At 35.6% G+C, this 72089-nt stretch overlaps 1 protein-coding gene and 1 long non-coding RNA gene across 3 annotated transcripts; one reads left to right on the top strand and one right to left on the bottom strand.

The window, feature by feature from the left end:
* The first annotated feature begins 11803 nt into the window (after positions 1 to 11803).
* LOC145688840 (uncharacterized) lies at positions 11804 to 23176 on the top strand. Of its 2 annotated transcripts, none has more exons than XR_014132001.1 (4): positions 11804 to 12121; positions 18416 to 18533; positions 20757 to 20861; positions 22778 to 23176. It is a non-coding gene; the product is annotated as an uncharacterized LOC145688840 (long non-coding RNA). The 2 variants fall into 2 exon arrangements; XR_014132000.1 differs by having other exon boundaries at positions 18411 to 18533.
* A 20233-nt stretch (positions 23177 to 43409) lies between these two features.
* Positions 43410 to 52578, bottom strand: LOC145689953 (uncharacterized). The gene is made up of 2 exons (XM_081764329.1): positions 51992 to 52578; positions 43410 to 43969 (listed from the first exon to the last, which is right to left on the bottom strand). The coding sequence occupies exons 1-2, from the start codon at positions 52351 to 52353 to the stop codon at positions 43699 to 43701; spliced, it is 633 nt and encodes a 210-aa protein (XP_081620455.1). The 5' UTR covers positions 52354 to 52578; the 3' UTR covers positions 43410 to 43698.
* Positions 52579 to 72089: the final 19511 nt, after the last annotated feature.

The following is a 72089-nucleotide window of genomic DNA, read 5'->3' as shown; positions in this document are numbered from 1 at the left end:
GTGGTTCGGGAGTTATTAAGTTTTATTTATTTTTATACCCATTCCCCCTCCCCTCTCACTTTTACCATCCAAATGAATAGCCTAAAACCAGCCCGGCCTTGAACCTCATCCATGTTACAAATTTGATCGAGATCGATCAAGCGGTTCAGCAGATTTAAAGTCATAAACATAGTGATTTTCAATTTTATATATATAGATATATTTTTATATACACACGTCTCCCTCCCCTCTCCCTCTCCTCAGCTCCCCTCTCCCTCTCATTTTAGGCATAGGGTTATTTTTACGTAATATTCATATCCGAGTTCTTACTGTGAAAAATTCCTTGCTATAGTTGCTATTTTTCTTTAACGTTTCAACAAATACTTGATTGGCAACAATGGTGAACGCAGCCGTTGGGAGTTTGAATTGCTCTAGTTCCTGCTTGGAATACACACGTAGATGGCACTGCGTCGGAATACACACCGATCGAGAAACGAAATTTTTCAGTCTGAGCACACACTTTACACACACAAACCGGCTGTATCCGTATAAACGAGCGGAGGCAAAAGAACTCGCGGGGGGGGGGCTATAATGGTCCTGCACGCGTTAAAAGTAAAAAACTTTTCGAGCAACCACTAAAAAATGCTCGCTTTGCAAAAATTACTCAGAGTGCGGCTCTGTAGCCGATCGACCTACAAAGATTGGCGGGTTCACCAACGCACACACACACACACACACACACACAGACATTGTGTAAATTTTTTATTTCCCAATTTGACATATTAGAAAATTTTCTGGTTCCCGAAAGCTAATTGGAAAATTATAATTTATTGTTGTCTAACTTTCCTCTACAGGAATTGAATTTTATAGCTGAATGTGCAGTTAAATATAGTGAAAAATTTTTCACCTAACATTACTATACACAATATCCAAAATTGTCCGGCTTATGAAAAGATTGTTCACTTGTTTCTAAATCCCAAAGAAAATTTTCCGATCCATGAAAATTACTTGCACTTCTTTTTACAAAGCTATAAAACTTTCCGATTTACAAAAAGTTGTTTTACTTTTTGCTTCAAAATTATGAAATTTTTCCGACTCATAATAAGTTTTTCAATTTTTCCATACAGGACAGACAACTTTTCGATTCTTGAAAAATTGTTTTACTTGTTTCTACATAGTACTGAAAATTGTCTGAGCCATGAAAATTTTTAGACTCCTTAAACGTTATTTTACTTTTTAACATTTCTATACATGAATTCAAACAATTTTATGATTACTAATGAATTGTTACTTGATGACAAATGTTGGTTTAGAACGAAAAAATTCCGGAAAAATACAGAAAATTTTCCACCTGACATCACGGCTAAACAATGATGTAGGAATAAGTGGAGTATCTTTTTGTAAATCGGAAAATTTTCATCACTGCCCTTAGGCCTATAAAACAATGCAGTCCTTTCATGTCTCTTTCCAATATAGACGTTCGAATCATGCAATGAATAACAATGTAGGCTAAATGCAAGCGGTGGCGCACCCAAGATTTCTCTGTTGGGTCCGAAGGTTTTTCGGAGTAGCCCATAAAATGCAAATAATTTTGTGTATTTTCCCTTCGAGTTGTGCTAATTTTCTTAAAAATTCTGGGGAATCCAGATTTTCGGACCATCTCCATCGATGCATTCCTGAACACAGGTAACTAATAATCAAAACTTAACTTTGCATTAGGGCTATTATTAAACGTTTAAAAATATCGGTGGGTGGAGTATGAAAGAATGGATTGATAATGATTGTTACACTGTTAAAATACAACAAGCGTATGTATACTCTGCTGTGCCTGACAGTGAGAGTGCTGAGAAAAAGGGCTACTTATAATTCTAACGATCTTTCGATTACAGCTTAGATTTCGATCAGAGTTACCCTTTAGTGTTTTATACTACGCATATACTACGTGAAAACTAATTTTATTCAAACACATTTTGAAATGCATTAAATTTAACTTAGACCCGTAGCCGAAGAGGCTGTATCCATTTCAATTTAACAATTAAATTACTGCAATCAACTAAAATAAACTTACAGTTTCAAAAGTTTTTCGACCTGAAAATGCTCAGTTAATAGTATTGACAATTTCCCCAACTCAAAATTCGTATTATTATCATTTTCGAAATTTTGTCCAGAAGTGGATAGGAAATTTTGTAGACTTCGTTTGCCTCTTATCTTGTTCCAAGTTTCGTAACTTTCTTTTCCGATAAAATGCACTATTTGGTTCTTTACTTAAGTGTTGGCCATTATTGTTATGTGAAAAACAAAGTGCTATTAAAATGTGAAACACGCATCATAATTATAAATATTAAAAAAACAAGAAAAACGAAACAACTCAGGATAGAAAGGAAAATGTTGACGAGTGAAAAATGATATTAAATAAAGTGAGCGATAAGCAGTGGGTAGCGACTGTGAAGTACTGATATTAGGAACGGAAGTTAAAATTTCCCACAGAAATGATCAAAATTCCGTCTGTACCGCTCTTTTTTCTTAGTATTCGCCCTCTCCCTGGTCCAATGGAAAACAAAAGTCTAGTCGCTTGAACTTCGATAATGAGCATTTCATTTACGCTGAGCTTTATCAACCCTTAACTGTGGTCACTGAACCGAAGCATTATCTGTATCTCAGTTTGTATATTATTTATTTGATATTATTTAGAAAATTTTTCACCATAATATTTTCTTTAATAAATATTCACTTCTATAGTAAGACTATTCATGGCTTTGGATTGATTGTTTTAACAAAAGAGACACTGACCAAAGCTTAATACCCACTTTATTTTAAATTATAACTTGTAACTGTTTCGGATATCTAGCATATCCTTCTTCAGACACTATCGAAATTAATGAAAATACAGACATATATATAAATGTTGTTATAACAAAGTTTAAATTCTTTAACCGTCATATATATATGTCTGTTTTATATATGACCCTTATAAGAACCCTAATAAGAACCATGAAGGAACGTGATTAATTGGAAAGTGAACACAAAGACTTATAAGATTGGCTAAAGGCCTCAGTAAAAAAAAAAAAAAAAAAGAAAAAAATAATAAATAAATATAAAAAAGTACAACAATGACTATATATATATATGTCTGTTAAAAGAATTTAAACTTTTTTATAACAATGACTATATATATGACGGTTAAAGAATTTAAACTTTGTTATAACAACATTTATATATATGTCTGTATTTTCATTAATTTCGATAGTGTCTGAAGAAGGATATGCTAGATATCCGAAACAGTTACAAGTTATAATTTAAAATAAAGTGGGTATTAAGCTTTGGTCAGTGTCTCTTTTGTTAAATATTCACATTAAAAAAACAGCTTGGCGCCTCTTCCAACCGCGTAGTTCGCAGGATTCAAGATCCGGCATAGACCTACTGCTTCAGGTTGGGCAGTAAACACATTAGCTTCCACTGTGACTCAAATGAGCAACTTCCTTGCGAAGGTGCGTATGTCAAATATGTAATCACAATGGACCTCAAATGATGCAAAGAACAAGATCTTTCTAAAGGAGTAATGCTTGTTCTTAATTACGTTAGACTTATGGTTCGTACGTCATAATTCTCAGCAAGAAACAAATTTTCAAGTAATGGGATACACATGTGTCGCGGATGCATAAAAATGAATAAAATATTTTCCGTGATTCGTTCAAGAAATTTTAGGGTTCTCAAACTAAGATAAGTGCATGGTTCACATATAGTTGTCTTTAGCATGAACCCAGCTTTCCAACGATAAAATACACAGGTGGTGGGGTATCTTAGTAGGCTTTACTAATGCACTATTGCAATAATGTTGTGTATTACTTTGTACAACTTGAAGTCAATAATATTCTTAAAAACTATTTACAACTGAAATAAGAAGTTTATCAATTATAATGAAATTATTTACTGTACTAAATTATTTAAAGTATTAAATACTCAATGTGTTGATGAAATATACCGACAAACTAAGAGGCGATTCCTTACATCAAAATAAGAGAAGTTTATATGGACCCGTGGGGAAAAGTGCATAGTTTCAGAGCTAGCTCTGTCCAAAATCGCGAAAAAGTCAAATTTCAACAGGCTCTATTTCGAATTTCACAAACTGTCGGTGGTGGTCCTTATCAGCGTAAAGGAAGTCACGCATACGCAATCCAAAAATACATATTTCATTAATGTTCATTTGGTTTACAGAGTATTTCCTGCAGGGTGAAATTCCCAGACATACCATCAACCAAATTTTGAGATATGCTCTGACTTTATGACTAGTCCAAAGTAGGCAAACGTTAAGTCTTGATAGCAGTGGCCACACAATTCTTTGGCGTGATGTCGAAAGTATCGTCAGAAGAAAGTTATGGATAGTCAGAAGCACGTTTTTGCGTACTCGGGAAAACGCATGCTGCAATGTTTTCTTTCACGCTTATACGTGAAGAAAACGTGAGATTTACCTTGAAACTGTGCAATTTCCGCCGTAGGTCCATAGGAACTTTTTAATTTTATTTTGATGTGAGGAATCGCCTCTTACAGTTTGTCGGCATAGTTCATTAACACCATATATATATATATATATATATATATATATATATATATATATATATATATACAGTGGCATATTTAAGGTTGACTTCGGGGCATAATCTCTCCCGAAATTCTACTTTCTATATTAAAGTAAATGGAATATTTTGCAGAATTTTCACATTTCCAGGAATAAAGTTGGCAATACTCCCCCGAAACAAGATTTTAAATACGCCACTGTATATATATATATATATATATATATATATATATATATATATATATATAAAAACTTCTAAGTACCTTTTGATCCTATATTCTAAGGAAGGTACAGTCAATCACCATCACCATATATATTAAATTAGCATTCTTACTGTGTCGCAGTACACCTACACCCGTAGGTGAGGACAATACTCAGTCGGTAACAAGAGAATAAAAACTAACCGAGTAGAAAAAGAAGAGGAAGAAGAAGAGAGGAATGGTAGGTTTTTCGGCCGGCTGATGTGCAAAAAAGGCAAACTGAAAGTATTAAGTACTCCGGGCTATAACGAAGACTGTGTTATTGTGAAAAGTAAATATAGACAACGTAGATTGTATCAGATATATGGTCTGTCAAATATATATTAGTGTAAAGATTGTGAGTAAAACTTTTGTGACAGTGGGAACAGTGTGCAAGTAGTTCATGGCACATGCACTTGTGTAAGCTAACTGCGTAATTCCAATAAATCAAATGTGTAGAGGAATGTACATAGTTTATTACAACAAATACAGTCATTAATTTATAACAAGGTAAGTGGTGTTTCTGCACTGAACTACCATAACAGATTATTACACGCTAATCACGCGCAAAAGGTGAGTATAACAGCGTGTACCTGCTGCAGTCTATTCATACGTTGATTTACTCATGTTGTAGCACGTGACCTTCACGGGCTGTAACTTTCATCTACCGACGGCGACATAAAGATTATGTTCGACTCAAAACTCACACATATCCGCGTGTGAATTAGTGCTATAGGTGTGTTTACATCTGAACGGTATTAGTGTAACAGTGCATCGAAGTTACTAAAGCCATTATTAGGCTTAGAAGTGGTAAATTATACAGTGTAAGTATGGAGGCGAGTGCAGACAACCAAACAACGACAGAAAACATGGACATTCTTCAAGTGTTGCTGAAAGATATGGCCGAACAGTTACACTCATTTCAACAAGACACAACAGTAAAGTTGCAATCATTACAACAAGGTAATGAAAACATTCGCAAAGAAATTGGTGACCAGTTCAAGTCATTCCAAGAAGACACAGCAGTGAAGTTACAGTCATTACAACAGGATTTGAGTACCGACATTATGTTAGTGCAGGATGAATTAAATAGTAATCAAGAAGAGGTGAAAAACCAATTACAGACACTCCGTGAAGAGATATCTGATTGCCGTGACACTACAGAAGTGCAGATAGCAGGCTTACGCTCCGGATTAAACGAAGTAACTCACATCATGCAAACAGTGCAAGAAGGTGTCAGTCGATTGTATATTGAAGTGGAAACACTGAAGACTACTAGCAACGAGCTGCAGGATCAGCAGCAGACAATGAGGAAGGACATGGAAGAGATGCAAGTAAATCAGGTGGAAATTCAAAAACGTCAAGGTGAACAGAAACTACAAATCCAAAATTTGAAACAAAAATTTGACCATATGGTTACTCACCAATTTAAACTACCTAAAACATCGAAAGTGACAGAGGGACCAATGAACCAAATCGTTGATCCAAGCCCAGACAGTGACTCAGAGGGTTCTTCGAATCAAGATGAGTTAGTTTCACGATGTTGTAGAAATAGGAAACACCGAAGACAGGAATCATCACATCATAATATATCAGAAGAAAATTCAATAAGCCAAGATGGACGACCGAGTATTTCTGTGTGGTCTAATGACGAATCGCCAAACATGCCCAATTGGAACAAGGACCGATTCTTTAATGGTACACCAAATAAAAAGAAAAGAGTCTATCCAGGAAAAGTCGTAGAAAATATTAACCATAAGGAACTACAATGTTCAAAGGTTTCCAGTGGAAGTGTAACGCTATTGAGAATGAGTGATATCAAGTATCTTTCACGCTTCTCAGGTGAATTTAACGGTCCCTTGGTATCGTCATTTTTAAGCAAGATTGAAGAAGAAGCTAAAGTTATGAATATGTCCCATGCCCAGTTATTAAGTATCATCCCATTAGTACTTGACGAACCGGCACAGTCGTGGTTCAAACTACAACCCAAGCTATTTAAGACTTACCAAGAATTCAAGATATCTCTTTTAGATACGTTTCAATCAACTCAGGTTATATCTAGCAAGTTAGCAGCTTATAAGAACACTAAGTTTGACCCAAGGGTGAACCAGTCTCTGAAGCAGTTTGCAATCGAACAGTTTCAGAAGTTCCGTGAATTGTGTCCTACGTTATCGGAAACGTATCTGTTATCAGACGTCACTGCGTTACTACCATGGAAATACCGTGAGGTGTTTGTGATTAAACCGGCGCAGTCTTTCCCCGAATTTTTGTCTACTATCGAGCGAGTAGAGTCTTTACGAAATTGTGAGATGAAGAACCGTCAAGATAAGAGTTACCATAAAGCGAGTCCTAAACCTAGTGTGCACCAAGTTGTGAAGAGCAAGTCTAGCAAGCGGACTGCACAAAGCGGGTTGGTAGGCCCGCAACCCACGTCCACAGAAAGGCTTAGGGCCCCTCAGCAGAGATATCTAGTGTGCTTTTCACATGCTAGGAGTAACCCCGAAGAACGAAGTGATGTTGAAGATGATTATAATAAAGGACTGGTAGAAAAGGTGGTACACTCAAGTTCAAAGATTAAGGTTAAGGTAAACGGAGTGACCGTAGTCTCTCTCTTGGATACCGGAAGTGAAGTGTCATTGATGACTCAAGAAGCGTGGCAAAAGGTGAGTTATGATGTGTCTCATCCTCGGTTATTTCCTGCATCGGATATCACTTTAGTAGATTACTCGGGTAAAGGTAGAAAAGTTCTTGGTCAAATTGAAATCTTGGCAAACATCGAAGATATTGAAATGAATATACGAGTGTTTGTTGTTAAAAAGATGAGCCAGGACTTGCTATTAGGATTAGGTACCCTGGAGAAGTTAGGAGCCATTATAAATTTCTGAGATAAGACTGTAATGTTGAAGTCGTTGACAAATGATAGTATATGCAAGATGATACCTATATTACCAGATGAAGAGAACGCTGAAGAAGTCTATCTGTGTCATAATCAGAAGAAGGACAAGTCATGCCAGCCATTGTATGACATGCCCAATGAAGAAGAGCTGAAAGAAGTGGTTCGGAATGAGGACGCCTTAGATGAAGACCAAAAAGAAAGATTATTTAATTTACTTAGCGAATATCGTGATATATTTAAGGATCATCCAGGACGTTGCAGAGGTTATCAGTATAAGATGGAGGTAAAAACAGATAGTGCAATTGTAAGCCGGCAATATCCCATCCCTTTGAAGTATCGCCAACAGATTAGACAAGAGATACAGTAACTTTTCGCAGCAGGGTTAATTCAGCCCAGTGGGTCTATACATTGTAATCCGATCCTTGTCGTCCCAAAGAAGGGAACGGACAATATAAGAATGTGCTTAGACCTCCGTGAAGTGAACAAGCACTTATCGTTGAAACCTATTAAAGCGGAGCCTATCGAAGATATATTTGCAAAGATTCAGTATAAGCCCTACCAAACACAAATTGATCTCGTCCAAAGTTACCATGAGATACCATTACATCCCGAATCCAGACAGTTTACAGCTTTCAATTTCGAAGGTGAAAATTGGGAATTTATCGTCGTGCCCTACGGTTATATTAATGGATCATCGGCTCTGGCTTTGGCATTGCAACACGTGCTACCGATCCAACAACTTCGTTCATCATTTGTCAGGTATATAGACGTCCTTCAAATTGCAGACGACAGCTTCGATGAGCATCTAAAATACTTCAGGATATTATTCCAAGCTATTCGTGAAGCCAGTCTCAACCTGAATTTAAGGAAATCAAGTTTTTGTCGAATGGTTAGGCGTTTCCTAGGGTATCTTGTAACACCGAAAGGGATCAAGAAGGATCCGGAAGCCATCAAGCCAATACTTCAATATTCTCGGCCCACCAGTATAAAGATGTTACAACGCTTCTTGGGGTTCATGCAGTACCAACATCGGTTCCTAGAGAATTTAGCTGAAGTAGCCGCACCTCTGTACACTCTCTTGAAGAAAGGCAAGAAATGGAGATGGAATGAAGAATGTGAGCAGTCTTTCGAGAAGTTGAAGCAGATGGTAGGCGAAAATGTCATGTTAGCCCATCCTGATTTGAATAGTGAATTTATTATTAGAACGGATACTTCAGATGTTTCGCTAGCAGCATCCCTCCAACAGGTTCAGAGTGGAAAAATGAAGGTGATACACTATGCTAGTCGTACACTAACACCGGCTGAGAAGAATTACTGCTCTTCGGAACTTGAATGCCTAGCAATAATGTTTGCAGTTCGAAAGTGGTCCAAATTACTGCTAGGACATAAATTTAAAATTTTATGTGACAACCGAGCCTTGTCCTGGTTGAGAAATGCTAATGGAACTCGAGATTGCTCAGATGGAGCGTGGAACTGCAGCAATATTATTATGAAGTTGTTCATGTGAAAGGGACACACAATATAGGACTAGATGCCCTCTCTCGAGTAGCAGCCAAAGATGAACAAAAATACCATATCCATACATACCAGACGTTTAGAAATGAAGTTCTTGCTGTCAAACCACGTGAACTACAGGATGCACAGAGAAAGGACGAACGACTCTTACCTATTATTCAGGCTTTGGAAGGAGACAACGACTCAGAAGATGAACTCAGGAGATATAAATAACACTATCAAATCGACCATGGAATACATAAGATAAGGGACTATCACTTTCCTGACAAGTGGAGAATATGCATACCTAAGGTGTTTTGGGCCATGTGTAGTGAAGGCATACCATGATAATGCTGGACATTGGGGATTTGATAGAACATTGGCCAAAATCCAAGAATCGTTCTACTGGAAGAGTTGCAGAGTTGACGTGAAGAACCATATAGCTAATTGTGATCATTATGATGATAAAACCTGACTATCACCCTAAGGCTCGTTTGTTGAAACCCATGCACCCTGACAGAGTGCGACAATGGATTTGTTTAGATTTCTTAGGTCCGTGGCCTACAAGTTATAATGGCTATAAATACGCCCTAACTGTAACAGAAGGATTCACAGGTTATTTGGTAACTTATCCTGTTAGAAATGCAAACACGAACGCAGTCCTACGTAGTCTGGAAGATTACTCTAAACATTTAGATATCCCTAAAGCAGTAGTATGTGATAATGGCATGGTATTCAAAAGCAAGAAATTCGTAGATAGAATGGACCAATGGAACATCAAAGTTCACTATACCACTTTGATATCATCCCGAAAGTAACTACGGTGAAAGGAACCACGGAGACCTGGTTAAGTTGATACGAAACTTGTGTAGCAGCCATCATGACAAGTGGTATTATCCCGGGAACACATAGGGGGGTGCTCACGCACCCCACTCGGTGTTTAAACAGTGTGGAAATAAGGAATATGCCACTGACGGTGCTACCCTCTTGTGTATTCCTAGTTTATCATCTGACTGCAGCAGAGAGGGGTGCGCCGTTCCATTGCACAGAGAAAGTTTAGTCAGAAGTCGGAAAAAGTGTGTTATTTTGCTGCTTGGGGTGTTGTGGCACCCCGCCTATGTGTTCACGTATATATATTTTTTGATACGTCACTTTCATTAGAGATAAGACATTGAGTGTAGGTTGGCTTTACAATCATGTGGACTTGCAAGGCTTCATCCTCGAAGGTTCCAGACGACGCACAGATTCGAAAGTGGCTTGAAGAAGAGGAGGTAGGTGATCAAGATACTGAAAAAAACGTTGGGAATGCAGCTAGTGACTCCCCATATGCAAAACAGGCTCAGGACCCCCCTTTCAACTCCTCTTTCAACCATGATCAAAGAAGTACTTGGTGTAGAAGATGACGTAGGACAGGCTCATGTACCTACACCAAAGCAAGGCAGGTGTTACTTGTGCCCGAGATCTGCAGATAGGAAGACAAAATCATTCTGTACCGGGTGCAGCAAGCCAATTTGCGCTGAACACAAGAAGTTTGTTTGTGGCAACTGTGTGTAATCAAAACTGAGGTGTACTTCAAGAAATTATTCATTAAATGCTTCTTAAGAAAGGTGAAAATGTGTTTCTTTCAAAAATTTAAAAAAAAATCTACAAGAGATCCACATATACTTATGGGGTGCTAGAGCACCCCACTATGTAAGCACGTGTGTAAAATTTCCCTATGTGTTCCCGGGTTAACATCTCCAACAGTGCGTCAGACTGATGAACCATGCGATTTCTAGTTCATTGGGGACGTCGCCAGCTGCCCTGATGCTGAATATAGATGACAATGCAGCAGCCAATCGCTACTTCGGAATGCAAGACCAGATTATTGATCACGAAGTGTATCAGGGAGACTGGAAAGGAAAGTTAATAATGGCCAGCATGAGAAAGAAGTATAAGATAAACCGGGACAACGATCGCCATAACAGCCAGCAAAAGCATAGACCCATAGTCCATAGAGGAGACCTTGTTTTTGTCCAGCAGCATAACTTAAGCAACTTACCTCAATTGAAGATCATGAAATTCTTCAACATTTTCAAAGGTCCTTATATATGTAGAAATATTTTAAATGATAAAGTTCTTCTACTGGAAGATCCACAGAATGGACAAACCTTACCACTTGAATCCATGGACAATGTGAAAATTTGGAACCCAACTCCAGAAGTTAAAAGGAAATGGTTGTAGCGGAGTGAGCAGAACCACAATGGACGTGTGTAAATAGTAATTGTTCGGACAGTCCAGAAAATAACAAGTTGTATGTAAAGTGTGTTATTAGTGATTTTTCGTGTACCTTGCTTGTCTTTTCTTTGTTTTTTGTTCATTTACGTTAGTATGTTCATATCTTAGTTTAGCAGTATTTCATTATGTTTCATAAAGGGTGTCACTAAAGTAAAGATATTGAAAGGTGTTTATCCACAGTAAGGAGTATGGGTTCGAATCCACGAGGATTTATTGATCATCGTGGAATAGCCCGCTGGGCACCATTTGTCGCAGTACACCTACATCCGTAGGTGAGGACAATACTCAGTCGGTAACAAGAGAATAAAAACTAACCGAGTAAAAAAAGAAGAGGAAGAAGAAGAGAGGAATGGTAGGTTTTTCGCCCTACTGATGTGCAAAAAAGGCAAACTGAAAGTATTAAGTTCTCCGGGCTATAACGAAGACTGTGTTATTGTGAAAAGTAAATATAGACAACGTAGATTGTATCAGATATATGGTCTGTCAAATATATATTAGTGTAAAGATTGTGAGTAAAACTTTTGTGACAGTGGGAACAGTGTGCAAGTAGTTCATGGCACATGCACTTGTGTAAGCTAACTGCGTAATTCCAATAAATCAAATGTGTAGAGGAATGTACATAGTTTATTACAACAAATACAGTCATTAATTTATAACAAGGTAAGTGGTGTTTCTGCACTGAACTACCATAACAGATTATCACACGCTAATCACGCGCAAAAGGTGAGTATAACAGCGTGTACCTGCTGCAGTCTATTCATACGTTGATTTACTCATGTTGTAGCACGTGACCTTCACGGGCTGTAACTTTCATCTACCAACGGCGATAACTGTGGTGATTTTTTTAAAATGCGAATCCACAACTTCCTTAGATTCTTTCTTACAAACACACACACACACACACACACACACACACACACATATATATATATATATATATATATATATATATATATATATATATATATATATATATATATATATATATATATAAGAAATCGCGGGGCAAGCGCTTGAGTTGTAGTATTTTAAAATGAAGTTCAATCAATGACCATGTGCATTAAATCATCTTTCCAAAGACGAAACAACTTTTGTTATTAGTTTTGTCTTCCGAAGATTTATTTTTAGTTACAAAAGAAAACGAAGTCCCCCTTATTTGTCAAGGCACTCTGAAATGTAATTTAGTTTATCACCATACATGTTATATTATCTTTTTGTTGCTGAAAGAATTTAAAAGTTAGTCCAATAGTTGCTTAGATTGCTTTCTTTACACAAGAAAACAAAGCCTCATATTCCGGGGAAAATCTATCCTATCAGTATCTACATTAAATAACCCTTCCAACGATCAAAGAACAGTAGTTTGTGAATATTTGAGAAAAGTAACAAACTCTCCAGTAGTCTGGCTTCAAACACGTAGCACTAAGCCGGTGACTTGTGTCCGTTGTCTTAGTGCTTAGGTTTGTATTTATCGTGATCGTCACACTTGGAAGGGTTTAGGCGTCATAGTATGAAATCGTATTTCCCTATCAAGGTAGCACACTGACGTACACTGTACGTATTAATAAGTACAGGAAATAAGAGGAACATTTAAGCAAACCTAATCAAGTCTAACCTAATTTAGTACATTTTTGTACTTTTTTTGGATTGCATTTGTACCTTCTCCAAAGCTGTGCGACACAAGGCATGCATTTTATGGCATATAAATTGTTTTTCCACCATCTTCATTTATGCGTATACCCATTCTCGCTCACGCGCCTGCTCCCTACGGTTGCTTTCTGGTCTCCTGCTCTGACTCGGTTAGACAGCATTCGTGCTTTTTAGTGGCCACGTTGCACAAGTAGGTTAGTGTTTTATGGACTAGTTTTTATGCCATACGTTCAAATTGTATTTCGAACAACAATCATTATCAAGTGAGCCATGGCCACAATCTAGTATTTTGGATGAGAAACTAAATAATGTTCCTTTCTTTATTTTCCTTTTCCGGCGATACAGCAGTAATGCCATAAGTATAAATACATTGCGGATTGGAGCTCCTCCGCGAATAAGCAGTTAGCGTACGCGCCTTTGGCGTGGGAGACCTGGGTTCGATTCCCGGCGGGAGCTCAGGTGGTTCAGATTCCACGTTAATCAGGAAGTCCACGTCTCATATAGCCTCGCTGATGAACGGGACGTTAAACTCAACAGCAAGAACATTGCCGATGTATAGCATAAAGCCTACAGTGCATATATGACGAACTAACTTGTGACCAATAAAAAGCACGAATTCTATATTCCCGATTCAAGGCCGGGATGCAGCGGTAGCGAGGGCGTACGTCCGAAGGGAGCAAGCGAATCAGCTACTGGAGTTATACGCATAAACGAGGATAGTGGAAAAGCACATATACACATAAAATACTTCCACTATCACTCAAATTCATTTCAGTATGATGTACACTGACAGTAATTACTTATATTCACACTCTCATCCTTCACGAAATGTGTTTCCCATCATATTTTACTCATAAATTTTTTATTTGGTAGAATCGTTTGCTCGGATGAACCCCTCAATTTACATAGAATTGCCAAGCGAGCGATAGCGAATGAAGGCGGGTTGTTAGAGCCCCGTAGGGCACATTACTTTCTTTTTTATTACAACTGAATGGGAGGCGCATCAGTGTTCTGCACCCCTGCCGCTTGAATATGCTGATGCTATATGAGAAGTTCTGGGAAGGATCTAGATAACTGCTCCATTATTACGTGCATTTACATCAGGTTAGGTTAGGCGTAGTTTGTTTCAGAGTATAATGAGTGTTCTTGGACATTTACACTTCTAGTTATCGCTTAAAAGCTCTTCTTGCATCATTTCTCGTCTGCTCAGAAAAATTGGGTGAACATGTATTCGCCAAGCGGTGCGTAGAGTCTCTACCGAAATTGCATACAGCACAACCCAGTAATGTGTACAGTTAGATTTAAATAAGTAGAAGAAAAGTTAAAAAGAAATAATATAAAGATGAACACTCCCTCTGGCCCCAAACAACAATAGCACAAGGTCCTTGAGTCCATTTCTTTTTCTTTTTTATCTCTCTTCTATTCATGGGGGGCGCGGTGGCTCAGTGGTAGAGCGTTCACCTCTGGTGCTTGGGGTCCTGGGTTCGATCCCAGCCCCCGCCAAGTGAACTTTGTGGTGGACAAACACCGTGCTCGTGGGTTTTCTCGGGGTTCTCCCGTTTCCTCCCACTTTCTTCATTCCACCATTTCACTCATCTCTCATCATCACCGTCTCCTTAGCCTAACCGGCATAAGCGTGGGACGTAAAACTCACAGATTTCATTTCATTTCATTTTCTTCTCTTCATCTTCTTCCCCTTCCCTCTTCTAATCACTTATGCTCTGTCGTTTCGTAAATGAATGAGAAATGAAATTTTTGAGTTTTACGTCCTACGCATATACCGGTTAGCAGTAGCGGTTCGTGGTCTGTACAAGCACCGGTTGCAATGTTGCAATATCAAAGGTATCTAGGTACGCGCAAGCAGGCACGTAGCCAAGGGTAGCCTCCCTTCGAAACCAGAAATAAAAACAAATTAAGGAAGGATGAAACAAAAAGAAACGAGAAAAAGAATAATCATCGTTAAAAATAAAAAGCCATAGCAATCGTTTTGTAACTCTTTCTTATAAGGAGCTTTGTGTTGAGGAAACAGGGGGGAAGGGTTCAAGTTAAAAATATATATTATTTTAACGGTGCATTCCGAATTCCATCTAGCTCCATGCTAATCCTATGGACTACAAATGACAATCGATAAATGGGTTCGATCAGAGAGACTCTCAGATAGAACTTAAGAAATTCCCCCAATCACCAAAATATGAGCCTGGCAGCATAGATTCCCGTTACACTTGTTAAAGAAACTTTCAATTGTGTGGCAACTCTAATCCATTTTATAGGATGTCTTTACTGCCAAAACAGATCTCGTTACTATCCTTGACGGCGTTAAACGAAGATAAGAAAAAGAAGAAAGAAGACAAAGAGAATCGAATTCGAATGACTTCGGAAGACTTTTTCAATACTTTTTAAAATAATATTTTACTCGAGAATTCTTCATATTTTGTTATTAAAATACTAGCTAACATATTTTCATTTTATTGTCCTAACAAATCAATATCGGTATGATGCCAGTAAAATGGTTTGCATTGATCGAGCCCATGGTGTGTAACCACAGTATTTAATTTCGCCCCCCCCCCCCAAATTACGAAATCCTGGCTAAACGAACAAATATAAGTTGTCAGTAAAATAGTTTAGAATGATCGAGCCCCTAGTGTGATAACCACAGTATTTCGTCCCGGACCCCCCCTATTATGAAATCGTGGCTACGTGCCTGGCGCAAGTGTTCCCCTTACCCCAGCATTCTTAAGTCTTATCCAAAAAAATATTCCGGATATATGGAGTGGAAAGTCTTTTAAGCTCTATTTGTATATTATTGATCAAATTATTTCTCTAATATTGATTTAATATATAATCTTTTTTTTCAAACAGCCACTATCAATGTACGTTTATATACTATTTATATACAAAACTTCTACACTCAATGTTATTGAACAAGAGATAAACCGAATATAGAGCATGTGCTGTAAGCCATGAATGATGGCGTTAACCCAAAAAGAAAGAAAAAAGCAAGAAAATTGCATATAATCATGCACGCAGTTAAACAAAATTATTTAATTATACAAAATATGCATTATTTTAAAATAGAAGATCTTTCTTTGTTCTTTTCGAGCTTCAAACTTTTCTATGACTTCATTGAAATCTAAAAGGCTGCTCGCCAAGTTTTTCTGAATAGAAAGCATCGCTACCGCAAATATTTTCCGCTTTATTTTCTTTAGGGTCCAGAAACACGACCCCCTCGGGAGAGTAATACTCCCGGAAGTACGTTTTTCCGCGCGCTACTGTAGCCAGCTGTTTTACGCGCTATCCTAGCCAGTTGTTTTAAGTTGGTCACAAAAATTTTTATCATGGAGTACAAGGGGAACAAAACGAGTCCTATATCATGTAGTACAAGGGGAATACTACTACTACTACTTATCTGCACAAAAGTAAATAAATCACTGTTTTGAGTATTATTTTCACATTATTTTAATTTAATAAGTGTTATAAAAATGTAAAAAAAAACTTTCCTCTTGCCGGGTTTGAACTCACGCCAAAAGAGACTTTTCTTACTAGCATATAGCACTATCCACTCGGCCACGAGGACCAACAGCAGCAATCGTTTGATTTCTGCTATTTTAATGCAACGTGGCAAGAAGTGGATAACGCCAACTAATCAGAATTGTGTTTCTCGTTTCTACTTCCGGGAGCATTACTCTCCTGAGCTAGTCCTCCAGAAACACCTCTCTCCTCTGACAATATGCATTTTGTTAGCAATTCTTTGTATAAGTACACGGCGCAAAAAGTCAATTTTCAGAAACCACGTATTTTTGTCTGCTGTTCTAGTATAAAGAAGCATGAAATCTAAGATGTTTTCCTTCGAAATAAAAAAAAAATAGTATAACATTCCAGCAAATTAGACTAAAAAAAAGACAGATGAGTATTGGAAGTGAATGATTATATATTAATTTTTTATGCTCTTTGCCGGAAATCGAACACAGGATCGATGTGCACGAAAGACACAGAGCTAGGAATTAGACCAGTGGTAAGACATTTTCTTCTTCGAGACTCGATCGACCCCCCTCCCAGAGTAGGATTAAAAAAAAACTTATCCCAAAAATTTTAACATTGTATTATAAATGTTAAATGAAATATATTGACTTTGAACGACAACCCACCAAACTCAGCTTGGGTCCATCCTGCTACCACCTGACTTACATTTTTTCTTTGCGATTTAGTGTTTTGTGAATAACTTCTTTCTTCCAACCGTCTGTATCTCTCTCACACCTATCAATTGAGTCAAGCGCAGCAAGTGGAGGAATTCGTAACTATTACAGAAGCTGACCAGTTGGGAAAGAAGGTGCAACTGCAAGCGGGCAATACGGGAAGATAGGAGCGATGCAAGAATAAATCCTTTTCCCCATGTTAAGAGATAGGAGCTCGCTGCCATATGCTCAATGTTACCGCTTCCAGTGGCAACGCTCACTGCCACTGGAAATGTAAATCACTCTCTTTGAGTTTTTTAATTAATTTTTAAGGAAATGGATCAATACTGTTTTGCACACAAGAGCAAAGATTTATTGTTTTTACTGATACACTACTTTAATACTTAAAAATATTTTTAGTATTAAAAAAATATCCGGTTGCACAACCATGCAACATATAGTACCAGGCACCGCTACCGGTTAGGCTAAAGGTGACGGTGATGATGATGAGAAATGAATTAAATTGTGGAATGAAGAAAGTGGGAGGAAATGGGAGAACCCCGAGGAAACCAACGCACACGGTGTTTGTCCACCACAATGTTCACTTGGCGGGAGCAGGGTAATGAACCCGGGACCCCATGCACCAGAGGTGAACGCTCTACCACAAAGCCGTCGTTTCGTGAAGAGTGAATTGCTCAAGTCATCTGAAGGAATTACTTTATACTGAAGATACGCTTTCACAATACTATATACGGTACTAACAACTTTTAGATGGAGTGTTCATCTAGTTAAACATATCTGCAGATACTGTAAAATAAATACTTAAAATACTGCACAATAAAAAGTGAAGATTCTGGACCATAAAATCTCAGATGAAGGTAGTTGCAATTTTGTGTATTTCTATGCACATTTTTTGAGTGATTCTTTCTCTGTTCTGACTGAAACGATCCCGCATTTCAATTCTTCAGTGCTTTATATGTGAATACTTTCATTTACCTAATTTTAGACCTTTATTACAAATCTGCTTCCTTTATTTTCTACTATGTATAATTTTGATTTAAATACACTTTGTGAAATGTTTTCCTTTTCTTTTTTCTTTTTCTTTTATTTTTTTCGGTGAATGTCCTTAGTAAAGTTGGGAGAATAGATGCAATTGAAACGCCTGTTAAGTGATGCGGTGGCAGTGTAGTACAGTTACTGTGATCTAAAAGGCAACAACGCATTTGGAAAATTAAGAATGAAAGTTGTTTTTGGTAAGTAAATACTACAGAATACCTGGATAGTTTTCCCTACCTGCTCCATTTATTTTATTGTGGGTTTTGAAGCAAAACACTTAAATGACATCGATGATGCTTGAAGTAATCCACCATTTGTTTTGTCGATAAAATATTTTTTGTATTGATAGTGTAATGGGATTAGTATTAAAAAATACACTGTAAAGAAATGTTTTCAGAACATGTAGAATATAAGCGCCTGTTTGATTTTGAACTTTTAAGTGAACATGAATATTATTGGTTACAAGACAATACGGAAACTTAACATCATGTGTTTTTGTGATAGGCATCACTTATTTGAATAGTGTGGTTAACAAACAAAATGTGCGTTTTGGACTAATGTGAATGCCGGATTGCTCCATAAAAACATCATGCTTTGAGAGTGTCCATGGACTTATTTGAAACTTTATTTTGATTTACAGTCTTAACTCATGTGACTATTTTTTCTAAAGACAAGAAAAAAAACTCTTCCTGAAAATTTGATGTAGCTCAGAAGACTTCATGCGTGTAGTGAAATCGTGGAAAACATGTGCTGTCGCAATCAGTAACATTCATGTTCGCTTAAATAATATTTAGATTCAAAATTGGGCCGTATGAGACATGAGCGGCGTTCCAACATTTCTTTCGATGCTAGTCTTATTACAATAGCCTTGCAACTAAAAACTTTATCGGCAAATCAAGTAGTGATTATTTTGTGCGAGACCCAATGCCAGTTTTTCTTTAGGACCGACGATATGTGGCTGGGTTTTTCCATGACAACACAGTCCATAGCTCACCATCTCCAGAATTAAATGACATTTGCAGTACTGTCCTAGTAGAAATGCAGTGTTAGGTTGATACGTGTAGCATCTTGCCAGAGGCACGTGTCTGAAATATTAAAGTTTATCATAAATATTGTATCACTATTTATTTAAACTTGTACTCTAATATATTCTGTATTTACTCTAAACTAATTAATCTATCAATTTCGTTTTAGTCTTAACTAAAGGTTAAATTGTAAGCTATATTGATACTTAGATAGAATTGTAATTGATTTGATCATTTCTTCTAAGACAGTTAATGAAATTTTTATCCAGGAGTACACGGAAATAAAGTTTAGTTGAAAGAAAAGGGTCGGCTTGTAAATGGGCTGTAGTGTGATAATTTGACGTGCAATGACTCCAATATGTTTATCTCCTTTTAAAAGAAATAGTACAGGTAAATTTCCAGAATATATGGAAAAGTATTTAAAGCAGTTCACATCGTTGACATATATATTAGGAAGAGTAAATTGAATACATATTTACACAGTGTTAGAGGGTATTTATTTGTTCTTTTTCTGCTTTGCATCTTTTGCGTTAGTGTTCATTATTATTATTATTATTATTATTATTATTATTATTATTATTATTATTATTATTATTATTATTATGTAGCACGTTTATGTGCAATAAATATATTTTCGTAGTAAATGGGCTAAAATTTAGATTTATAACACTTTTGAAGTCGATTACAAATACCTACCTTATGACATTTTTCCTTTCAATTACACATAATAAATTTATATATCATATATTGCTCTAAATTAAAGTTAGAGGCAGCGCCGTAACTTAGACTTTTCTTGGGGGGGGGGAAGCATCAATATTTGAGCTTCCTCCAAGAGGTTGTTTTAGACCCTACCACAAAATTCGAAAATAGGCCTCGTCTTTCCATCTTTCTCTTACACTTTGTGGGCCCTCCCTCATTCTCCAGGGCCCATACCATACATGACAAATTAATTAAAGGGACAATATTTACAAATCTCAAAGCCATAAGAACAAATATTATCTGGGGCCCTTAATAGTAGGCACTTTTTACTGAAGTAGGACCACGACTCATTTTTGTTTTATATACCTTTTGTGTGCCGTTTTGTTTATGCAATGTAGTGAACCTGTTTGATGCTTCATTTATAATTACATGTATCGTATATGGAATAAAAATGTCCTAAAGTGGGCTCCCGCGAACGGCGGGGAGCTTCCCTTGTGGGCAATTGCCCTCCCTGCCCCCCAACAAGTTACGGCCCAGGTTAGAGGAAAACAGACATGATTACGCCAAATGCAAAATTCTTTAGTTGCTATTTTTTTTTTGGGTTATAACTGGTTTAGATCTCATAGATTTGCAGATGTTAGAATACAAAAATAATACACGCAGACTCAACTATAACACATATTCTTCTTTCCACAGAATCCGTAGAAAAATCTTGCGGGACAGTTACGGAAAAAAAGTGGAGACGACAATTCAGAAGTGGCTGCGACGAACGAAGGAGAGACAGGAGGGAAGAGAACAAAGGTTAGTTATGATTTATTGAGCTAGTGTATTTTTAAGTTATAAAACTCCACAAATTTCCAAAGTAGTGAAATTATATTACGGTTGTTTTAATGGATTGCGCAGTTCATCAGGTAGACGAACAAGATAACGTACAGAATAGAAACGGAAGTTTAATATACTCTGACAACAAACTCTACGATACCAAGCAGCTATGTTGTATTGAAGAAATAGTATACTTGTTTACAGTTACCCGTTTAACTTAATTTTAAAAAAAAGTGTCAGGGTGTTTACTGAGTGTTTAACGAAACTTTGGAAAAGAAAAATCATCGTTTCAACGAACATCTTGGTATTCATTTGTATTCATTCTACATAAGTAGTAGATTAAGATAGAAACTATAAATAAATGCATTGAAATGTTTAACCCTTTTAGGACTTCCACTTTTTGAGTTAATCTGATGCTTTCACTCAAACATCTATTGCTTCCTTAATATTTGTCGAAGAATCGCGGTTCATACCTTGTTTTTTTTAAGGATACAGGATGCTTTCCAATGATATCACTCGCTTGTCCGTATTATACACTAGGAAGGGGAAAATCAGAAAAAACTGGGAATTTTTTAAAAGAAAAAATCGAAGTTTTTGCTCTTTTCTGGCCTGTGCCTGGGTCGACACAGGGATCTGAATTTTATTTGAAAATACGTTGTTATGTACATAGTATGTGTGCAAAATTTCAATTTTGTATTTCGAAAACTAAGGTCGGGAGAAATTTTTAAAACTATGAAGGTGATCCATATATATATATATATATATATATATATATATATATATATATATATATATATATATATACTTAAAAATGTACTGTGTCATTACTATCTGGCCTAGAGTCATAAAGTCATGGTTCAAACGTAATTTTCTTCAGTATAACGAGTTCTTTCTAACGGTACCACTCACATGTCCGTATCGTACAGATGAACCGGAAATTTTTCTGAAAAACTCACCCCCTCGGGCCCGGCCCTGTTTCACATAGGGATCTCAAAAAATTTGAGAAATACCAAATGGTGCACGCAATCCGTATGCAAAGTTTCATTCTGATATCTTGAAAATGAAAGGCTTGAAAAATTTCTGAAATTTGCTTTAAGAAAAATGTCACGCCCGTCCGCCCCACCTTGCGTCAAGTTGACCATCCGGTTCCCAAACGCATCTGGTGTGTTCTTTGGTCCACCATTGACTTGACTAACAAGAAAACGGCTTAAATATTTGTTATAGAACCTAAGTAAGCGATCAAATACGATACTACGCCATGGTAACAAAAGTTACTATAAATTCTAAAAGGGTTAAGCTTTGGAAACAGTACGCCAGCGCTGAGCTTCGCACTGCCACCTGTATATATATTATTTCGGATAGGTGGGAATATACTCGTACTTATAGTATATATTTTTCTGATATTTTAGAAAATAATCTCCTTCCTTTAACATTCTTTCGATCTTACAATGGAATGGGGAAGCCTGTTTCTTAGCCTGAACGTAATAACAATAATAATCACGACTTTTATAAGTTAAATTTGAAATTTGTCTATACGGCAATATGATTCACTGTATTTTTGCTTAAATAGAATAAAGTATGAAAGGGAAATACATTTTGTGGCCCAAGGCTGCAAGAAACAAGTAGATTTTCAGAAGGCTTGAAACTGCCGAATACATTTTGTAATTTGTACTAGTTCAATTTGGAATTTGGAATTGTAACTTTGTATACCTTTGAGTCCGGTTTGTATAGTTTAAAGCCAAAAGGTCCCAGGTTGAATCCGTCATGTAATTTTTACTCTTTAAAGTTAATCATAAAGAACCTTACTTAACAGCAACCTCATAATCTGATTTTAATTTTGATCGTTGTGATGTTGAATATACCTAAAATTAATTTTCCCATTTTCTTAATTTCAGAAAAAATAAATATGGAACGCACGAAGAAAGAATCTCATATGTCAGTGAATCATCGTAATGTAATATAATAGTTAAATATAATATATCAATACATCTATCTAAACTAAAATGGTTCTGTATATATTTACTCCTACTTCTAGAAGGTTAAAATTGATTTGTTTTTAAAAATATTTATTTTAGTAACAGTATTATGCGTTTATGATACATTTTATAATCTCAAGAATAAAACAGGTATACCAAACTCTTGAAAACCATTCTTACACGAAAAAAATCATATTACAATCTCATTCAGTATATTAAAAAACAAATAGTGTGGAGCAGTCAATCTACAAAAATTCCAATATAAGAAGCACTGTTAAGAACTTCGAGATGTAATTTGAGGTAATCCAATAAAGTATATTGTTATTTTATTCGTTTCTTTTTATGTTACGCCTTTCTTATTCTTTAATGTATATAATTTCAATAAGTTGAAACGTTGTCGGCCCTTAATGGACGGCACGTTTTGACTGAAGTTAATATTTCTCCTATGAGATGTGATAATAAGGGGAAAAAGTTTTGGGATAGAGTTAAAAAGTTTTGGTCATCATTTGTTTAAATATGAGAAGTAAAGCTTAGCTGTCTTGTCTGTTCATACAAAGGAAAAGACAGAACTGATATTTTACAAATGAATTTGAAACTTTAGAGTGAATCGAGAGAGGGGCCGCGGTGGCTCAGTGGTAGAGCGTTCACCTCTGGTGCTTGGGGTCCCGGGTTCGATCCCAGCCCCCGCCATGTGAACTTTGTGGTGGACAAACACCGTGTGCGTGGGTTTTCTCGGGGTTATCCCGTTTCCTCCCACTTTCTTCATTCCACCATTTCATTCATTACTCATCATCACCGTCTCCTTTAGCCTAACCGGCATAACCGTGGGACGTAAAACTCACAGATTTTGAATCGAGAGAGGTTTTTACATCACACTTAGAAATAGGATTTCCAGTTTGTGATATCTTTCTACGCATCTACAAAGAGTGGAAGAGGATGCAGGTTTGAAGCTTTTTAATCAACAAATTGTATTAACTGAATCGTATGGGCAGAATACTTTACTTTGTTAATTACATTTTGAGTTCTTAGTTTCGGGAGATATGGAAGGATTAATACAAGTAAAATTGGAACTAGATTTGCTATTAATACCGAATCTTCAAATAGTTTGATCTTTCAGTAGATAAAAATCGAAAACCAACTTTTTTCTGGTACACAGAACCAGAATTTTGACTGGAAAGGTACGAAATCTTTAACATATTAAAACATATGACCATAATAATGTCTTCTTGGTTTTTGTGTGTGCACAAAAACCTTTATAGTATAAAGGTTGATGTGTGTGTTTGTTGACTGTAGTAAAAGTTGATGGAAGACTGCTTATTTAGATGTCACTTTGATATGGTAAAATTTAACCTATGTTAGAAATAGATTGATTCTAGATAGTATGGCTTCCGTAGCAGGCTTTAATTGAATAATTCTTCTGTGTCAGTCCTTTAGAACATTCAGTGGAAGTCCATAATTGGTCTGTGTAGGAACAAAGAATAGTCACAATTTGTACGTTCAGGTCCAATGATATCTACATATGGACATCATCCACGTCAATTGGAAGTCCATAATTATTACATTTTAGCTCCGAAAGTGGACAAAATATAGACGTTCTGGACGTCCACGGGATGCATGGCAACTGTCCCAAAGTAACATTCCTTTGTATATCCAGTGGACAACGTATGGACCAAAAGTCCATGTCCTCTGAACGTCCATTGGGCGTCTGTATGTAAATAATTAGTTCGTTTTAATGCCAGAAATGAACATAATATGTACGTTCTGGACTTCCAGTGGACTCATGGCAACTGTGCCACGTGTACTGTCCCGTGTACATCCACTAGAAGTTGTATGGACCAAAACCACACGTCCACTGGACATCCCGTAAATCCTTGTCCGAACGTTAAATGGATGTACATTGGATGTCGGTGTGCTGTGTGGGTCGTAGTGTATGATACTGGCTACGATGTTCTCCAAGAGTTAACTCATATTATGAAAACATTTCTTCACCGTTTCATGGTACACTACAGCTCTAGAAAGTTTGATATTTTAAATCGTCTAACAGCAAGAACGTTGACATATCTCTTGCTAAATGACCGTGCCCAATCTACCACAGGTAAATTGTTGGTAAATATCCTCTCTTCAACACTTTCTGTGCTGACACCCTTTAACAAGATACCTTCAGATGAATATCTGCAGATGTAAAAGGGAAACCTCAGTTCGCAGTTATAAAAACGTCATGAAGTAACACATTTTCCTCCTCTGCACTTAGAACAGTTTGGGCTTCCAAAGTTCTGGTGTGTTTCTTGTGCACTTTGTTGTCTATTGTCGAACGCAGCACTATGATGCCAAGTTACAAAAATTCCATCTCTAGAGTCAAACAGTGCAATTTTTCACGTGCATTTCCCACATATTACAGTGTAGTCCGGAAGTGGTCGTTTTTTCTGACAGTTTTAGGTTTTACCCAAAACATTTTTGGTAAAAATTGCTTGGCATTGTCTGGCAACATTGCTATCCACGTTTATTCGTTTTCTGCTTTGTAACATTTATTTGCAGTGAAGTTGGAACAATCAACGATGTGTGATAACATTGAGAAAAAATTATTTGTTGCGGATTGGCTTTAGGAAATTGGCTTACACAAGTGACAGCATGGACAGTTTTAAAGCGAAATTTACAGACCGCTTTGGTATTAATCCACCAAGAAAAGCAACAATGTTGTGTGGGAAAAACGTGCATTTCCTACGGGCAGTGTGAAAGACCTTCCCCGAATCGGTTGAGTGATAAAACGGAGGGAGACGTGCCGAAAAGTGGAAGCATCATTGCAGCAGTCGGCTTCAAAATCAACACGTATAAGGTCTTCGGAGGTTGGTATTCCTCGGACCACTATGATGAGGCACATGAAAGAAGATTCAAAATTGATGTTCTACCGACCAATACATTGTGAATGAACTGAGTGACGCCGACATGGATGCGCGGTGAGACATGCAGAACTCTCCTTAAGGCGTTCCCTTCCAAACGATCCTGTCATGCAGTCCTCTTCACATACGAGTGTGCTATCTACCGGAGTATGCATTCTCGGAACGTTATAATGTGGTTTCCGGTTTTACAAAGAGATGGAGAGAAACCCACCACAGGTGATGGTATGAACTGGAATGAGAGGAACACTCATTTTTGGGATTACTTCTTCGAAGACAATGTCAGTGGATATTCTTACCTGGAGATGCTTAATGAGTGGTTGGTGCCTCGACTGGAAGTAAATGGTAGCAAAGTTACTGTTGTGATACGGCTGAATGGAGGACCAGCGCCTTTCGCGATTCTCGTGCGCAATTACCTGAATCAGACATTTCCTGGCCGCTGGATTGGAAGAGGTTGTGCATCTTGAGCAGCTTCCTTGCCTGGACTCCAAGAAGTCCCGATCTGACGACACCACACAATGCTCTGTAAGGTTTCATAAAGCAACAAGTGAGAAACACTTGATATCACAGAACGCAGGAATTACGAACAGCTGTGGAACACGCCTTCACCCTCGTGACTCCGGAGTATCTCCGCAAAACATCGTGGTCAGCAGAAAACCACCTTGAAGTGTTCTAATCGTTCGTATTGCCATGGCCTTGCTTGGGGACATCCACTAAGAAACCCATCTCTTCTCTGAAACTAGTTTGAATTTAGTTTCTTCGTCTCTTTAGTTATGATTTCCTCTTTTTCTGATTTTCCTTGCCACGTTTAATATGGATTTTGTAGGCTAACTAATATTGAATCGAAAAATATGATTCTTGCATGAAGGAGAGAATAACCAAACCAGGACAGACAACAAATTTCATGCGTCATAAAGCAAGGTACAGTTTATGAACTTATAAGTTTCAGTAAATGTCATATATTATAGAATTAACTGCCTGAAGCCCTACTTAAATAAATTAATTCTACTTTTCTGTATAAACTCAATCAACTAAATATTAAACTCATACAGGGTCAGCTTCTCCATATGGACAACCTTGGAGTCTGTCTACGGCGGAATTACAGTTTTTTTTCTTTGCGTGCGGTTTATCAACATTAACCAAAACGTACGTGAGCAGCGTCCTACACATTTAGGAAGAGAAAGTTAATGAAAAGTGGGATCACCCAAGATCCATTACTGGAATCTATGTGGAGCGGGAGAACATGAATCTCGCCAGAGTACGTTTTAGTGTTCTCGCTGTTCATTCTAATACCAGGGATGATCTCCTGCAATATATGAATATCCAGACTCCGGATTTTCGCAGAAATGTAAAGTTTCTACATAAGGTAGTCAATAGAAACTTAAGGTCTGAAGCCCTACTTCAAGAATTATTTCTTCACATTCCTACCCGTGTAGCACCAAACCCACCTCTTCTACCTTTCCCCCCTAGATTGTCGATTATTCAAAGGTCCTTCTTTACAGAGCACTAAATTTATATAATAGGATAACAACTAACGTGGGCATCTTTTAAGCTACTCAGCTTTTCACAGAATAATTATACAAATTAAAAATAACTAAAAGTGAGTTAAGAAATTTCAGCTTTGCTTTCTCTTAACCATGTTGTTTTATATACACAATGGACATTGACATGGTTTACATTACAATAAAACATTAATTTCCTGTTGCCCTGTGGTTTAATTCGTAAAATTTCATTCCAAATGCCACAGTAATAAAAAAGTTTTTTAAAAAATGGCTTACAGATTACTAATTTAGACTATATCGAGAAAGGCACTGGGAGTAAGTTTTATTTTATTTAATGCTTAAACAAATTGTAACAATGTAATCATGTGAAAATGTTTGGGGTGACAAGGCTTCACCTCATTTGAGTTTTGGAGAAGAAAATTATGACGGCGTAAATACGCTTTTCGCATAAGATATAAAGTGTCCTAGAGCCGCCGGCGAACTCATGGGTTTATGTCAGGGAACTGACCTCATGCTGTAAGTGTCGGTGGGCCAGCGATGGGCAACTATCGATATCTCGCCAAAAATTGGCGGCCACGCAGCGACGATCCGCGGTGACTCCTTTTCGGTTTTGAAATTTATACTACCAGCGGCCCACCAGTGGCAGAGACGCGACAAAACGCCAATGAACCACAAAATTACTCCCCCAAAATATGTTAAGTCGCCTATATGTATGATTTGTTTACATTAAAATGAGTCTAAGAACGTGAAAAAAGTACCCCGAAGGGGGCTCGAACCACCAAACTTAGGATTATTGCGCGGGTATTCTTTCGACTTCGCCACGGAGGCGATGAAGGAAACGTCGATTGTAAAGGGATAAATGATTGAGATCTTCTTTTTTTAATTAGGTCAATCAGAGTGCTCCTTTAACCGTGTATATGAGACGATAACTGTTTGCGATAAGACAAAATTCTTTTGCCATGTAATTCTGTAACAAAATCACGCGTGTCTGTTTACTTTATTTCATAGTTCTCCCATACTCACTTTTTAATGATCGACGACACTTGCCATCTGAATTCTTACAACTATCGCACTGGTATCAAGATTTTTCACTTCATAATGTTGAGGCACTGGTTCTTCTTGACCCCCGGAGCTCACTTTAAGGACAATTCGTCAGAAAAAATAATATTTAATAATAACCGCATGCACATGGCTGGCGTTAGTTCGTGTTGATCCCTTCGATTCGACGAAAACGAATTCCTCGCTGCTACACGGTGGTAACTTCAAAACACCGACTCGAGATATCAGTCTCGACTCGACGAAACCCTGCCGCCAGTGGGAAACTAGCGGCAATTCTTCGACGCTTAGTTTCTTCGACGATCGACGTTTACCTCAAGTGGGCCACTAGGTGTTGGCGACGTTTACGGCATGGGGATGTTAGACCTTCTGAACTCACGTAAAAGCAAATTAGCTTTTACATATATCAAATGTTGCAAAATAACTGTTACAACTCTTGGGAGGTGACTCCTGCCACTGAGATAAGAAAAAAAGTTCTCTTGAACTTTTAGCTATCGGACATAGTTTCAGATCTACAAGGTGCCGAAAGCGTGGGAAAATGACTTTCGGACGCCAATAGTTCAGAAACTATCCAAAGTAAAGAGGGCGGGTAAAAAATTCACTGAAGAAGTCATATCTGCTGTATTGAATTTGGCATGTTTTACAGTCCTACCATGCACGCGGAATGGATTCCCCAAAGGAACGTAGGGAGTTCCGGATAATCTGCCTAATGAAAATTGGTCTAAATGGATATGAATTGACAGCGTTTCTATCAGGTAACAACAATTGGTTTGTATTAAGTCAATATCTGGAACAAATACAAAATGGCGGACACCTTCATTCCCGTTGTGTGTGGTTGCATAATCGCCAGGTACGGATGCTGGAAAACAGTGAAGTTCTGAGTATAAAGTGTAGCGAATTTGTACTCAAATGCTCCAAAAAGACATCTGGAGTGTCGATAGAGCACAATAGATGAAGCAGGATGATTCACATGTGTGGAAACAATTAACGAAAAATGGCCAGAAATTCACTCGTACTCAGTAAACGTGAATTCAAAGCGTCGGAAATGTAAGGAATAGCATCAAGAACATGAAAGCCATTGCCAATTCACCAATAATATGATGTGCACGGTTGCATACCAATAAGGATGCAACAACTGATGCGAAGTTGAAATTGTGCAAGGGGACTCACAAAGAAATTCGGTAAACTAAAGGAATTTCACTAGTGGGATCGCATGATCGATATTGAAATGTGGCCAATGTGTGTTGATATCGACATGTAGCTAATGGACAAATTTCAACATGTCTCACTACTGCTGAGACACCGTCTCACATGCGAAAGCTAGGAAAATAAAGTTGTACATTCTGCTATTATATCTGGTGCACTTTTTGGTAGAACGTAACTAGAACACGATTGTATCTACGTCCCTCTTTGTTTGGGACATTGTCCCACAGTCGACACATATGAAAAGAAATCTCTTAATCCATGGTTCAAGTTCTGATACATCGTGAAAATAACAAACTTAAATCATGTCCCACGTCTTCTGGGACATGTGACGTACTCGAAATATAGGAAAATACCTCCAGAAATTCGTATCTTACACCCAGTGCAGATGCCAAGACAAAGACGAAAATGAACCCATTTGGCACATGTAACACTACAGCTGGAACACCACACATATGGAAAATAAAACATGAGAAATAGGAAGAAACGTCTTAAAGCTCTGATTGTTTACAAGTATGCAGTAGGAGTAACAAAATGAAACACATAAGCATGTCGGGAGGCTGTACAGGAACGCTTGCCAAACAAAGTGGGTACTCCTAAAAGAAATTAATACAGAGAAAGTGAGGATCCCTCGCTTTCGCTCGCGTGGTCGCAGTTTCAAATATTACTGGGAGCCCACGGCCTCAGATTCAAGACCCGAGTAGTTCACAGTGGCGGTGATAAGGGCTCCGCAGACCCCGCGGTGCGGGGGGGGGCGGACCTGAGGGGGGCCTCTACAAAGTACGCTGAGCAAGACTCATTTTACATGTTATTTATAATGTTAATGCATTTTGAAAGCGTTTCTACACAGCCTATAACTAATTCTAACAGTTTCATTGCCATTTTGAGCATCGAACATGAAGAAAAAATCTGTCTAAAATTATAGACAAATTCTTGCTCCTGAAGAACTGAAGGTTAGGTAAACAGTTCTTACAAATTTTGTGTTCCATTCCATTTCAAGTGGAATATAGTGATAGTGACGCTTACAATACCTCTTGCTTTGAGAAGAGTTTCCATTCCGTTTTATTCTAGGCAATGATAACACTGTATTTTACGCGAGTACACAAAAATATTCTACGTTAATTTTCCTTTTGTGTGGAATGTAGTTACAGTATAATCACGGATAACCGAAGCCCGAATTATCCGAGATCGCAAATCCAATAAACATGTACTGTACTGTACTGTACGGGAATAATCTAGAAGACGGGGACGCGCTAGGCTGTGCCTAATCCATATGCTATAAAGATAAACTATTACAGTACTAACTACATATAGATGTACTGTAGTCCTAAAAATGTTCATTTAACTTACAAAAACTAAAAACTGAAACCACTGGCGTAACAGACCTAAAGTCCTGAGCCGGCCTCAATGCCATATGTTAACGACTGGTGGACTTACAACCAGGGTGCAAAAAAATAATTATTTAAAAAAAATCATTTTTGTTGATTTTTTTTTATTTAAATCGATTTTTTACATTTAAATCAAATCTTTCTTCTCGTATAATACAAGTCACGAACTGAAGAAAAACATTAGCAATTAGTATTAAATGTTAGTTATGCCATTTAAGTGAAAGTATTGGGGTTGAATTTTGAATTAAACTCCAATCGTTAACCTATTTCAATCCCAAACAATATTTCTTCAGCATTAAGGAAAAAGTACAGCAACATTTATCAACATGACACTTTTCTTTTCACGAAAGTTAGTGATATTTCGCAGGGGCACATTTAAAGAAATAGGAAATAGCTAGCGGCACGAAATGCATATAAAAAATATATATTTCACCTAAATTAAGTAACTGACTCTATGGTCTATGGAACCCGGAGCTTCAATGCCACGTTTAAAAAAGCTCTCCATTGATTTCTATCCTTAGCCAATTGGATCCAGTTTCTACTTTGTATTCATATTTCTGCGAGACGCATCTTAATATTGTCCTCCCATCTGCGCCTAGGTCTTCCTAATGGTCTTTTTCCGATTGGTTTTCCAGTTAAGACTTTGAAAGCGTTCCTAACTTCTTCCATTCTGGCCACATAACCTGTCCACCTGAATCTCCGAGACTTGATGACCTTAACAGTGTTGGGTAAACCGTATAAATTATGTAGTTCCTCGTTATGAAGTTTCCGCCATTCGCCATTCCCGTTCCTCTTGGGCCCGAATATTCGTCTCAGGATCTTGTTCTCAAATACTTTCAGTATATTTTCTTCCCTCATAGTAAGCGACCATGTTTCGCAACCATACAGAGCAACAGGCATGATTATCATTTTATAGTTTTCTAAGCTTCAAATTTCCCGACAAAATTCGCGAGGACAAAAGATTTAGAACTGATTAATAACAAGAATTTACTGCTTTTAGTCGACATTTAAGTTCTTCGTGAATATGGTTTAGGTCTGTTAATATTGATCCTACATATTTGAAAGTATCCACTTTATCAAGAGTATTATTCGATAGTTTAACGCATCCAAAATTTGCCGTATTATGATCCCGAGGAACTTCTATGTAGTCCATACTTTTCGCTTAGTTTTATTTATTTATTAGGAGAGGGGATCGGGCCCCTCTAAATGCGCTCCTATTATCTGGAAACAAAGAAATAGACGTGGACAGAAGAAAATTTTCGCTTTAAATATCCATGGTGATTTCCCCGTTGGAATAGTCAACGATTTAAAAACCGTAAGCTGGATTCACATGTTATCCGTTCAAAATGGGATTTCTCTAATCATCCTTTGCATGATACTCGTTTCCATATTCTGCTTACACACATTTAAGTCCCCTTGTATTATGATTATTATCTTCCATAATCGAAATAACAGAACAGAAACGGGATTTTACTTATTTTCACTTCAAATTAATTTATTTTGATTTAAATCAACGATTTTTATTTTTTAAAAAATCAAATGATTTAAATCAATCCAACCTGCCTACAAGTACTTGGGTGACGAACAGGTGGTCAGCCCATTGCGTCACCCTTAACCAAGAGGCGTATCAATCCTAAGTTTTCCTCACGACGCTGGGCATACGTCAAGATTTTGGAGTATTCCAGCGGATGATTGAACGCAGGATCACGTGGATATGAATCCAACGCTGTAACCACTAGAAAAAAATGAAATGAAATCTTTGAGTTTTACGTCCCACGGTTATTCCGGTTAGGCTAAAGGAGATCGTAATAATGAGAAATGAATGAAATGGTGGAATGAAGAAAGTGGGAGAACCCCGAGAAAACCGACGAGCGCGGTGTTTGTCCACAACAAAGTCCACACGGCGAGAGCTGGGATCGAACCAGGGACCCCAAGCACCGGAGATGAACGCTCTACTAGTGAGCCACCACGCTCCCACTGTAACCACTAGATTATGGAACTCCTTAACTTTAATAAAGAACATAAGTGTAGCATACAAAGAGAGTTTTGAAGTTATTTGATTTCAGATAAATAAGAAATACTGTAGTACAGGCCCGGCAACAGATGTCCATGACAACAAACAAGCAAAAAAAAAATCCGAAATAAGTCCCTAAGGCGGGCCTGAAGCCGTTATCGCCGCCACTGGTAGTTCACCCTACATTTTCCACGTGGGACGGTGTCCCAGCAGTAGTGGGACATGTTGACGATAGTTCATTAGCTACATGTCGATATCAACACACACATTGGCCACATTTCAATATCGATCATGCGATCCCACTAGTAACATTCATTTAGTTTACCCAGTTTCTTTGTGAGTCCCCTTGCACAATTTCAACTTGGCTTCAGTTGTTGCATCCATATTAGTATGCAACCTTGCAAATCATATTGCATCGGTTTGAGGGAATATTATTGGTAATGGCTTTCATGTTCTTGATGCTAATCCTTACATTTTCGATGCTTTGAATTAACGTTTACTGAGTACGAGTGCATTTCTGGGCATTTTTCGTTAAGTGTTTCCACACACGTGAATCACCCGGCTTCATGTATTGTGCTCTATCGACATTCCAGATGTCTTTCTAGAGCATTTGAGTACAAATTCGCTATACTTAATACTCAGAACGTCACTGTTGGCCAGCATCCGTACCGGGCGATTATGCAACCACACACAACGGGAATGAAGGTGACCGCCATTTTGTATTTGTTTCAGATATCGATTCAATACAAACCAATTATTGTTACCTGGCAGAAACGCTGTGAATTCATATCCATTTAGACCAATTTTCATTTGGCAGATTATACGGGACTTCCTACGTTCCTTTGGGGAATCCATTCCGCGTGCATGGTAGGACTGTGAAACATGCCAAATTCAATACAGCAGATATGACTTCTTCAGTGAAATTTTTACCCGCCCTCTTTACGTTGGATAGTTTCTGAACTATTGGCGTCCGAAAGTCATTTTCCCACGCTTTCGGCACCTTGTAGATCTGAAACTATGTCCGATAGCTAAAAGTTCAAGAGAACTTTTATTCTTATCACAGTGCCAGGAGTAACCTCCCAAGAGTTGTAACACTTATTTTGCAAGACCCGATATATATATATATATATATATATATATATATATATATATATATATATATATATATACAGGGTGTCTCACCTAACTTTGCAACCTAAAATATTTCTAAATGACAAATGTGGCAAATATAGTTACGGAAGAATGTACCCATGTCAGAGGCCTGTAAAATTCTGTAAACAACATGTGCCCCCAGGGGTCCCATCATATGACCCCAAGGGCCAACTTGAAAATTTTGAAAAGAAACCCCCTGTTTTAATGCAGATTCTGATTATGCGATCAAAACTAAGCAACTTCTACTGGTGATACATTTTCGTTATTATAATAGTTGGCGCTGTAATCACAAAAAAAGAAGAAATATCTTAAGCTACCTGGGATTGATAATAAACAATATCTCGAGTAATACACTTGCAATTATAAAGCACGAAATATGTGTCCAATATTTTAGAAAGGCTTAGCATAAAATAAAATGCGTTCATTTGCATTTCAATGCAACTGTGGTAGACCATTACGATATATAAAGGAAAGTTTTTTTGTGTTTTGCAACAAGAAACATCCTTCCTAGAATTGTAAAGGTTAAGTAGACCAATATGTTTGTTAAATATCACCTGACACGGACAGATTAAGTAAAATCATTATTTCACACTAGTACGTAAAAGCAAAAATAACAAAGGAGATTTATAGAACAAATATAGAAAACCAGGTAAAGCACAAAGAACATTAATTGATATACAAGGCTATTGTAAATGACCTTCCCGATTTAAAAGGTTAATAACTCACATGTGTTTAGTCACACTGACATGATGCTTATGTTAAATGACAGAAAACTCAAAATTATTTTTTGTTTATAAATACGTGCGTGTTACGTTTCGTGTCAAAGTTGCTCAAGATGAGTGCCGTTTGGAATTCAACATACATCAGTTTGATAATCTAATTCTTGGTACACTCTTTTTTTACATTCCACAGTTAGGAGATCCATCTCCTTCTTAAATGGATTCTCAAAGTTCAGTTTAATTGTTAGTGATGGATGACTGATACATTTGGATTTAACATAAGCCTAACTTCGTTGAAAATTCCGTTTCACATGAAAGTCGAGAATAAAAAAATATTGTGCTGTTTTCGTTTCCTGATATCTAGTTGTACTGTTACCCTAGTTACGGAGTGGGTTACTACACATCACCTTTACTAGCTACGTAGTGTCTTCTCGTTCTTCTTTTTTTTCTGAGGAACTTTATTATCATGAGTCTCCTTGCCCCTAACTACTTGGTTGTCTAAAATTGGCAGATGAACAAAGTGTAACTGATGTTTCAAAGCGTATGATAAAACTGCGCACCTTTCTTGGTATGACAGTGAGCAATTCGGTGGTAAAACACAAATACTGCATTCCTGATGACGTCCAGTTCAAGAAGAGCAAAATCATTAATAATACTTTGACAAAGATTATCCAAAGTGGTTGGAATTGTTTGATATACTCGGATTTTTAGATAAACCCAGAAAAAATAGTTTAGTGGTGATAAATAAGGGGAACAGAGAACCAGCGGCCAACCCAATTTCACCTCCTCTGGCAATCCGTAATATAGGAAATTCCATGTTATAGCTTGGTTCAAAGCTAAACCAAGTTTTCTTATCAGCAGTAAAACTGTCATATGGTTGTTAGCGGCCACGTGCGGTTTGTCAACCAGTTAGATGTTGCCGGTATTACAAAAGCTTAGCCGCTATCCCTGTCGCCAGGGCAAACAATGAAGTCTCGAACTATCCTTTCTCTGAGTGTTGCAAACCAATAAGCAGATACATAAAACCAGAATAACCATTTAAAATAGGGATAAAATACGTACAGGTCATTCAACAAGTAATTTGCTCTCCTATTAAAATAATAATAATAATAATAATAATAATAATAATAATAATAATAATAATAATAATAATAATATAGTAGTTTTTACGCCCGAGCCGTTTCGGGCTACTGTGCATTTTCGGTAATGCTCGGAAAATAGAATCGATTCTGGACCGCCCGTTGGACCGATATTGTATTTTTATCCGTATGAATCGGGTTTGTCCGATTGAACCGTACTTGAATGGGATTGTGCCTAACCAATGGCGCATTGTAACAACCATCGAGAGCTCCTCCGTGGCTAAGCGACTAGCGTACGCGGCTTTGGCGTGGGAGACCCGGGTTCGATTCCCGGCGGGAGCTCATGTGGTTCGGATTTCACATTAATCAGTAGGTCCACGTCTCATATAGCCTCGCTGCTGAACGGGACAAAAAACTCAAACTCAACTCAATTCAACAACAACCATCGGCCACACACTGAAAATATTCGAGATAGGAAGTTATCGGCTTTTAAACTGTGTTGCTATTTCTTTACGCAGTGCTCGAAGTGGGAGATCTAAAGAAGTATATCATGCATACCCCCCCTCTTCTATTTACGTCACTTATGGAGGAAACATAATGCAAAGGCTTAGAACGGGAGTAGAGAAGTTTTGCTCTATTCGGTAATATTTACATGCTTCCCGACATAGTTTACATCAAAGTAATTTGTATTTTAAGCTAAACAAGTAGAATAAAATAGCTTTATTCTATTTCATATGACGAGGGCTGATTGCAAAGCCTAGTAAAAGCTACGGATGCCAGACGGAGGAACCGCAGTACAATGCTACTATGATAACCGTAGTGGGGTTAGCCATACTGACAGCTTAAAAAAGTTCAATGTGAGTTCGAGCGGCAACTCCGGATTCTAGTTACAAAGAAGGATTTATGGTAGGGACAAGTGAACCCTTAGATCTTGACCTTCGAGGAAAAAGTTGGCGATGTTTTGTCGCGTAGTATAATTAGTTGTTGCATATTTACACGGTTGTGCGGACCTGCACGTCTTTTTGAAACCATGTGTGGACAGAATTGTACTCTGTATTGTCTCTTATTGCTGGAACTACTTGATTTCGAACCATCTCCTCACACAGTTCAGAAGACAAATTGTTGTTAAGAAAAAAAGGAACTTATTATTGTATATTAAGCACTACCGGCCAGATATTCAACTTTTCAGAATGTAGAACGTGTTTGAAAGGACCAATGAGATTGCTGTCAATCAAAACCTGCAATGACTTCTGTTAGAGTAACCGGTTAGGTGGAACGTGACTTCATTAGAGAACACATTGCTGGTAGGCAAAGCGGGATCATCATTGATTTTTTTCATCACATCTTCACAAAATTCTATACGCCGATCAAAGACATATTCATTGAGCTGGTGTATCACATAAACTTTGTATTGGTGGAACTTTATTTTCTTCATTCTTTCCGCAGAAATGTGACTAACGTCATGTTGTTCAGCAGCTTTATGAATGCTAAGTTGAGTATGTTCAACAAATGACTACAACATCAAGCTGTTTGCCGACCAGGACTGTAACAATCCTTTATAGTTACCGTTTCCTCGAAGCGTCTTACGATGCATTCAACAGTAGATCTCCAAATGGGATTGTGTGAAACGCGATTTTTTTCGTTAAATATTACTCTTACTTCAGCACATTACCTTTGGTGATTGCCCCATCCTCGTATCACCGTGTGCGTTAGAACTTTAATTTGAGAGCTCTAATACCAACCAGTTGAAATACAGCTTGAGTGTTCAGATGTTCTCTGTAATAATGCTCACTGCTACCAGTATCTAATGGCTTCTACTTTGTTGGACCGTAATTTACAATCAACCGTAAGAATTTGGAGATCATGACATATTGGAGACACATGTGTCTTCTTGTCAAATATTATGTGTTACACTAAATTTATAAGAGCACATTTGTTCTCTTAGATCTACGGATCAACTCACATGTTCATATTTACTTTGAGTTCTCAGATGGAATTACATGCAGTTTCAAATCAAATCATAATCATACACATCTACATAACCATAACAACAAAATGAAGATGACCTGTTAAACTTTAATAGATCCACCGATCAACATTACGTGTCCACTTTCACTTTTACCTCTCATGTTTATACATATCTATATAAACACGAAAAAAATTAATAACTTAATTCTCTTTTGACACTATGTTCGATTATCAATTGAAACTTTATATCCCAACGGAAAACTAGAGTTTATCAACTTTCATAGTGTCTACAAGCTTACAGAAAAATCATAGTTTTTGAAGAATCTTATTACAAGCATGTTCATAACTTTATTTGTTTGCAAGTTTTAGCACCAACATCACACAGCATGTCCAGTTCTTGAACCGTGTTTTGATTTATCAACTTCAGATGACATACAATTATATTATTATAACTTTTGCGAATTATGTTTTATCTAGGAGGACAACGAAAAAATATATAAACTAAAAGTTGCGTATTTTTGGTCGCAGCATCCGAGCCTGCGTTAATGTAAAGGGTTCCTATTTGGAATTTTGGGAAGATGAAGACAACTTAATTTTATGTTAATTGAATAGATGTTTTAAAATGATTGGACACATACTTAAATTGCAAGTGTATTTCTCGAGGTATTTAGTTTGTCAGCCTAAAGTGGGCAACGTGATATCCATTTTTTTGCTATTACAGCTCCATCTAGTAGAATAACGAAAAAGTGTTTTAAGTAAAAGTTGTTTACTTTTGATCACAGAATCAGAATTTGCAATAACAATACGATGTTTCCATTTAAGACTTTCAAGTTTTCTGCCGGTGCCCTACGATAGACCCCTGGGAGCACTTGTAGTTAACAGAATTTTATAGGGCCCTGACATCGGTACATTCTTAAATAACTTTATTTGTCACATCTTTTGTCTTTTCGGAAATATTTGAGATCGCAGTTAGGAGACGTACGTACAATGCTATTCATTTTTTGCGATTACAACGGCACCTATTAGAACAACGAAAAATTGCTTCAAGTAATAGTTGCTTAGTTTTGATCTCAGAATTAGAATCTGCTTTAGATATAGGGTGTTTTCATTTGAAATTTTCAAGTTGGCCCCTGGGGCCCTATGATAGGATCTCTGTGAGAACTTGTTGTTTACAGAATTTTATAGGCCTTGAAATTAGTACATTCTTACGTAACTAGATTTGTCACACTTTTAGTCATTTTGTAAATATTTCAGGTTGCAATGATAGGCGTGACACCCGGTATATATATATATATATATATATATATATATATATATATATATATATAGATATATATATATATGTATTAATTTTCTTTACGCAATTTCAGGCAAAATTTTATTCTTGAACTTTCAAATGCAAAAGGAATCATTGATCAACTAGAATCACAACATTAGCTAAAACACTTATATCTTTTTCTTGCAAAAGCTCTTGACGTTTTATTATATATTTATCCACCAAGACTTAGAGCTAAAATGTTCACATATCATAAGATTAAAACTTCTATCAATGCCCTTTAAAACAAAACAGCTCTTGCTGATGATGACCTTAATATAATTATTAAAATTAATACCTCAAAAACTGTACGCGTGGCTACACTAATTTAACTTCGCATGGTGAGAAAAAATAAATAATTTCAATAATTATTATTTACGTTCTTTTCATATTTTAATAATGGAATTTCTGTTTGCAAGACCCACAAGTTATCGGATTTTATTTCGTGTATTTTCAAATTTTATTCTTTCGATTTTTGTCCGGGTTTTAGGGTCTTATCCTTCAATGTGCGCCGAGTCGTATTTTTTTTGTGACTGTACGCCGGCTGCGAATAACTTGTTCATATTTCATAAATATTTTATTAATAGCCCTATCGTGTGGAATTTGTCACCACACCAGAATAGGGATTAACTATAAATAGGGGTATTTTCTGACAATATTCGTAGAAACTGGTCGTGTAAATTTCATCATATTTCATAAATACATAACCGTACAGAATTTTATAACTCAATTCTTATTACAACTCCAGAAGGAGTAGCATATTCTTCGTGTTAAGCATTGCTCAACAACTCCTATTAAAATTTGTTCGTATTAGAAGTATTATACAATAAGTTAAAAAGATTTTCCTACCAGAAGTTCACCTCCGACTCTGCATAATGTTTCAGCAAATAAGTTTTTTGTAATAATTTTCTTTCGCCACATGAAGAGCGTCAAAATCTGAAGTTGCCTCTACAAATTTCCGTGCGAATACACAACATAAGTAAGGAGGTGTACATTGAACATTTTCATTAATATATATATATATATATATATATATATATATATATATATATATATTAGCTTCCGCTAAGCCAAACTGTTAGCGTGGCAACTTCGGTAATAAAATTTTTCCCGTTTTCTTCGAGCATCATGTGGCAATTGAGAATCTAACTGAATTAGAAAGGTATTGAACTTAAGTCCTGAAAAAATGACTAGAACGTTGTTGACAACTCATAACCCAGTTATACATCTGCCAGCTGGTAGCCTGTAGTAATTAGTGAGAGTGTACTGCTACCTTCTGTTAATTTCACTAGTATATTAATAATAAGCAACTAAAGAAAACCGAAAAGAATGATAACCTCTTTCTTAGCTGTCCTACGATTCGCCTTATCCCCGTGTCTTGAAATAAAATACTGAATTCCATATCGCAAGAGCCAATGAAAAACATCCATTTTTGTGATTAGCTCTGTCAACTGAGAGAAATTTCTCACTAAAACCAACACTTATTTTCAATGCTTGTGTTATAGTTTGACCTACATACCATAATCCATTTCATTTGCATAGGTACTAATACAGGCAATGATACATTATGGAAAGTTCATTGATGGAAATTCTAAAACAGCACACACTGTAAAACATGGCAAACCAAGTTATCACGTTACTATAGTTAGAAGTGTAATAAATTATTGACAGATATTCTTGCTTTCTAATTAGGCCTGTTGTCCGTAAAAATCACGGTAAATATGATTTTCTATTTTGGAAGATGAGAAAAATCGTAATGAGTATCCTGATTATGGTTATCAGCCTTAATATTTTCATTTTTGAGGCTCGCCTTTACATTTTTTTTTTTTACTGTTTACTTACGTAATGCCAGGATCATCCTAGAAATCAATATGAACAAATTGTTCGAAGAAGATTCAAAATATATGAAGTCGAGATTTGACAATTTACGCAAATACTAAATATTTGATATGGTAAATAACTAGATCCTCAACAATTTTAGAAACTTTAATCACCACGATTCAAGGTTTGTTGTTTGATTGGATTCTAATTTTGCATCACTTTTAGCACCAACGTTATGAGAGATGCGAATCAACAGCCTCGAGTGAGATATGAATCACATGAGTTTCTGCTTTGACTTGAAACAGCGAGTACCGCTGGGAGGGGGTGTACGTGAACCTAGAACTTCGTGGGGCTTATATGATCTAAACAAGATCTTTTCTAAAGGAGAGCTCGTTCCTAATTATTTCAGGTTTATTTGTTGTTTAATGAGTCATAAAATGTTTAATGACAAAACTATGATCTGACACTTCTTAGTACAATAAATAAACAGGGAATTCATGGTATTAATAAAGAAAACGAACACATAATAAGAAATAATAAAATTTTTCTCTGTTGGGTGAACACTATTAAATTAGATAATCGGCCCAACAGCGATCAATCATGTTCATAAGATACACTTTCGTGCTAAGTTAATACCATATGTTTGGAAGTTTGATAAGTGATAATATGTAACGAATTACATAAACGTTAACACAAGTTCATATATCAACTTATATTTCTAGTAAACAGGTTGTCCTTACGCAGGCCATTGCATAATAAGGTGCAAGCGATCAAATCATAGAAAGAAGCAATGGCGAAAGAGTTTATGTTTAGTTTTAAGACACATTAGTTAATATGTGTTACAATCTGCGAACACCAGATATTGGGAACTGGACTAATGGAAACTTATGTACAGAATTATTCATTCATTGTTTATTCATCCATGTCGTACATTACGTCATTAGGACTACTATATTATTTCTATAAATAGTGTTTCCTTGTTCAGCTGTTAATATCTGAAAGTCTGGTCTCCTATTAACACTTTTCGATTGTTCCAGTCCTTTTTTCACATATCAAACTTGTGGTATATTCACTACCTTTCGCTTTATCAACTCCTCAGCAATATCTTACGTCAACAAGCGCGCTTAATATCAGTAGTTCTCAGAGACTTATAGAAAAGAATAAAATCAATTAGCTTAGTACTGCAGTCTTCCCAAAAACACAGAAAACACAAACAAAGCAACAAATATTTTACAAGCACTTACAATTATTCAAAACATTAATACTTCAGATGGAAGAATGAATTAAAAGGTTTGAAATCTCTAAATTTTTTAATGGTAACTTCTGAATAATTCAATGACAAGAACGTTAAAAAAGACATTAAAATTAACTTGTTAAATTTTTTGAAGGACAGGTACTTCAAGTTTGTAAAAAAAATGTGTGGTTTGAACAGCTCAGTTATAATAAGTTTAAATCACTGCTAGTTAAGCTTGTTTTCTATTTGGAGTCTCGTTCATTAAATTCAATTCCCCAAAGTTTAAAAGCAAACGAACCAACAAAGCTCAACACACTCTCACTTGGTTTAAAAGTTTACAATTATATGTCAACTGCTTTCGGTTCTAGTTTACTTGAAATAGATATTTCATTCTCTACATTACACCAATGGAATAATCCTCAATTGAATCCTTGGAGTTTGATTGAGTTCTACAAAAATAAGCTGTGTCAGCTGTAGAAATTGCGTGAAAGCCAAATTCATGTTCGTGTGAGGTTTTTGTGCTGTGTGGATTAGCTTGTGATCAGCCAAAGCTGAAGGTACCATAATCCCTTTTCCAAACTACTCACATTTGTCACGTTTTTCTCTTGTGTGGATTAACATGTGTCTAGCCACATGTGAACGTCGACTAAATGCCTTTCCACACTTTAAGCAACTGTGAGATCTTTCTCCTGTATGGATTAACATGTGACTCGTCAAGTGCGAACGTTGGGTATATCTCTTTCCACACTCTCCGCATGTGTGAGGTTTTTCTCCTGTGTGGATTAACATGTGTGCAGCCAAATTTGAACTTCGATTAAATCCTTTACCACACTCCTTGCATGTGTGAGGTTTTTCTCCTGTATGGATTATCATGTGTTTAGCCAAAGTTGAACGGTAACCAAATCCCTTTCCACACTCTCTGCAAGTTTGAGGCTTTTTTCCTGTGTGGATTAACATGTGTGTTGCCAGGTTTGAATGTTGAATAAATCCCTTACCACACTCTCTGCATGTGTGAGGACTTTCTCCTTTGTGAATTAACATGTGACTGGACAAATACCAACGTTGGCTAAATCGCTTTCCACACTCTCTGCATGTGTGAGGTTTTCCAGCTGTATGGATCAACATGTGATTAGCCAAAGTTGAATGGTGACTAAATCGCTTTCCACACTCTCTGCATGTGTGAGGTTTTCCATCTGTATGGATCAACATGTGATTAGCCAAAGTTGAATGGTGTCTAAATTTCTTTGCACATACTCTGCATGTGTGAGGTTTTTCTCCTGTGTGGATTAAAATGTGTGTAGCCAAATTTGAACTTCAATTAAATCCCTTACCACACTCTTTGCATGTGTGAGGTTTTTCGCCTATATGGATTAACATGTGTCTAGCCAAATTTGAACGGAAGCTAAATCCCTTTCCACACTCTAGGCATGTAAAAGATTTTTCTCCTTTGTGCATTAACACATGTGTAGGCAAACTTGAACGTACGCTGTATCCCTCACCACACTGTTCGTAACGGTGATTTTTCAGCTGTATGTATGGACTTATGACGTGAAGAAGTTAAAATTTCAGTATTGGGTTTATCACTTATTCGGTACGTATGACGCTGTTTACTTTTATGAGTTACCATATTACTTGATAAACATGACGTAATAATTCCTTTGCCGAACTGCTTCGTAAGATCAGATTTCTCATTTGGATGAGAAATTGCTTCTTTTAATATAATAAACGTATTGTCTTCTCTGCGAAGGTCATATTCATTGTAGCTCCTTTAACGTGTTCAATAAACAAGGAAACATGAATTGAGTTAATAAGTAAGAAAAAAATGAAATAATTCATTATATTTCAAGATAAAATTACGATTATTTTTCTTGTTACGGGAAATTTGGAACCGAAAACTATGGACGTTTTCCAGATCTCTCTATTCTCGAAACAAAAGTTTGTGATTTGCTTTAAATGATGTACAATTATTTATATATACGACATCAGAGTTAGTACATACTAACCTATGTATATGATCTGCTTGTTGTGCTATGGAATAAATATTTCATTCTTATGAGTGAAAATAGAAATTTATTATCAGTCAAATAATTATATATTATTAATTTTTGTGTCACAAAATTATACAATCGCAAGAACTTGTTGCAATTGCAGCTACAAGAAAATGTGATGATGAAAAAGAAACAAAGGAAAGGATTAAAAAAAATTATAATATTGCACAAAGTATGTCATTTGAATCAGTATAGCAATCTCTACGTGTGTTTCTAATATGGTCTGATACTATGAGATAGTAAACTTTAACACGTAATGCAATCTTTGCGTCTATTGATAAGTAGCTACGCGGTTACATCTGATACACACTTTAGCCGTCTTATTAAGTAAATACTTTTGAGAGGCGGCGAGTATTATATTTCTTGTAATTTTTATCTGTTTATTTGAAATACGTGACATTATGATTTCAGAAGTCCACGTTTAGGTAATGTGGGCAAGCATTAGCACCTTCGTCACCCTTAGATTATTATTAATTCTATTGTACGTTTCTGCTCTATACATTGAATTTAAATTCCTAATAACCTGGTGTAATTCTATTCGGAGAAATCAAAATTCTATACTCAGTTTGGAAACCTGCTATAACTTTTTTTTCTCAAAAAATGCCCGCGTTTGTTATAGGCATTATGAAACACTTCAGTCATTATTGTTTATTATATTAAAAGTTAAAATGGCGTTTAAAGATAAATGATACACGGTGAATAGCAAAAAATGCAAGAAATGTGTTATGCATCACACTACAGCGTTATGCATCACATTACATAAGACAAGGAGCTGAACTGTGTGAAATAAAATATTTAATATGTTGAGTGTCTATATTTAAATGGCATTTTATCATGTAACGTTCATTCAAATGGTTATCATAAGGATGGGAAGAGGATTAAATTTTTACGTGAAAAATTATATTTTGTTGGGACTCTCTTTTGCATCAGTGTTTTGGGAAATACAATATTCAAAGGGAGAAGATGAACAATCTGCATATCGTCGCATAAGAACCACAGGAATGTAACTCTATTTTCGTAGGTTTAAAAGCCAGAAGGCAAGAATATGTTTTCTTAGAAAGATGTGAATTTAATACGATGGTACCTGAGCTACATTACAACCGACAATCGGCAAGAACGGATGGCGTTACGTTCCGTTTACAGCAAGTGGGGACTTCGAAATTGTGTCCAAACATGAAGAAAATGAAAACCGCATTTTTGAAGTTACGTTCCTCTAAGTTTCCTGCGACGATATTATATCTCAGTAAACAAACTCGACATCTAATTAATTTGGCATTAGCTACGGAAATGAGTAAATCGATTGAAATTAGATTTTACACTGCAGTTAACCAGACATGTATCTTACCTAAAAAACTTCTCCCTTTCTTTTTTCATTACTGTCATTAGAATGAAGAATCTACGAGCAAGAGAACAGATTTAAATCTTAGGCGGAAAGCAATGTATCTGACGAGTGGATTATTGTAGGAAGGTGAAATCTTTCATAAAATCTCTATTCAATACCAGTCAGAAAGTGATCAACGTCTTACGACATGAAAACGGGAAATTTCCCTATATTTCCTTATATATAAATTTAACACATGATATAAAATTAATATGTAATGTATAGAACTTCATTATATATTCTCCGATGCAGTTAAGTGATCGCAATCTTCCTAGCATACCAGAAATTTTAAGAAAACTACCTTTTCAAGCGGATGTTGTGAAATTATCCTGTAAATCCATGTAATTTCAAATTAACTTATAGACTTGTATAGGGTGTTTTAACACATGCAATATCAAAAACAGCAAAAAACCTAGTAGTATAGGACTTAAGAATTAACTAATGAGAAGCAAACCATGTTTATCATTTCTTTTTCAAATAAGGCCTTTATAGTTTTCGAACGTGCATCTTTACTTATATAGAGCATTCTACTTCCTTGGAAGAACATCATGAACACTGGACATTTATAAAACATTACAACATAAAAACTACAAAAGTAATTTATACTTAACCCGAGAAAGCCCATGCTAATTTTAACCTTAAAAAGAACCAGGGGTGCCTCCGAGAATCCCTGCTGGATATACTAGCTACCTGAACTCACCGTGACCATTTGTATTTTCCGTCGTTAATATGAAAGGCTAGCCACTACTTTGCTATGAAATCAATTGTGAATGGTAATAAACAATGAACAGTATCAAATAATTAATAAAGCGGATACTTAAATAGGAGCTCCAGAGGCACTCCTTGGGCCTTTACGTTAGTACAAAATATAACGCTATTCTTTCTGAGGTAAAGTAAAAAAATGCTTAGTAAATACAATCACAGGGTGTATTTCAAAGAAGAGATAGAAGAATTCTAGAGCACAGGACACGGGACGAATTATCTATTAAAAATAATGGCATTAAAGATGACCAATGTGCCTCTGAGGCACCCCTTGGGTATTGATGGGCAATGTGATTAGTTTTTCTTGAAGTAGTTTACATCTTTTGTCTTATAAAAAATTGGATTCATAGCCATATGTGTGCTTTTGTAAATAAACCTGCATTAAAGAATGATATGTCGCTTACAAGGTATATGTTTCTATGCTACTATGGAACTTTTGTTCGAAACGCGGGAAGTACTTATTAATTTTGTATTTATGATTATATTCTCAATCTGGACTGAAGAGGGCTAATTGAGAAGTAAAGAAAGAAAGAAATAACGCTTTCTTGCCATTTTCTGAGTAAAACAGTACACAGCAATGAAAACTGACATAACATCGCTCTAAAATCAATCTAAATAATAATGATGATGTCGACCTAAAAGAGTTCTAAATAGAAGAAAAAAAGCCGTTAATAAAATACCCTTTTTAAGTGTACTAGGATGATATTGTCTGAGAAAATGCTGCTGCCCTGAATAAAAATTGAGACTAACCTTGGTTTGAAATAGACTCGTAGTCATAATGACAATCTTCTAATAAAGGAAATCCACAGAGGGAGAGAGAAAAAACAAACAATGTTGGGCACTCTTTTTAAAGATATTAAGATTCTATTTGGTAAAAAAAAATACCTTACGTAGTTATTTTGTACTGATAAATCTTTTCTTATCTTCTAATCTAAAGCAATTTTTAAATGAAAAATGAAAAATTTTGCTGGACTTGTATCTTAGGGCCATTCTCGTGTCTGCCTAAAATCTAAATGCAAAGTAACAATTTTTTTTCACTCACTTAGTAACAAAGACCTGATCTCAGATTACATCATCTGGAGATAGAAGCAAAACAGCTGCCATTAGCTGTTAAAATTCGAAACATGTTTTAAATAGAATGATTGATATTTTATTAGTTTTTGTACCTGGGATATTCTTACGTTCCTTTATATTTTTAAATAAAATCTCAATTCATTCCATATGCCTAAAATGAATGAATGATCTCAAAATTATACCGTCTGCAGTTAAAATCAAAGTAGGACTCGTTCTGATCAAAAAATTTGAAACAAGTTTAATGCTACAATCAATATTTCCTTCATTGTTTTTCAGTACGGACATTTACAATTCCTCCTTCATTCCAAAAAAGAAAAAAGTCACGATTTACTTCTCTCTTCTACTAGGGGTAGCAGGATATCCAAAACATACTTCTACGATAGACTCAGGACAACGCAAACAAATTTCGAATCGGAAGGCGATTGAAATAGAACGAAATGTTTTCTTTGTATTTTGCGGCTAGGGATAATCTTACAAATTTCTAAATTCTAGAAAACACAAACTCTTAATTTGTTACACTTGTCTACTAAAAATTAAAAGCAATAAATTATTCACTCTGCATTATTGGTTGTAGAGTGGTTGTAATTAAAAGGTATAAATTCGAAACATGTTATGAAAATGTTTGTAATTCTTATTCTTGAAATATTATCGAACTTGTGGTTGATAATAGTTTTTCGCTTCTCAACGCAAAGGATAACGTATCCGTATTAACTGAGTGGAACACATTATTTGTTGTTATCTGATACAATATTAAGGATACAAGTATGTTCGCAGATAACAGAAACTAAGATTATCCATTTCTTCTATTGTTTACCTATTGAAAATTTTGACCTCTCATTTACGCGCTCTGAGGAGCTAAGTTTTCACTTCAAATAATGTTATCGGTATTAATGAGTGAAATATTTAGCTATTATTTTCTACAAACTAAGAAAGATAACAATATCTTAGGTATGAGCTACAAAAAAAAAATATTCCCAATCGTTATATCTGTAACATGTTTTGAATCTGGGTACATTAATGGCGAATGTTCGTCTTTTAAGCATAGGGGTTACAATTTGAAATCACGCCATTTTGTAAAATATGTGAAGTGAGTTTAAATTTTGGAGGATCTTAAAGAAGGAACGGACCTAGATATGAGTCACAAATTATTTCCTACTTTTGTATTTATTAGAGACGTGTTTCGACACTGTAAGGAGCACTGATGCCTAAAAATTGTTATAAATAATTTTATACATCAGTGGAATAATTGTGTATTGTCCTGAATTACTCAATACGTTACTACTAGTAATGTATATTTTGCAGTTATATTTCTTGTATGCTATGTTCAAAAACTGGCATATAACTTTTATAATACTGTACAAGCTTGTATCTTTCCATGTATCAATCGAAATAGCATAGCTTGAGGAAAAAGGAATGCTTATACAAAAAATTTTGAAATAAGGAACTGATGAGAATAAATAAGAAAAGCAGCGTTCTTGCAATTTCCATATCCATTGCCGACACAATTGCCATTTCTAATCATAATTATAATAAAAATTGAGAAAAATCAAAACCAATGAAAGGGAATTACTTCACCTTAAAACTATGAATTCGATACTGATAGCGGATATATTTGAATAATTCCTCATCTCTACTTTTCGTAAAATTGTAGGCTCTTTCAACTCTATAGTTCATTTTTCCATACTGTTAGTCATAAATGCATGTTAACTTGCTGTTATAAATTACGATGCGTGTTTTTCAAATAAGGTCCGTTTTGTTGTAGATACTAGGACTTTTTCCGCATATCACAACGAGCGCGTGCGTCGTGTACCGACATGCCTCTGGAACAAGTGTGCTCAATTTCAGCCCCGTAGCTGACCTGGACGGTTATGTTCTGTGCTTTCAAAATGTTTAAGAGTATCAAGTGTGAGGTTTCCTCAGTGATACGGTTTTTGTCAGCAAAAAACCTGTCTGCTGGAGAAATTCATCGACAAATTTGCGAAGTGTACGGTGATAGGGTTATGAGTGCAAGCAAAGTACGTAAGTGAGTACGAGAATTCAAAAATGGCCGTGACAACGTCCATGAAGAGGACCGCTCCGGTCGCTCTTCTACGATTACAGACGATTTGGTGGCTTCAGTTAAACCGAGGGTTCGTGAAAACAGGCGCATCAAAATAAAAGTTCTCTGAAACGAATTTCGTGACGTTTCGAGATCAGTGCTTTACAAAATTGTTTCTGAACACCTAAAGTTTAAGAAACTGTGCTCCCGTTGGTATCGAAACTCATAGCAGAGGACCACAAAAACCGAAGATTTGAGTGTGCGATGAAGTTCATGACTCGTTATCACGAAGAAGGTGACGGCTTCTTGAGTTAGATCGTAACTGGAGACGAAACATGGGTTTCGCATATCACGCCCGAATCGAAGCAACAGAGCATGCAATGGAGACACACACACTCGCCTGTAAAGGTGAAGGCCAAAGAGACTCTGTCTCAGCGCAAAATAATAGCATCGGTGTTTTGGGTTTGGGATAGACATAGTGTTTGTTTGGTCGACTTCATGCAACGAGGAACCAGTATGAATGCAGAACCATACTCCCAAACCCTGAGAAAGCTACGCAGAGAGATTCAAAACAAAAGACGCGACATGCTGACAAAGGACATTGTCCTTCTCCATGACAATGGAAGACCTCACACTGCAGGTCAGACCCGCGATTTGTTGGACAGTTTTTGCTAGGAAGCTTTAGACCACCACCCTACAGTCGTGATCTTGCCCCGAGCGATTACCATCTGCTCCTCCACCTCAAACAACACCTCAGTGGCAATCATTACAATGATGACGACGATGTCAAAACGGCAGTGAACTCTTGGTTGTCGGAGCGGCGGCTAGTTTTTATGAAGAGGGTATTTTGAAATTGGTTGAGAGGTATGATAAGTGCTTGAACAAACTTGCCAACTATGTCGAAAAATAGAGTAAAGTATTTACTTTCTGAAAATACATTTACTTTTTTGAAATAACCTTTCGTTGTGTACTTATGTTCAAACGGACCTTACTTAAAAAACACGCCTCATAGTATACAAAACGAGCTTCATCCTTCTAACGTGATGACAGAGAGAGAGAGAGAGAGAGAGAGTAAATTTTAACATTTTTTTAACACTTCCTTTTCCCCAGTTATGGTAAACCAAATAATGATACAAAGCCTACAGTTTCTTCAAAACTCTGATGTCTTGCATAAAAGCACTTTGAAGTATACAAACTCTACGGTATGAATGTGTATACAAGACCAAAACATTAACTGGTCGAGGTTTACTACAAAACTTAGTAAACTAATTTGTAATAACATTTTAAGTAATACCGTATTGTGTATGTTATACATAAATTCTTTCACAAAGTAGCTAGCCATCACTAGAAGCGACATGAATAACCAAATTCAATGTCCTAAATCATGACAGGGAAAAAATGTTTTGGAGTTTTACCTATGTGGAGTCCACATAGGTAAGAAATTTACGTTCCTAATGTATTGTGTTACCTTGGATCACAAATATGCAAGCAATGAAAGGATTTCATATGTTACTCATAATATCTTTAGGAACGTACAAATACACATTCAACACGTATGATATGTAGGCTTATGCTATATACAGTGTTTTGCGCTATTATCGTTTTCGTGCATACTTATTTGTGTTCACCCAATTGATCCTAATCGACGCACCTCTTTGCTTCCAGCCGTACCAACACCCTTCGCCTTGCCCTAATTTACATAGCAATCTTTTTGTTTTACTGACCATCTAGCACATATTGGCTAGTGTTGTTTGTACAATAAGTTTTGTATCGCCTACGTGCAATAGGACCCTAAAGTGATCCTGTATGGAGAAATAGATGTCCATATCCCAAAAATGACTGTTGAATATATAAAAACTCGACTTTTTTTGAAAGAAACGTGTACCGGTATGAAATGAATTTATGTATGCTCATCTACGATTAATGAACATCCACTCTTGGATAGAATACTCTTTTATTTTGTTTTTAGTTAATGTCTTTCGAAGCCCACCGCAAAGTTGAGGCTAGACTCATTCGAGCTAAATCGTGAATAAAATAACAAACGTAAATAGTTTGTGTTCCAGTATAACAATTCCACATTTAAATTTCGAAAATTTTAGGATAAATTTCATTCTCACGATCTGTTATTTTACCTAAGTCTCTATATAAATAGAACACTATCGTCGAGGACCCATATTATAAATATATACAAGAATAAAGAATTTAGTGAGAAATGCGTACTTAATAATAAAGAATCATTATTTTATCAAGATACACACTACATAAGATTTGTAACGATGGTATCGATCTCATTGTTATAATTTTGTATACAGTTAGTGTATGTGTGCCATGTCATTTCCAAATTACAGGTTAGTAATTTACGATCGAGATACCGCCAATACCTAAATAAGTCTAAGAGGTATTGCTGTTAACCTACAAACTTTCCGAACCCATGTATCCGTATTATTAATCTGAGTCAATTACTTTATGAAAAATTGAATATTACCTTTCTGGCCAAACTGAATTTAAACCTTTTGTTGTTAATTGTTGTGATTCCTTAGAGTACGATGCGGAAGTTCCTTGAACCACTAGTTTTCTTAGCGTTTCTGTATCACTTTCAAATGCAGGATATTCTATGGCAAATTCTGATTTCACCGTATCAACGTTTACTTTCTCATCCAAAGAATACATAGCTGCATCCTTCTCCATTGTTTGCTCTCCTTCCGTTGTAGATAATACTAATTCTTTGTTGTCAGTCATTAGTTCGTATGTCCACCCTTTCCCTTCGAGTGGATCTTCCTGAGGTAAGTCATAATCAATTTCTTCTTTGCACATCAATTCCAACTTAACAGATGCCTCACCAGCCATAATGACTTCAAATTTAATAAGAATTTGACACTGTTCTTATACTTCCCTTGTCTTTTAAGCTGCCAGTGTTAATGAAATGATTAACAAGATCGTTCGCAGCAACTTTGCACTTGCAGTCAAACATACGATCTTATTTCTATGAAATACAGAATAAATGCAGTTTGAAAACAATAAGTTCTTCTTCACAATTTGAATGTCCCACGTAACAAAGACCATTGGGCAGTTATCACGTGTATTAAGCACATAATAAATTATAAAAGCGAATTACTTAACAAAAGATTTGTTAAAAATTGGGAGTATGATGCACAGGAACTTGATTATTTAATGGTTTTATTTAATCTAAATATTAATAATACAAACAAGAACGTTTTCAATTATTTTACCATTTTAACACACATCTCTTTGCACGAGGCAGTCTGTCTCTCTTCTTCTTCTTCTAGCGAATACACACAAAAAACTCCACTGTTGCCAGACACAAAACTAAACATTATATTTGCAATATCTAACACCCCTCCTCAAATGTAATGTTTAAACACAGAAACTAATTTTCATTTTATTTTTATATTTTTTTTATAAGAAAAATCTACTAGATAAATGAACAATCTACATGTTATACACAGTACATTTACTCATCTGAAGCAGCTGAAAGCTTTAACCCAGACTTAAATTTTTCAAATTTTGTTTTATTCAAAGGCTTAGTTAAACCATCAGCAATCTGATTCTCAGAACTAACGTACTCAATTTTAACTTTACCCTTTTCTACTTCGTCTCTTACATAATGGTACTTTATGTCTACGTGCTTTAACCTTTTACTTGTTTCGGAAGTTTTAGCTGCTTTTATTGCTCCCTGGTTATCTTCGAGTAAAAGAACTTCTTTACAAAAAATATCAGGCAGTTTTAGATCCTGTAACAAATTATAAATCCAAGTTGCCTCTGCTGTTGCTTCGGCTAATGCTATATACTCGGCTTCGGTTGATGACAGAGTAACACAATTTTGTTTTCTACTACACCAAACTACTGTACTTCCAAATATTTGAAACATGTAACCACTGGTTGATTTTCGATCATTTAGATCACCTCCCCAATCAGCATCAACAAAACCTTGTACAACATGTGATTCTTTCTCAGCGCAAAATACAAGATTCAAGTTCAAAGTACCTTTCACATATCGCAAAACTCTTTTCAAAGCATTTAGCAACTCTTTATTCGCACAATTTTGATATCTACTCAAAATGCTTAAAGGTATACTTAAATCTGGCCTAGTAGCTACCATTGCATACATCAAACTACCTATAATTTGTCTGCATTTATTTTCTAACTCTTGACTTTCAGATTTTTCGCTTGCTTTTATGACAAAATTAGGTTCCATTGGTGTACTTACTGACTTGCAATTTTCCATATTGAATCGTTTGAGTACATTTTTCAAATAGGTTGTTTGGTTTAAGGTTGTAACACCTCGTTCTAAATCTTGATGGATGTTTATCCCTAAGTAATTGGACGCCCTTCCCAGATCTTTCATTTGAAAATTTTTTGTCAACTTCTCTTTTAACTCCCTAACAAGATTTTCTTCAGTCCCTAATATAAGTACATCATCAACAAAAACTAACAAATATACTCGTTCCTTATTCACGGTTTTGACATACAAACAATAATCATTTTTGGACCTAACAAAACCCTGTTTCACCAAGAAACTACTGAATGTATCATTCCATATTCGAGGAGATTTTTTCAAACCATATATGGACTTGTTCAACTTCAATACATGATTTTGTTTACATTCAAACCCTTTTGGTGGTATCATAAAAACTTCTTCCTTCATTTCACCATTTAAGAAAGCTCCTTTAACGTCCATTTGATAAATTGGTAACCTTAACTTGTTAGCTACAGCTAATAAAATTCTTACAGTACTTAATTTAACAACCGGTGCATAAATGTCTGCTGAATCACTTTCACTCTTCTGTTGAAACCCTCTTGCTACCAATCTTGCTTTGAATGTCACATGTCCATTTTCATCTCTCTTTTTCTTAAATACCCACCTGGAATCCACAATGTCACCTTCTTCGGGTTTTTCCATTACTGTCCATGTACTATTGTCTTCAAGTGTTTTCAATTCCTCCTGCATTGCCTTTTTCCATGCATTTGCTTCTTTGCTCCGCATGGCTTCTTCAACCGTTGTAGGTTCATCTGTTTCACAAACAAAAACTGTTTCGTAGTCCTTAAGCCAAGTTGGAGCCTTAATTTTGTCCCTTTTTCTGAGCTGAGGAAGCTGGGCTTCATTCTCACTTTCTGGTTGCAGTACCGATGATTCTTCCCATTCTTGACTGTGTTGACTTTCTTCTAAAGCTTCCGAATCTTCTGTTTCGGTTAGGATGTGAGAATTGTTTTTACTGGATTCTGATTTGTGACTTACTTCCTGGTTCGGCTGAAAAACAACATCCCGAGCCACATCGATTTTCTTACTTCCAGGATAAAAAATTCTGTACCCTTTACTGTTCAAATCGTAGCCCACAAAAATACCACATTCGCTTTTAGAATCCCACTTTAATCCTTTTTGTTTGGGAATGTGCACCCACACTTTTGAACCGAAAACATGAAAATTTTCAATTTCTTCCTTCGAGACATTCTTACCTGACCATACATCAACTGGAACTTTTCCTTGTACCTCGCTTGTACCTGAATGGTTTAAAATGTATGTTACGTGATGCACCGCTTCAGCCCACATTTCTTTATTCAGATCTTCAGCTTGTAAAACAGTTCTTGCTGCCTCTACGATTGTGCGCATTTCACGTTCAGCTTTTCCATTTTGTTCTGGCGTGTAACTTACTGTTCTTTGATGAGTGATTCCTCTACGTTCCAAAAGGTTCTTTATTTCGCTATTTACGAACTCTAACCCATTGTCAGTTCTTAAAGTTTTTACCTTATACCCTGTTTCATTTTCCACCCTGTTCAAAAAAATTTCTAAATGCCCTTGTACCTGACTTTTGTTCTTCAAAAAATAAACAGTTCTGTAATGAGACACATCATCTTTCAACAGCAAAAAATATCTTGACCCCCCAAGAGATTCAACTTCCATTGGCCCTGCTAAATCTGCATGTATTAACTCACAAGGTCTTTTAGATTTATTTTGACTACTTTGAAAAGGTAACCTATGTTGCTTACCCTTCATGCACGACTCACAGAAAAAAAATTCGTCTACAAAATCAATGCCATGCTTCACAAGAATGTTACGGACCTGTGCCGCATTTTGATGAGCCAATCTTTCGTGCCATTCCTTTAACGTTAGTTTTACTTTTGTTGCTGCTACACTAACATGCGCAGAATTTTCAAACTGGCAATCCACCCTGAACATCATTTTATATAACTTTCCTACCCTTATGCCTATACATTTTACTTCATTATCCTTCTCCAACTTACATTCTTTATTGTTTGATACTAGATCGTAACCTTTATCTGTCACTGCACACACTGAAAATAAATTCAATTTAAGAGCTGGTACATACAAAACATTTTCAATTACTGAATCTACCCATTGTATACCGTCAAAAGCTTTTACTTTCACTGTACCAACACCCAACGCATATATTTCTGATCCATCACCAATTTTGACTGACCTTTGTACATCTAAACTTTTGTAAGTTGCAAACATTTCTTTCTTACAACACATGTGCTCTGTTGCACCACTATCTACAAACCAATCTGCACTGTTTACTTCTCCACTGACATAAGCGGACACGAATGCATTTGATGACGTTTTGTTTTTGCGACCTGCCTTCTCTTTTCCCAGCCTTACAAAGCAATTTTTAAATATGTGACCAGGTTTTTTGCAAAAATTACACACGGGTGTATCCTTTTCACTTTGCTGCAGTGGACAATAACGCTTAAAATGGGCACCACCACACAAAAAACACTTTATATTTGACCTTGCACTTCTTGAAGTACTACCGGTTGCCGAATCATTATCTCTGACTTTCTCTCTGGTACTGGTGATTTTTTTTCCGTATCCAGCCTTGGCTGCAAAAGCACGGGTTCCATTTTCCTCACTGCAATCTATAGATCTTGAATTCTTCAACCTTTCTTCTTCCACCATTAATCTTGAAATGAGTTCATTCACAGACTGTTTCTCTGCTGGTACCGACTCCCACGCAGTGGCTAGAAATTTGTACTCCTCCGGCAGAGACATTAGTATCTTCGTAATCTGCATATTATCTGAAACGTTTTCACCCATAGATTTCAGCCTAGAACAAATGTCCTGGATCTTTGAAATAAAGTCAGCTACACTTTCACCGTCAAATTTAAGATTGAAAAATTGCTGCTGCAGCAGATGAAGAGACACTTCAGATTTTTTTTCGTACACTGACAGAAGCTTTTCCCACATATCCCTTGCACTATTACACGTTAGTAAATGTGACAACACTTGCTCTTCTACAGACGTCACTAACAACTCCTGTGCTTTGCTGTCCCTTGTCTTGAATTCTTTAAGTTCTTTTTCAAATACTGCCGCGCTTTTACCATCTTCTTGCTTAGGTTCTGTTCCTGTAACTGCATCATACAACCCTCTAGATTTCAGCACTACTGTAGTCTGAAACTTCCACACACTCCAGTTAGACTGCCCTTTTAACATTAATTTTTGACTTTCCATTGTCCTAGCGACACAATACTTTTTCACAACAACAGTACTTTATTATCGGCGACAACCAACTTCAACAAATTTCAAGTGAGAACAGACAATCGCTAGTTGCACGTTTCACTTACTACAATGCTCTCGTGCCTGGGCCCATAACCTGTTAAAAATTGGGAGTATGATGCACAGGAACTTGATTATTTAATGGTTTTATTTAATCTAAATATTAATAATACAAACAAGAACGTTTTCAATTATTTTACCATTTTAACACACATCTCTTTGCACGAGGCAGTCTGTCTCTCTTCTTCTTCTTCTAGCGAATACACACAAAAAACTCCACTGTTGCCAGACACAAAACTAAACATTATATTTGCAATATCTAACAAGATTTAAAGTATAAAGTAGTTAAGTATGCGAAGAGAGGTGTAACCAGCTTCCACGCCGAGCCGTGACCAGTTTTGCCAACCATTTTTTCAAAAAATCAGGAAAGTTTCTATCCAAAATCCAGGAAAAATCTAGGAGACATAACTTACTATCAAAAGATGTTAATTAGGAAGATTATTTTTTACAAGACAAACAATGAGCCAATCAGTTTCATCACCCCAAGCAATAGATATGTGATCATTACACGCCTTACTTGCTCTTACTGTTTTTTGCTAACCACCCTCGCAAATTTCCAGCAGACTCTCATTCTTCTTTGTAGCGCTGTTCTATTTTGTTTCTTTTTCTAGTTCCTCCTTGTTCACTATTGTTTAGTAATTAAAATAACACTGCACCAACACACACGTAACACCACTCAAATCACCAATGACACAAGCATTGGTTGACTACTAGCATCATCCTACGGCGCCGACTTTCCAATATTTGTGGGTGTATATCAGTGGCGGGGCGTGTTATATGTTTTCAGGGAAGTCTCAACAGGGAAGTCTTTAATTCATTTATTTTCAGTTAAAGTCTTTTATGAACACTGTCATAAAGACTTATGCTGTGATAAAGTAAAATAAACTGGTATTATAAGAACAAGATGGAGCTGCCCTTGCTCAAATCTTGTAGGTGTCCAGCACCCACAAGATTATTTGTGCGAGTGCCAGAGCCCCGGAGCAATCACGTAGTCGGCGCGCATGTCTTTATCTATGCACCATCACAGGGAAAATGGAACTAAGAAAGGTTGTGCAAGCAATGGAAGGTGTGGATGTCTTTTGAAAACGGAAAAGCCCGGTTTACTGATGTGTACTCTAAGAATCGAAAACTTCCTGATAATTTTACAGGTCTGGAAAGTTTATAAGTCAAGGTAACGACGAGCTTACTACGTGTTCAGCAGAACCAAACCAAGAAAATTGTATAGGTATTGAAAACCAAAAAGTATTTCAAATTGCAGCTAAAAGGAGAAACAAAGAGCTTTTGGGTGATACAGAAAACCGGGAGAATCTAAATATTTTTTTTCAAAAAAAATCAGTAGACCATGAGATAACTTTAAAAACCAGGAAATCTCCTGGAAAAATCAGGAGACCTGGCAACGCTGGCCGTGACTAGTGATTGGCAGTGGGAATATTCCCGGTGGGAAGGAATTTAAAAAATGGGAATATTCCCGGGTTTTTCCCTGGCCTATTAATTCCCGGGAAGGAATCTATTTCCATTTCTTTATTTTTTCTTCCAAATTATAAGAACCATATAACTAATTACTTTATTTTAACATATTATGATTTACTTCCAGGTTTTAAAGAGTTTGGAAGTTAAAAAAATTAAAATTATTTGCCGGTACTTTATATAACTAATAATATGATTTTTTAAGTTCCATTTCCATTTGCACTAAAAAGTAAGGTAATTTTTTAGTATTGGGGGGCAAAACTAGCAAAAAGTAGGATGATTTGTGGAAGAAATGAGTTGATAGTGATGTTCAAGTAGTCAAGGAAGTATCGAACACATTTTTTTAGGGCAGTAGGGGATTTATACAAAACGGAAAGGTAAGTGGAAGTGATTTATGTGAGGAAAGAAAGTCAATTGTTGGTAATGAATATAGAAAACAACATGCCATCCGGGGCTCTAACTCGCCTTCATTCGCTAACGCTGACGCTGATATGCTGTCTGAATTAATTGTTGGTAACATAATTTAACGTAAGAAACCATAAAACATTCACATCGGAATAGTATATCGCAAAAAGGTACGTGAAAAATCTGGCCCCCCAAACAGAATAGCCAAGTGCCAAAATAAGCAAAGTACTAATTTACTGCTAAAGAACAGCCAAAATTAGCAAATTACTAATTTACAAAAGTTGAAATGGAACCATTTTGTAAAGTAATTTAGAATTATGTAGAAATGGGGATGAAGTAATACTAATAAACACTGAACCACCGTTAGTACCGGTAATAGACGTCGGTCTGTCTCCTCTCTCTGACTCGAATTTCTGAAGAGGTACTCGGACTTCTTTTACATATGAATGGAATTACGGGAAATAGGTAGAATGAAAGGTCTTGTATGGCAATGTTCCGTGCTAAAATATAAAGATAAGTAAGTATCCTGCAAATTTTGTGAACATAAAAATGTATGCGCAAAAGTAGGGGTGGGATGGGGATTCTGCGCCACCTCATCATCCCCAATAACTTCTAGCACACCCCCCAATAACTTTTAAACAATTCTAATTTACCCCCCCCCTAATAATTCCTCGCGCACTTCCTCTATCCCAACTAACTTCTATCACATATCAAAAACTTTTATATCACTCTTAATAACTTCTATCACATTCTATCACTAAATCTAGTTACAAAAAACACTAAATCTGGTTATAATAGGTTTTGACTTTAAAAATAATTTAATCAGGTTATAACCGGTTTTGACTTCAAAAATCACTAAATCTGGTTACAAAAAATCACTAAATCTGGTTATAACTGGTTTTGACTACAAAAATCTAGTTACAAAAATAAAAAGTCACTAAATCTGGTTATAAAAAGTCACTAAATCGAGTTATAAAAATAAAAAATCACTAAATCTGGTTATAAAAAGTCACTAAATCTGGTTCAAAAAATTACTAAATCTAGTTACAAAAAATAACTAAATCTAGTAAAATAAAATTACCAAAACACTTCTATGATTTTACCATAAAAGTTAACTAAATTCTACATAATTACATAATAGTTACAAATTAGTATATTGATAGTTACAAGTTCGGATACTGATAATGGAATCTTCTGCTAACCTCGTTCTCTATAGAAAACAACGACTTCTTAAACTCTGTCCACTGATCGTAATTCAAGCTGAATAAAAAGCCGTTAATAACAAAAACAAATTGAACTTCGGTTTGCACATTTTTCACAATTATATTGAAATTATTAATAAGTATAAATTTCTTTTGAGGATCCATTCTAATCACTCCATTTTTTACTTCTGAAGACATATTCTTGTCATTTTTATTATTTTTTGGATTCACAAAACCGATCCTCATTTGAAATTTACATACAGAACTCAACAGTTGGATAATTATCTTTTAAACCAGTGTATTTGATTTTTATTCCATCTTTAACGATCTCATCAATCTTTTTATCTGTTAAGTGTTTTGTAAGTCTAGGTGGAAGAAAGATCTTAAACTCCTCACACTCAACTAAAATGCTCTTTCCAAACTTAGTTTTATCTTTTCCATTTTCACAATCTTATATTCTGTATTTAATTCTAATTCTCTTAATCCAATAACATGTTTTTGTTCAAGACTACCAAGCCTATTTTAAAAATCAATGTGTTGAGCCATCTTTTATTATATAGGAAAAATCGATAAGAGAATACAATCTTGACTCATTAATAAAGACTGTGTGTGGTTGTGAGTTTGAAAGGGGTCTTGAAAGGAGACCCCTTTTTCTATATAGATAATTTATCTTCTTCATAAACATGTGTTCTAATTTTTTTCTGTAATTTTGTATTCGAGCTTCTTCTTTTTTGTTTCTAATTATCTTGAATTTCGCTAAGTATTGTCACACTTATCGATATCACACTTTACTACAACCATAATTCGCAATAAAGCAAAAAAGAAATTCTTTGGTTGGATTATTTAAAGTGCGAGTGACTTCAGCCGAAGGAGTACCTCTCAGCTGCACCTGTAAACCCTCACAAAAATAAATTATTCCGCCTCTTCCATTTAACATTACCCGTTTCTTTCAAACACTGATTGAATTATTCAGGTAGAAATAAAATTTTATTTTCAATTCAAGACTTTAATAATTATTGTGACTTCTATATACAAAAATTCCACTCAAAACCTTTCGTTGAAAATTAACTAAATATATCTCTTGAATTTAATAAATTAAGGAAATGATCACAGATACAAAAAAAAATGGAAAATGGTCGTAAGTCTGGATTGAAGCAAGCTTAATATCATCAAACCTTTAATTACAATAGCTTCTTGAAAAACACTACAGACTGCTCTAGAAGAAATAAAGTATAATTTTTTTGTGATTCCAAATTTAATTCTTCCGTAATCTATAATTTTATTCACCCGGAAAATAAGATTGACGATTTGACTCTAATCGGTTTTACTTTATTTTAATTTATATTTTACTTATTTAAACCAGACAGCAATCTATTACGTTTAATTTTATGAATACTATTAACGCAATTGGGTAAAGAGTGAGATGAAATTCTACCAAAACTTACTCTACACAACCGTAACCAGTAATATTAAATACTCTGTAATACTCACCGGATTCAAGTATCTAATATAAAAACATTCTTACGCCTTTATCTAGAGACTCCACATCACCACCATGGATTGGAATTTGACTTTCTCTACTTAAAAACCAACTGCCATACAAAAATAAATGAGTCCCAATTTTACCCAACTGAATATCATTTGCAAAAGTCACGATTTAATTCTAGAGTCAGGAAGTTAATTGGATTTAAAAAATATTTTTGAAACTTTAAGCAAGGAATTATAGCTACAATTCAGAGTTCTCCCTTTATAATTTACTTCAAACTTCCGGATTTTAATTACCAAATTTACTGCAATAGAATATTATACGCTTTATAAATAGGTATTAATTCTAACCATTTTATCACGATCAATTAATTCTTGAAATTTATAAATTTTATATCCTGCATTAAATTGAGTATTACTACAATAATTGAACAATTTTATCAATTCTAAACAAAATTGCTACTGTTTAAAGTTAAATTTATGATAGTCAAAAGTTTATCTACTTTAGTTATTTAAATGACAAAGCGACATGATTATTTGCTTTAACCGAATTTTACAAACTTGCATTAGTTTGATCAAAGGGTCTGAACTCCCCTCCTGCGAGCACTCCAATTAGGCACAATTTTCCTACAAAAATTAACATACCCAGCTAATTTTAGTGTATTTAACTCACATATTAAACGGATATTCACTACTAAATTTTTATTCCTATCTTTGGTTTTTTAAAACCTACTAATGTAGTAAGAACATTGAATCACAGCCTTTTTTTTACTTTCAGTCACGAATTATTTAAGCTAGGAAACTAACCGATCTGATTTAAGCATATTAAAGAAAAACAATTAACCTCCGATTTAGTATCAAAATTAATATTATAGATTCCGTAATAGAAACTTTTTAACTCGTAAAGTTAAATCCCTTTAAACTCAATATCACACAATTCGCACTAGAGGCACAACTCCAGCCGAGAAAACAGCTTCACTGCTATGTTTTTCCATGCGTAATGACTCAGCCGTCGCTCGCTCGCATGAACGAAGCCTGGTCGGGAGGGAAGACTCCGCCCACCCACCAAGGCCAGATTAGCGCAACCGACAACTATGTCATCACGCGTACACCTCATTGCCTCCAGAGCAGTTGTTTACAACACACCTTTACTTCGAAGAACAACTCAGCAAAAGAAGCTATTTTCACAATCTTAAAAAGTAAAAAAGAATAACGTTTTTAAATTTTCATTTAAACGACCATTACAATGTAACTTGGATGTCCTTAGATTTTTTATTATTTTCCAATTCCGTTTCTTTTATTATTTTAAATCCATGATTTATTGCATTTCATTTTCTCTTTTTTTAAACTTGGAACGTGCACACGTTACAAATCTCGAAGCCTCAGAAAATATAAAAATTCAGATAAAAAATTTTATATTCTATGTTCCATTCTTTAAGTCCTTTTCAGGAGAGATTTCCACATCACAGATGTAATTCGCTGCAGCTTTTTTGTCCTGGAAATCTTCGCCAATCTTCACCATAACAAACATGGATCATGCCTCAATACCAACTTCTTACATTTTACCGATTTGGACAACTTTACAGTGATAAACCCTCTAGTGAAACCTGAAATATACAAAAGCTATCATATCTTTTATAAAACAGTAAGTCTACCTGAAATGAAGAGTTCAATTTAGATTGTTCATTTATATAATTGAATTGCAAGAGTCCTTACATTAGAAACGATAATGTTACAATGACAATGAAAAATGAACATGATAACGTAACTTAACCTAATATTTAACCTAACTTAACCTATCCCTAAACTTATTCTAATACTACCTTACCACTAATTCTTGCTAATTCAACTATCCTTTAATGATATGGTTTTGATGTGTCCAAATTCAGTTTCATATTACAATACAAATTAAATTTAAGCAACTTATACATTCCTACGCTCCCAATATTTTTTGATATCTGTTACATGTGCTCTTTTCACATTTAGCTCATTTCCTAGTTCTTCTAATAACACAGAGTTATAAGTCAAAAATTTAACTATAGTGAAAGGACCAATCCACGTATAACATAAACTTTTAGTTATTTTATCCTTTAGTGATGATTTTTCATGATTTTTTACCAAAACTTTATCTCCTAATTATAAATTTAGTTCCCTTCTTTGATTTTCAAATATTTTTTTCTTTTTTCCCAATAAGTTTTCATGTTAAGCATGGGTCTTTTCTATAACTCTTCAGACTTTTCTCCTTGCAAATCAGCATTACAAATTTGCCATTTTATTTCCAACGGACTATTTAAAGATCTACCTAAATACAATTCTGAAGGGACTGACCTCATTCCCTCGTGCTGAGATAGATTCAAATTAAATTGCAACTCCTTTATAGCCGAACTCCACTTATTTTGCTGTTCTGCAAAGTAGGATTTAAGCCCGTATTTCAACGTTTGATATATCTTTCATCTACGTTAGCTTCAGGGTGATATGGGCTTAATTTAATATGTTTAGCCCCAACACTGAACAAAAATTTCGTAAAGTAATCAGAGGAGAATACAGAAGCGTTATCACTCGACAAACTTTCAATAAATCCAAATTTAGTAAAAAGATCATATAATTTATCACAAATATTCTTAGAAGATAAACGTAGCAGGTTCTCAAGCATACAAAAACGAGTTGCATTATCTACAACTATTAGTACATATGAAAAACCATCACTCAACGGCAAGGGCCCTATGACATCCACCATCCAATTAGCATTAGGTCTCTCGACTACCTGTGATCCTAATCTACCCATTTTCCTCTGATTTGAGGGTTTGGCCTTTTGACACTCAGGGCAGCCTTTGACAAGCTCAAAAACTCTTTTTCATAAATAGATCTGTGACGATCTGTTTCACTTAATTTCCGGGAATAAAAACCAACAAGTCTGATCTCTCCTGTCTCATCAATTTGTGACACTACACCTCCAAGACCGACACTAGACCCATCTACATGGACTAAGAACCGCTTATTTAGGTCTGATGTTTTTAATATCACATGCTCACTAAACATTTTCTTAATTTCCTCAAAGGCCTTATTTTGCTCCTCACCCCATTCAAAATTTTTTGTTGTAGATCTCAGTTCAGAAATCGGAGCAATTTATTCTTGAAAACCCGGTATGAAACGAGCATAAAAATTTAATATTCCGCAAAATTTTTGAACAGCCTTCCTAGTTTTGGGAGGTGGAAGTTTTTTAATAGCCTCAACTCTCTTTGGATGCATACAGACATTATCCTTATCAACTATAAACCCCAGATACTTAATTCTCTTTTCCAATAATAAGACCATTTTCCCTAAGTCTCTCCAACACCATTCTTATATCTCTCTCATGCTCCTGACGAGTTTTATTTGCTATCAATATGTCATCAAAATAACAAAATACCCCATACTGTTCAAGATCTCCTAGCACCTCCTTCATGCATTTAGCTAAAATGCTTGAACCTATCTTAATACCAGCTGGTAATTTTTATATAGATAAATACCTATAGGGGTTACTATAGTGGTTAATTCTCTACTTTTTTCGTCCACCTGCAACTGGAAATAAGCTTTCTTTAAATCAAAAGAGCTTATAAAAGGGCAACCAGATAAGTTACCTATGCACTCTTCCATATGGGGAGTCCGAAAAACATAGTCAGCCAACAAACTATTTAATTTTACATAATTCGCTACAAGCCTATATGAACCATCCTTGTTCTTAACTCTAAAGCAAGAACTCCCATAACTAGAATGATCGCATTCAACTAAAACATCTTGTTCAACTAAATCCTTAATAACTTCTTCAAAATTTTTTCTCTTTTCTCTAGGAATTGGAAACGGCTTATTATTAAAGTATTTCTGTTCTCTAAGATACAAGTGACATTTATAATTTTTTAAGCATCCAAGCCGATTATTAATCACATCTTTATACTCCTCCTTTATCGATCTAACAAAAGACTCCGAGTCAGGATCCAACCAATAATCATCATTATCCATAACTTCCAAATTTTCTTCCTTTTTCTTTCTTTTCCTTGTTTTCAATACCTTCGGATTGAATTTCTTCACCTTGGATGACTATATCACTGAACTATCCATCCCTAACTGTCTTTTCAAATTTTGAAACCTTCGTCCAAACTCTTCTTCAAACGACTCAGTCCAATTATTATCGGTTTCATTACATGGATCTTCACGCTTGATCTCATCTTTTCTATTACGGTCCCCAGTCTTACCATAAACTTCCGAAATATCATTGGAATTTAAATTTGAATTAAGTCCGCCACACTGATTAATATAATTATAAGATTGTTCTGTTAAAATATAGTCATTAATTCCCGATGAGTATTGTTCTTCTTCCCAAAAAATATCGCACTGCAAACCAACCTCCCTAGTTTCCGCTAACAAATTACACTGTATTGCTGCATCGATCAGTTCAGAACTGCTATGAACATAAACTACCTGTTTATATTGTAAGTTTTTAAAGTCTGACACAAACAGTGATGTCCCATATATTCCTTCACACCCAGTACCTTTATTTGATGACGAGGTAGCGTGATTATCAATCAAATAAATCCACACCGGATTAACAACCTGTTCATAGCCTGAGGACAACTCAACCTTAGATTTATTAATAATAATTTCTCGAACCACCTCATTACTCCGCAAGGGAACATACCTCTTCAATTGAAGAAATCTCAGCATATGGTTACCAATGTCCAAGACAGCCTTCGAACGTTGTAAAAATGGAGTGCCTAAAATAATGTCACATGGTAGACCACTAACCACAACCAGATCAATTTCAATTTTAAGACCTCCCATTTGTAACGGCATAGTAACTTCCATAGGTTGTGATACACTTTGACCCATCATAGAATTAAATTTGACTGGTTCAATGTCTTTCCGATTAATTATAAAGTTTCCTAATTTATTAACCAAGTCTGAGGACACCAAACACAAACTAGCTCCACTGTCGACACAAACAGCAACAAAATTACGTCCAATATCACCCAATACAAAAGCTGCTGAGGCATTCGAATCACTTGAAGGAATTTTCAAAGTCCGACCACCGATTGAACCACTGACCGGATCTTTCGAAGATCGATAATTATTTCCACCATTACTAACACGCTTTTCATTACTATTATTATGTTTATCCAATGTATTATTCACATACTTGAAGTCTTTATTTCCCCTTTCAGAAAAATATTTTTTCCCAACTGCATCATGCCTTCCAAAATTCTTACCATCATTACCAAAACACGTATTATTCTTTCCCTCATGCTTAACAGCATTAATATTATTACAATTGCTGGAATTATATTTATATCTACCATTATATATAGCCTTAGAATTTCTGGACATAGTGGGTTGAAAGTTAATAGCAGCAAAAGGTCTAACATTTTTATTTTTAATAGCACAAAGCTCAGCAAATTCCTTTTTAGATGCCTTATACCGATCGAAATTATCAACTAAATGTCTCATTTCTTCAATTGATCTCGGCATCATGTATCCAAAACACTTGAACCTATACTCCGGGTTCATACCATGACATAAAATTTGAATAATTTTCGTTTCAGAATGTCTTACTTCTAAAACCTTAGCAGCATTAAACACTCTATCAATATAATCCAATATGCCTTCATTTGCTTGCATTATCTTATAAATTCTGGTATTCACCAAATGACTACGTAATATCATAGAAATAAACTTGAAAACCAGACGATGTCTTAATTCAATCCAAGACAGTTGACTACCAATGCCATGCATAATTTCTGTATATAAGCGACCAGTAGTTTTAACTGAAACAGCATATAGCAGCATTCTCAATGGAAAATTATAATGAAAAATTGATATCATTAATCGTTAATAAAAGTTCGAAAACTTGAAAACCATTTGAGCCGTCAATGACGCTGAAACGAGCCAGTCTTTTATCAACAATTTTACTTATTTGATTAAAAATGTACTTATCTATATACATATTCATTGATCCAGAAGAGTTTCCAACCCTAACATTATTTTGATAGTCATTTACTTGATTACAATTTAAACATCTTAACTGAGATGTTTTCTTAGTTTCACCTAAATTTCCATATTTACCTTTAATATCATATTTTTGCTTCAAATTATTTTCCATCCCAGAATCAATTTCGTTCTGATGACCCAAAAGATTAGAATATGTTAAAGGGCTACCTCCTCTATTTGGAACACCTTCTTTATTACATGCCAAACAAGGACAAGTTTCGGGTTTTTCCCCTTTTATTTTCAAAGTTTGTTTCATTCAAATTTCCGGACCAAAATTCTAAGTACGGATTAACTGACCCCATATTATTCATATTTGGCATTCGATTCAAAAATTCCCTAGGACTATTACGTTGTTCCAGCTTACTAGTTTCGGTTTTCTCAAGTTTTACCTTATCACACACAAAAGAATCTGGCATCCTATTTCCTGACTTAGCAGCACTTACCACTCTACTAGGCTCTATCAAGTCTATTCTAGATCTTAATTCTGTATCGCTAATTTTGGAATCAGATAAAGCAACAGATATTTCTTGAACATCTCTAGGTTCAATTTTATTTGGTCTTTGCTTACGTTTTTCTACAAAGTTAGGTTGAACTAAATATTTGCGATCCTCAGAAGTACCATGACGAATAGTACTTAATTTTCCTAAAATTGCATCATTATTATCCTCATGAATCCCTAACTCAGAAAATTTCATGCTTCTGAATTCACTTATATCAGTTGGTCTATTACTAGTTACGCCAGAAGTCGAACCCTCGTTTGACCTCCTACAGTACTCGGATATACCAATTCATACGAAGTTTCCGCCATATTTCGCAAAAACCCTTCGCTTTCATTAAATTCTAAAGGATTTAATGCGCTACTACTAGAACGTGATGATGATTCTATCCTATAAGCATTAATTCGTGCTATCACTTCATCGTCATATAATTGCCTTAAACGTGGATCATTAATATCTCTTATTTCAACCACCGAATATTCAGGAATATCTTCTAGACTCATATAAGCCGTACCTTCCGATAAATCTGAGTATGACATGTTGATCGCAAAAGGCAAATATAACAAACAAATATAGAAATTATACAAAATAAAGTTCATTGAAATATGACAAATTTAAGAAATCTACACCAGAACCACTACTATATGATCTACTCTCAAAAGTAAACAACCCACTACACATCCAAATTCTTATAATTAATATAAACAATGGATAAAAACATAAATTACAAATCATAAATTTCCAAAAGGTTTGTGAATGTTCTTTATTAAACAATTTATTCATTCGATGTTGGAAAGCGTTAGCTGAATGGTGTCACTCAACAACAACCTTTAAATAATCCAATTGTATCTTAATACGATTACGATATTATGAAATCTGAATTTGGGCGCTTTTTTTAAGAATGCACGCACTAACTCAGGATCATACGCTAATACTAAAAAAACATTGATTAAAGTTTTCCGCAAATTAAATCTAATTTCTTCACTTTCAGGATTAAGTCAATTTCAACTTACTACTCAAATTATTACAGCTGTTCTGCGTAACTGAATAGCATTACTATTAACCTATTAGAATACTCAAAATAATCAAAGTTGCATAAAAATAGCTTTAATAACAATACCTCATACTCAAGTTCGAATAACATTGACCTGAACGTGTATTTTAAATGCAACCTACAATGTCAATCCTCATTTATATTAGTCGAATCCAAACATTATTTTAATTTTTCTCTCTAAGAACATCCAACATTTCGGAACTAACAAAACTTAATTATTTTAATTACGTTACTTGAGAAATTTAAATTTACTAAATTCTTGAAAACAAATATACTAAATTCAACCAGCATTTAATTCTCTAAACTCCCCGTCCAATTAATAATTTCTTCAACAAAAAATATTAAGGGAGTGATTACGCATGGAAAAACTTTTTGTCACACTTATCGATATCACACTTTACTACAACAATAATTCGCAATAAAGCAAAAAAAGAAATTCTTTGGTTGGATTATTTAAAGTGCGAGTGACTTCAGCCGAAGGAGTACCTCTCAGCTGCACCTGTAAACCTCCACAAAAATAAACTATTCCGCCTCTTCCATTTAACATTACCCGTTTCTTTCAAACACTGATTGAACTATTCAGGTAGAAATAAAATTTTATTTTCAATTCAAGACTTTTAATAATTATTGTGACTTCTATATACAAAAATTCCACTCAAAACCTTTCGTTGAAAATTAACTAAATATATCTCTTGAATTTAATAAATTAAGGAAATGATCACAGATATAAAAAAATGGAAAATGGTCGTAAGTCTGGATTGAAGCAAGCTTAATATCATCAAACCTTTAATTACAATAGCTTCTTGAAAAACACTACAGACTGCTCTAGAAGGAATAACGTATAATTTTTTGTGATTCCAAATTTAATTCTTCCGTAATCTATAATTCTATTCACCCGGAAAATAAGATTGATGATTTGACTCTAATCGGTTTTAGCTTATTTTAATTTATATTTTACTTATTTAAACCAGACAGCAATCTATTACGTTTAATTTTATGAATACTATTAACGCAATTGGGTAACGAGTGAGATGAAATTCTACCAAAACTTACTCTACCACTACTCTACTCAACCGTAACCAGTAATAATAAATACTCTGTAATACTCGCCAGATTCAAGTATCTAATATAAAAACATTCGTACGCCTTTATCCAGAGACTCCATATCACCACCATGGATTGGAATTTGACTTTCTCTACTTAAAAACCAACTGCCATACAAAAATAAATGAGTCCCAATTTTACCCAACTGAATATCAATTGCAAAAGTCACGATTTAATTCTAGAGTCAGGAAGTTAATTTTATTTAAAAAATATTTTTGAAACCTTAAGCAAGGAATTATAGCTACAATTCAGAGTTCTCCCTTTATAATTTACTTCAAACTCCCGGATTTTAATTACCAAATTTACTGCAATAGAATATTATACGCTTTATAAATAGGTATTAATTCTAACCATTTTATCACGATCAATTAATTCTTGAAAATTACAAATTTTATATCCTGCATTAAATTGAGTATTACTACAATAATTGAACAATTTTATCAATTCTAAACAAAATTGCTACTGTTTAAAGTTAAATTTATGATAATAAAAAGTTTATCTACTTTAGTTATTTAAATGACAAAGCGACATGATTATTTGCTTTAACCGAATTTTACAAACTTGCATTAGTTTGATCAAAGGGTCTGAACTCCCCTTCTGAGAGCACTCCAATTAGGCACAATTTTCCTACAAAAATTAACATACCCAGCTAATTTTAGTGTATTTAACTCACATATTAAACGGATATTCACTACTAAATTTTTATTCCTATCTTTGGTTTTTTAAACCTACTAATGTAGTAAGAACATTGAATCACAGCCTCTTTTTTACTTTCAGTCACGAATTATTTAAGCTAGGAAACTAACCCATCTGATTTAAGCATATTAAAGAAAAACAATTAACCTCCGATTTAGTATCAAAATTAATATTATAGATTCCGTAATAGAAACTTTTTAACTCGTAAAGTCAAATCCCTTTAAACACAATATCACACAATTCGCACTAGAGGCACAAATCCAGCCGAGAAAACAGCTTCACTGCTATGTTTTTCCATGCGTAATGACTCAGCCGTCGCTCGCTCGCATGAACGAGGCCTTGTCGGGAGGGAAGACTCCGCCCACCCACCAAGGCCAGATCAGCGCAACCGACAACTATGTCATCACGCGTCCACCTCATTGCCTCCAGAGCAGTTGTTTACAACACACCTTTACTTCGAAGACCAACTCAGCAAAAGAAGCTATTTTCACAATCTTAAAAAGTAAAAAAGAATAACGTTTTTAAATTTTCATTTAAACGACCATTACAATGTAACTTGAATGTCCTTCGATTTTTCATTAATTTCCATTTCCGTTTCTTTTATTATTTTAAGTCCATGATTAATTGCATTTCATTTTCTCTTCTTTTTAAACTTGGAACGTGCACACGTTACAGTATGTCATTGATTCTGTTAACAATATATCTTACATTTTCATCTGTCAATTCCCCATTCATTAGCTTAATTACATTAAGCTCATCTTTAAACAGTCCAATTCGATTTACCATATTTTTATAATATTCTTTCTTTGAAGCTATATTTGACCGTGTTGATAGACCAGTGATAACAGCAGAAGCCGAAGCAAATGCAGTTGTAATAATTGAATATACTGTAACAGGAATAAACACATTGATGAACCCTGTAGAAGCTTATAGTAGAATTGATAACGTAATAAGAGTATTATAAACACATTTTATTCTCTTATACTTCCTTTTGTTTTTCATTAATAACTTCTCAAGATTTAATATAGTATCTTCAATTAACGCAATTAAATTGTCACGTG

This window comes from Thermobia domestica, chromosome 7 (assembly GCF_964235325.1).
Source record: "Thermobia domestica chromosome 7, izTheDome1.hap1.1, whole genome shotgun sequence".
Classification (NCBI taxonomy): domain Eukaryota; kingdom Metazoa; phylum Arthropoda; class Insecta; order Zygentoma; family Lepismatidae; genus Thermobia; species Thermobia domestica.
The sequence above is the reverse complement of the archived record's forward strand: the minus strand, read 5'-3'. Positions and strand labels throughout refer to the sequence as shown.

Excerpts from the sequence above, each read along its gene's own strand:
- LOC145689953 (XM_081764329.1), bottom strand. The coding sequence starts at position 52,353 with ATGGCTGGTGAGGCATCTGTTAAGTTGGAATTGATGTGCAAAGAAGAA. Across the intron at positions 43,970-51,991 it reads AATTCAGTTTGGCCAGAAAG|GAGCTACAATGAATATGACC; the intron begins GTAATATTCAAT and ends AACACGTTAAAG.